Consider the following 67,726-nt stretch of genomic DNA (forward strand, 5'->3'; position numbering starts at 1 on the left):
AGTTTAGATCTTCTCATTGATGTTTAAGACTGTAATTTATCAGTCTCTTTTGGCATATGTGCATCTTTAACTGACAAGTTGCGAATAGGATGAAATGTGCTTCTTGGATTACAATGTTAGCCTGCATTTATATGTGTTTGTTGTTTTAGTTTCATATTTTCTGAACAATGTAATATGATATACAGATAAATACTGAGATGTTTGGACTGCATGAATGAATGTCATCTTTTAAATGAAAATAAACAGAAACGGAATAACTTTAGTGATTAATAACATGAATGTGATCTTGACAATAATTTCCTAATTGTGAGTAGTTTTCCTTACGGGTACATGTCATTCGAAGAACTATTGGAAGCCTGTATTTTTATCAAATAACAGGAGAATCTTCATCAGTACACATTACTAAATCTACTAGGGAATTAACCAACTATCGTCTAGTTTTATTAAACACAAGCCGGCATCCAACGGTGTTAATGTCTAACCTTAACCAATCCACGAAATTGCGCGACCATCTTCCATTATACGGATGTAGATACCTGTCTCTACCCAACATGGATTAGCTCCACTGGTCGCTGCTTCTTACTAGAACTCCGAGAATTCCCCCACGACGCTTGTCACTAGTGAGCATGTGGTAATTATCAGTATGGGGTTGTGGAAATTTTTAACAGAGCACTGATAATTTTAATCCAACAGTCTATCAATTTACTGTTTAAAGAAGACGATTCGTTGTTAATTAAATTGCATTTTAAATATACATGAATTTATTGATAACTTATTAGTGAGTAATCTAACCTTAATACCTTTGAATGGTTTAGTTGTGCAGTCATAAATATATATACAAAAGGATTTGTGCTTATTGGGATATATCTAGAAACATATGTTAATTGTTAGATCTTTTTCTATTGCATATAATAAATATTATTGTGATACTTGCGTCATATTATTATAAATAGTAGGATACTTGTTATAACGCTAGGGTTTCTTGTTATAACAGTCCTTTCACTTTTTACACCTATGTCGGACATAAATTTAGTTTAGACGAATATCTACACTAGATTCCCACCCAGTGTCTATTCCACAGGACTTCAACACAACTCAGATCAAGAACACGAGATTAGCCTGACTATAACGTCAATATATTTCCACACCAAAACCCGACACAATTCAACAACAAGAACAGTTAATCAATAATAATGAAGATAGGGGAATATATAACACATATAACACCTGTCACACTATCTACATGTCTGACTCAGCAAAACAACCAATCATTATCATTCTCGTCCACACATCACATATAAAGTGATAGAAATAGCTCACTAGATTGCCAAAGTTTCAACAAAGATATGATTTCATTCATGTGCAAACCTATTTTATGAAACGATATTAAAAGCAAAGTTATTATAAGTATATTATTGCTCAAAACCCATATTAAAATGTAATGATCAGTTTAAAAGTTCGATTACCATCGAATAAAGAATAAAATACACAGGCCGTTTGACCTGCTGTTGTCATTACACAAATCAGTACAACTAAAAAGAATCTAGCAATAGTGTACAGGGAATAAATTATATACTTACAACAATGTTTATTTTAAAAGAAGGTTTTTATAAACCTTTAATTCATAAACTCAAAACAATAAAATCGACTCGATAATGTCTCGTTTTTAGGATAAAATACTCTTTATGCGAACGGCACTCCGCAGGAATGACTGTTTCTGACAACCTAGATGAAAAGATTCAAATTTTACATTATGTTCTAATCGTAGATCGAAATTCAGTGATTACCACTACTCAAAATAATTTGGTTTATGATAAATTACAACTGATATGGTTTTATTGTTTTCCGATTTCGATGCATCTATGGTTTTCCTTACTTTGATACTTTCTTCTGGAAATGCATAATATCGAATTATCTGAAACTAAACAACAATAAAAATAGTCATTATACCTATTCGATAAATATCAAGGATATGATGATTTGAGACGATTTACAAAACGAGTTAACGTCATCAGAGATATCACTTAAATTCATATGACACCAAATAAATGTTATGTAAAGCTTAAGAATGATAAGTTTGTTTTAAATTATGAATATCTATCTTTTATCTATGAATTTTTAAATTACATTTTTAGTTAATCCTAAAGAAAATTAGTGGTCACGTATTCCAACGACTTATTTTACATTACTTACTTGCTTACGCCTGTTACCCCCGATGCAGCATAAGCCGCCGACCAGAATTCTCCAACCAACTCTGTCCTGGGCCTTCCTTTCTACTTCTATCCAATTTTTGTTCATTCTTCTCATGTCTGTCTACATTTCTCGGCGTAATGTGTTTTTTGGTCTTCCTCTTTTCCTTTGGCCTTCAGGATTCCATGTGAGGGCTTGTCTTGTGACGCAGTTGTGTGATTTCCTCAATGTGTGTCCTATCCACTCGGCTTTATAATAATAAAGCCGAGTTCCTTATTTTACACTGCCCAGGTAAAAGAAGACATCTAGTCATGACAAGTTTATGATTGAATAATAAACGATTATTAGAAATTATCTCTTGTTTTCAAAAAGTAACACATTTTACATGAGATAAACTTGAAATATTTAGAGTAAAGATAGGTGGCATCAACTTTTCCTTCAACTGATATCAAGTTAAGGTTAACGCAAGCATTAGGCTATTCAAGAATAATATTAGCTGTCATCTTGAAACTCTTTTTCTTCAGTAGTAATCTATGTTTCGTCAATTAAGATAAAGTATTTCTGCATATTGAAAGAAATTGTTTATATATGGTATTTTATTATTAGGTGTAAACAGTAGAGTAAAGTTACTTATATTATGCTGTGTATGCATATGGACTTTACTTATCGTTTCCAAACTCATTATTCATAACCAACCTGAATTAATGCAAAAAATGGAAGTTCCAAAATTATTTGTTGATGATGATTCACGCAATCTACCATTGATATTTATTGGAGGTCATCAAAGTTCAGGTAAGTAATTTTATTACATTACAAATTATTTTTTTGTGAATGGTAGTACCATACAAATCACCTTTATTGGTGTGGTGAATTTAGATGACCACTATTTCTAGTGTGACATTATATCAATAAGTCATTCATTTATAAGTAGTGTTATTACACTTACTAAATGAGTATTGTATTCCACAATAAACCTAGTAATTTACACCCTACCTTTAAGAAAGAAACACTAATTGATAATTTACAAAATATGAGGAATGATAGAGTATGCTTATAGTGCCAACACCTTTTATCCACCTAGATGTTTAGAAATGTGTTTATTATATGATTAGTTTTGGATCCATTCATTTAGTTTGATTGTAAATGGTGGTAAAACAATAGAAATCCACTACGTCTGACCTTAAGAAACTATATCAGTTAACTTACAAACATTTAAAACAATTCTAATTGTTTATTGAGCTCAAATTTTATGTAATGGACTTTGAGATACACATTTAAATACATGAGTAGCGATTACACTTCAGTTAGTGTCTGGCCAACGGATCCGAAGTATTTTGCGTAGACAACTGTTAAGAAACAGCTGTTTCTTCTAAATGATGGCCTTTGTAGTTCTCCAAGTTTCCTCCCCATACAGTAGAACTGTCTTGACATTTGTATTGAAAATTCTGGTCTTGGTGTCGGTTGACAATTGTTTTGAGTTCCGGATTTTCTTCGATTGTAGATATGCTGCTTTTAATTTGCTGATCCATGCCTTCATATCTGCATAAGATCCACCGTGTTCATCAATGGTGCTGCCCAGATATGTAAAGGTCTTTAAATCCTCCAAAACTTCTCTGTTATGTGTGATTCGATTGATGCATTTTTTGTTGTATCGGAGAGTCTTGCTTCTCTCTTTGTGTATATTGAGACTTACTGCTGCTGAGTCTGCTGCTACACTGGTCGTTTTCTCCTGCATTTGTTGTTGTGTGTGTTGGAAGAGCCAGATCATATGCGAAGTCTAAATCGTCCAGCTGCATCCTAGCTGTCCATTGTATCCCGTCCTTCTCCCCACATGTTGATGTCTTCATAATCCAGTCGATCATCAGGAGAAAGAGAAAGGGTGAGAGTAAGTAACCTTGCCTAACACCGGTCTTCACCTCGAACGAGTCTGTCAACTGTCCTCCATGAACGATCTTGCATTTCAATCCATCATAGGAATTCCGTATGATATTGACTATCTTCTCAGGCACGACGTAGTGTCGAAGAATCCTCCATAGTGTTGTCCTGTCCATGCTATCAAATGCTTTCTCGGAATCAATGAAGTTGATGTAGAGTGATGTTTCCCATTCAATTGATTGCTCCACAATGATCTGTAGAGTTGCGATTTGGTCTGTACACGATCGACCCTTACGGAATCCAGCCTATTGGTCTCGAAGCTGGGCGTCTACGGAGTCCTTCATTCTGTTTAACAATACTATGTTGAAAACGTTTCCTGGTATTGAAAGAAGAGTGATGCTCCTGTAGTTATCACACTTTCTGAGATCGCCATTCATTGGTATTTTGATCAGGTGTCCTTCTCTCCAGTCTGTTGGTACTTGTTCCTCATCTCAAATATTACTGAAGAGAATGTGGTGTATCTTTGCACTTATTGCCACATCTGCTTTCAGTGCCTCTGCTGGAATGTTGTTTAGTCCCGCTGCTTTGACGCTCTTGATTTGTCTGATGGCCATGCTGTCCTCTTCAATTGTTGGTGAGCCAACATCGATTAGGAGGTCCATGGGTACTACTTCGATGTTGGGTGGGTTCAGTGGAGCTGGTCGATTCAAGAGTTCTTTGAAGTGTTCTACCCACCTGTTTCTCTGTTCTTCAATGTTGGTGAGTATTCTGCCTTCCTTGCTTTTCACTGCTCGTACTGGCTTACGGTAATTTCCAGAGAGTTTCTTTGTTGTATCATACAGTTGCCTCATGTTTCCTTCTCTTGCAGCCTTTTCCGTCGTCATTGCTAAATCTTCCACATATTTACATTTGTCGGTTCTGATGCTCTTCTTTACTTGCTTGTTTACTTCTGTGTATTCAGCTTGTGCCTTGACTTTTTCTGTTCTTGTTTGGCTGGTATTGAGTGCTGACTTCTTGTTCCTCCTTTCTTCAATCTTATCTAGTGTACCCATTCCTTGTGGTGGTGATCTTTGTGGCCCAGAACCTCCTGACATGCTGAAGTGATTGCCTCTTTTATCTCTTTCCAGTTGCTCTCCATAGTAGTTGCCCCTCCATTCAGTAGATCATGAAAGGCCTGGAACGTATTGTTGAAGGCTATTCTGAATTTCTCAGTATCCCGAGGAAAAGCCGTATTAAATTTTAGTGATATTGTCCGCCCTGTTGTCCAGTGCTTCTTAAGTTTTAATTTCATCTTGGCGACCAGCAAGTGGTGATCTGATGCTATATCAGCTCCTCTCCTGGTCTTCACATCCTCCATCGTCCCATTGATTTTTTTGTTGATGCAGATATGGTCCATATAGTTCTGTGTAGTGTGATCCAGTGAAGTCCATATGGCTTTGAATATGTGTTTGTGTGGGAATATATTGCCACCTATCAACAGTTCATTGAAGGCACATAGGTTTGCAAAACTCACCATTTTCGTTCCTTTCTTCCAGTCCATGTCGTCCCATGATGTCTTTGTATCCAGTGTTGTCCATTCCAACTTTGGCATTTAAATCTCCCATTAGAATGGTCAAGTCCTTGGTTGGGCATTTCTCAACGATTGACTGCAGCCTATCATGGAATCGATCATTAACGTCTTCATTGTAATCGTTGATAGGCGCATAACATTGGATCACGTTCATTGTAATGTCCTATTTCTTTGTTTTGAAAGAAGCTTTGATGATCCTTGGTCCATGAGATTCCCATCCTAATAAGTGCTGTTTGTGCTTGTTTGGACAGCATCAATGCAACTCCTTGTGTATGTGGAGGATTTTCTTCTTCATGTCCAGAGTATAACGGAAGCTCCCTTGAAGGTAGTCTTTGTTGTCCAACTTGCGTCCAATGTGTTTCACTGATTCCAAGCAGATCCAGGTTATATCTTTTCATTTCCGCAGCAATTTGGAAGACTCTTACTGTCTCCCACATTGTAGGAGCATTCCATGTACGTAAATTAATTTACCGATTACATCGATATACTTTTTTGATTGATGTCAATGTAAACGGTACTCCATTAAATGCTATTTTTCTTTCTATTACGGATGTAGTTAGTCTTTTTGCCTTCTGATATTTATTTGTTGTATTATATATTTGATTGTATGAGTTCTTTGAAACATTTTGTTGACTGTATTGTATAGTGCAATAACTATTTTTATGTTGAATTTTTGAATGGCATTATAAACGCAACCAAATGATCACGTGATTTTTTTCCTTTTTGATGAGAATACGCGTTGTGAAAACAACCAATTAAACTAACACGGAGAAAGGAAAAATCAGTTAAATTTCAAGTTTACTGTTATTCTGTGTTGGATACGCTCAAATCAGAGTTCTTTGAATTCTAGCGTTTAACTGTTTCTATTAAGACATATCCATTAGTGAGTCATTTTAAATAAGGGAATTAGTATTATCAAAGGCAAAATGACAAAGCGAGGCGAATTCCGTGTTTTTGTTTGTCTTAACGGCATATGCTTTATCATAAAAATTTCACTACTGGTCGACGAAATCAGTACCTCAATGCTATAGTTAAAAACAAATCAATAACCTACATTTTGTATTATTTGTTATTATTATTATTAGCCGTATTCAATATTATATTTTTGGTACAATATGGAGTTCTCAGCACGAAGTATTTTAATAAGTTGTAGTGGCGTGCTTCGTTAATCGATCGTCTCGATAACCGTTATTATATCAATCTGAACGGTGTATAATATCAGAAGACAAGGGGAAGCGGCAACTACATTTTTATTGACAAATAACGTAGGCTAGAAGGCAGTGAGCACATGAGCAAATGTTAGCGAGCGAAGTAAAAAATGACGTGCATGGGAGATGGCTGGTAAGCCAACTCAATTTAAGCAAGCGTTAATCAGCATTTATAGTCGGACAAAAATGAGTGACAGACATATGATGAATAAGATACGAAATGTGCATACACATGCGCTCATATAAAACGGTAGTCAAGGTTAATAAGCGAATAATTAACAAGACCAAAATATGACTCATAATGTATAGGAGAATTGGCTTGGCCAGCAACTAGAATAAAGTATATGGGCTTAACATATAAACTGATACTACAAAGTTTCCATCTCTTACTTCTTGGTCGATCCTGACGACAAATATTGAGTGATTGCCAGCTAGAAGTTAGCAGTCCAGGAATCGAGATTGAGTATCTTGGCCAGACAATTATGTATATAGGGTGCATAGCACTGGGTAACCTACATTTTGATCCCCTCCTGCTTCGTTTTGAATGATGCTTTGATGATTCTGGATCCATGGCATTTCCATCCTATAAGTGCTTTTTCAGACATCATCAATGCAAATCTTTGCGTATACGGAGCATTTTCTTTTTTTATGACCAGAGTACAACTGCACCTCTATCGACTCTAATCTTTTCTGTCCAGTCTGGTTCCAATGTGTTTCAGATGTTTCAAGCACCATCAGGTTGTATCTCCTCATTTGCATAGCTATTTGAATGGTCCTTCATGTGTCCCATATTAAGCCAAAGTTCCATGTAGGTACATTAATTGTTGCCCTAGTTTTTAGAATAGACATAGCCCTCTTGATTTCCAAAGAATCTCATCTATTACAGTAAAGCATCCTAGTTCTTCTGAATGTAGATCTTTAAACTTCCAAAGGGGAGTTGGAATAGCTAAAATGATTTTTTCTAGTTGTAGTTTTTTTTGCATGATTTTTTTCTAAGGGATAAAATTATTTATTACATACCCAACCCTGTACCTTTATCCGTATTAAATCCTTGTTAGAATATCATCTATCATCATTTGTATATGAACTTTTAAGGTAATCAAGAATAAGTATTTTCTCTTTCTAGCTAGTAAATATCTATTATTATTTCTTTCTCCGAAATTGATTTCACAATATTAACTTTATGTAAAATAGCTTACATGAAAATTTTGTTTACATAATAATATTATCAGAAGGGGTTTTTTGTGGAGATTTAGTATTTTCATAGGTTGAAAGCGTGAGTCAATTTAATCTAGACCACCAGGGTTCACTATAAAGAAATTCGAGTTGTTTTAATTATCATGCAAATTTCATACAACATAGCACAAGCAAATTATTGCAGGAAAAAACTATTTTTTAACAGTAGACAGTGATTATTTACAATCAACTTTTGAAGAAAATTTTTAAGAATTATGTCAATTTATAATGTTAGATTGTATTTTATCAACTTCACTCACCACAAAAAACGTCACTGAAATTCACAAAATGTTTAAAAACGGTTGCCTGAATCTTACATACATACATACTTACACCAGGTGGAGTTTCTTCTCATGACACTGGTCATTAATCCTCATTCCTATCTGATCTGCATTCAGTCAGTTATTTTGTTTCATTGGTTACATGACAACAATATTATTTCACTTTTAAATAATTTTGTTTCCATGCTCTTAGTTTTATTCTAGAATATTCTTATAGTCAACCTATAAAGATTCACATCATTTAGCATATAAATAACTCTTATGGTTCTTCTATACTTATTTCTCTTCGCATCGATCTACACTGACGAGAACGTTTCCGATATTATGGCATAAAGTATGTAAGGTGATTTTGAACGATTAATGCTATTATGCTTAGGTGGCAAGGAATCGATGAGAAACCGCGAAATATAAGTTCATATTATTCTGTTACGTCAGTGGTTCTTTTTTAGTCAAACTGAACATATATCATTGATATCATTGAACCGTTTCTAATATTTCTTCTTGCATGTTTATATTATCGCTTATTCTTTCCAACTTAATTATTAGGTACCGGATTATTACGTATTCTACTGGATGTTCATCCGATGGTTCGTTGTGGTCCAGAACCAATAGTTACAAGAGAAATCTTAGCACTTAGACGAAGGAATATACAAAAACATGGTTGGCTTTCACAATCTGGTATCACAGAAAATTTACTTGATAAAGCTGTTTCTGGTTTCATTGTATCAATACTGAAGGATATGGGACCACCTGCTGATAGATTATGTCATAAAGATCCTTCATCTTACATATATCTAAGGGATTTAGGTGAATTATTTCCGAAAGCTAAGTTTATTCATGCAGTACGTGATGGGAGAGGAGCTATAATGTCTACAATAGTGTACGTTTAATCACTTGTGTATACGTAACATATATCCGTCATTACTTAAAAACATGAAAACTTAGACACGTAAACATAAAATATTCCCGAAAGTTATCAACGCTCATGTTGAATTGATTATAAATAAACAGGTTTCATAAGCCATCTGAGGGAAAGCATGGTATACAATTGACAGCTCGGAATCAATTAGAAAATTTAGACTTCGCAGATGATCTGACGATTCTATCCCATACACACGAACAAATGCAGATGAAGACAACTAATGTAGAAGCAGCCTTTGCAACAGTAGGCCTCAACATACACAAGGGGAAGAACGAGATTCCCAAATACAACACGATGAACACCAACCTAGTCACACTTGATGAAGAACAATCCATTAAATGCACTACTTGCACATCTTCCTTGAATTATCGCTTACAAAAAACATCACTCTTTCATTATCTCGATTGTTTTCTGTTCTCACATTTTCATTTTTCTCCGGTAAGAATTCTACTTCCAACGTCTGACACCTACTACTTATATCTGTCCGTCTAAGTACCGTAAGCCAAATTACCACTATAAAATCGCTTGCTTGTTCTCAACTATCTTACATTCTGTCATATGGTATAATTCATTGCCATATCTTCAATCACTACCTTACATACCAAAGTAGTGGACGAGATATCGAGTTATTTAAACTTGTGGCCACATTTCAACGTGATCCATAGAATTCAATCGACATTTATAAAGTATGGTAGTCGGTATTCAATATAATCCTTAAACTTTGTATACAGTTCGTCCTGATAACCGTCACTAGATAACGCCCCAGTGATATATTATTCAGAAGGCGAATACAAAGTGTTGATTACGTTTATAATTGCACCACGCACAGATCACCAAAATTACAGACACGCTAAGCAAGCATGAAAGAGTAGAGCTGAAAAGCATGCGGCAAGTGAGTGAGTGTGCGATTCAAATGAGCGAGTGAGTGAACAGGATTAAAATGCACATATATATACACAGTGAAATAAATGAATAATCGAATCAATTAAGCGACTAATAGTCAAGCTAGCCGAATGAACATATGTGAAGGAGGTAAGCAATGTTCAAACATACATATTCACACAAGTGCAAAAATATTAATGGTACAATGCTATAAATAAGCTGTTATTGTACAAATGACCGTCTGTTAAATAAGTTAACAAAACAGCTTAACAAAATTAAATGTGAACAAACTCAAATGTACGTGAGCTGCTATAAAGGACTTGACATCCATGACATTGTTCATTAAGCAATGATTAATATATTAGAAATTATATAAGCTTGAAACAGACAAGCGATGAAATTCAATATTACGGAACTAGATAATGCTGTGTTAAACCACTAAGAAGACAGAACTTTTGTGATAGTTACGACTGATGTCAATGTCAAACATGTAAATAATGATATATAATATGAACAAATTGACATTCACTATATGACTATTTAAATTTTTTCCGGTTCAGTATAAATATATTCTACAAATAGTACTTTTCTAACCAGGTTTTGAAAATATCGGCTTCATGAGTGTATCTTTTTGAAATGGATAACTGAAATAAGACAGTGGTATCAAACAATGTGTAATTCGATGAAATACATTACATTCAGAAATAGTAACGGCTACTTTTCACCAAGTAGAAAGTCGTGGTGGATTAAATGCAATTACATTTTAATTGTAATTCAAGTGTTAATATGCATGTGGTTCATCAAAATTTGTTGTTGAAGATTTATAATTCACAGTGAATCAGGTCATAATGTTCGTAGGGATTTGTTCTACTAAGGCAGTTCTCTACAGTGACTTAGTTGATAATGCCTTTTGTATGAGATTAATTCATCCAAGAATATAGTCTCTTGGTCACAAATATTTAGTTAAGAGGGGATGTTTCTTTAGAAATTTTTATATAACCAGTTTTTCATTAAGATTTCCAAGATGTAATCCTTGACTGGTCAATAATTCATCTGTCAATAAATAATGGAGACAAGTACATGTTATTATTATTATGATTATAAATTTACGTTATTTACTTTATTTCAGCCGTAATATCAATCCAACATATACTTCGGATGATATTCTTGGAGCACTTGATCAATGGAAATCCTTTACATCACAAATAATAAAAGACTGCCAACACATTGGAAGTCATCGATGTATGACTGTACGTTATGAATGTCTTGTCATAAACCCAAAGAGAGAGATTCGAAAAATCCTTAGTAAGATTCAATTTAACCATATGCTTATATGAATATTTTACAGATAACAACGCAAAAAGAAATTACTTTGATCCATTAGGAAAATGTGGAACAATTATGGATTTTTCTGACACAATATTCTTTATTTTAAGTCTCATAATGAGGGCTGATTTCGATACTACAATGACTTCTTTTCTAATATTTGATGCAATCTCAGTTTGGTAATTAATTCTTTGATAATGTTATTTAATCTAGCCAAAAGACTAGTTTCACCATAAAATGACAGTGATTACGAAATCTAGTAGCTTATATACTTTTAAGGTATTGGATCAGTACTGGAAAACACTTATTTGCTGAGTTATTCAAATGTTTCAGAATTTATTAAGCAATGAAGCTGAGAAGCTAATCTAACATAATCAGCTAATATCTTGATATAAATATAGAATTTAATGTTTTATTTCACTGTCAGAGAAAAGACTGTTATCTTTATCGAATGCTTCTACTTTTTTTTAGATTTTCTGGATATTCCATGGGATGATAAACTATTGAATCATGAACAATTTGTTAATAACCTTTCTATGATAAATAAGTAGGTTCATAATGATTCAAATTATGATCAAATAATTTCATTATTTAATGGTTGTTAAACATCTGAATATTGTTTTTCTATATTCATTTATATGTAGTCTATCGTTGAAAATCGGAGATCAAAAAACTTTACAAAGGTATTGGTAACCGTTTTTGCTGATGATGTCGTTCAGAAGAACGATGAAAGCTCCACGACCAAACCATCCAGCTCAAAAAACAAGACTTCGTCAGAACTCCATTCAATTCTTTATCAACAATGATCCATAGTGTCGCCATTCGGTCTGTGCACGATCGGTCCTTACGGAATCCGTCCTATTGATCTCGAAGTTGGGCATCTACTGCGTCTTTCATCCGGTTCAGCAACACTTTGTTGAAAACCTTTCCTGGTACTGACAGTAGTGTGATTCCTCTGTAGTCCTCACAGTTGCTCAGATCTTGTTTCTTTGGTAACTTGATGAAGTGTCCGTCTTTCCAGTCTGTCAGTAGCACTTGTCCCTTCTCCCAAATTTTAATGAATAGAACGTGTAGCATCTTTGCAGTTACTTCTATGTGTGACTTCAGTGCTTCATAAGTTTGTTGTCAGGCCGTGTTCCCTTTCGACACTTGATTTCTTCGATCGTAGGTCGAGCGACAGCAATAGGAGCGTCCGTGTGTTTTCTTTCGATGTTCGGTGAATTCAAAGTGTTCTAATCATCTGTTGCTCTCCTCTTGAATCTTAATGGTTGGCTTACATTCGTTGTCCTTGATCTGTCTTTCTGGCTCACTATATTTCCCTGCCACTTTCTTCATATATCTCTATAAATAACCACAAATAAGAAACATTTATTTTTACCCCCACAAAGCATCATCAAGTGTGATCATCAGCAAAAATTGAATTATTGCTTTAAGTAAAAGCTGTATTATAAAAAGCCTGTTCCCTACCATAGAATTTAACTTCTACACTCATCATTCAACTATCCCTTGTTATGTTGATAAAACAATTGGTATAATACATTCAATTGCTACACATCCATAGTAAGTAAAACCATACAGACTTCAAACTCTATAATCTGTTTCTGGGATCATGGATAAGCAACATCAGAATTGTCTTTTACTAATTATTATTCACTGATTACATGTTGAATAATATGTTCCACAAATCTTTCCAATATTTTTCACCAGTATCTGAAATGTTCCAATTATGAATAGAGGCGAGTAGTTGAGGCGTTTCATGTAATACTAAATTCTTCTGCCTTCAATAGGAAGGAAATCATCCAACCTAGACCGTTTATCTAAATAGCTACATTATTCAATTATCGCACCATCAATACATACACACGAATTCCAAATATGTTCCTTCACATTACAAAGTGTACAATTACAAACCCACTAGCATACACCCAAATACACACGGTGATATCGCAAACGGAATCACCTTGACCTAAAATGTCATAATTAGGCGCATTATGACTTGATCGAGATAAATATTCTACCTGTTCCTCTATACTACTTAATTCGGTTAATTATTTCTTTACTATGAAGAAGTGGCTTTGACTAAGTCACGAAGCGTCAGGAGTTCTAATTTCTACGCATTAGAGCATCACAAATATATCACTGTCTTATTACTAAATTTGCAGATACTTCTATGTGAAACTTCAGTTTCATCTGGCAAGTTGTCAGGTCGTGTCGCTTTCCCACTGTTGATTTGTCTGATGACCAACCTGATTTCTTCAATCGTTGGTGGGATGAAATCCACAGGAGTATCTGTGTGTGCTATTTCGATGTTCAGTGGATTCAATTCAGCTGGTCTATTCAAGAGTTCCTCAAAGTGTTTTGGTCACCCGTTATATATATATTTGAAATCGGGAGGTATTTTGAGTGTGTGGAATCAGTTAGAGAACGACTGAAAACCACAGAGCACTGCCAACTCCAGCCTAGTTAAGTTAAGCACTCTTTATGTACTCAAAAAAAACAGAAAATACATCTATTTTAGACATTCATATAAACAAGCTGCCCTACATATTCACATCACATTCTGATGGTTCATATAAGAAAACTTGAACTCTAAATAACTGAAATTAAACTAACGATCAAGCGACAATTCATGTTGACATATTTCACTGAATTGTCTGATAGATATTTTCTTTTTTTTACCTATCATTTCAGATATGAAGCTAGTTCAGTTCAATTTGTTAAGCCTGTACACAAAGAATCTTTAGATGCTTGGTCTAAAAATAATTCAATAATACCCAGAAATCTTATTGAAACTATGCATAAGAATAATAGTCTGTTAGCTCAACTTGGTTATAACAGTGAAAAAATTCCTCCAAATTATGAAGAAATATGTGAGGTTGATTTAAAATTGTAAATAAGAAAACTTAAGAGGAATACTTAATTACTATAAAGGAAATCTCCTTTTTTTGTTCATTTATTTAGTAATATCTGTAAATTATGCTTGTAACTATATAGATTTATTTTCAATGTGTTTTTTGACAATGATCATTGTGCAATAATTCTACATTATTTGTTAATGACATTCAAAGTCATAAAGTTCGGGAAATTGCAAATATCAGTCAATCACAATGTAGAACTTCGTTAGTACGTACACCAGTTTGAGTTGTCATGTCACATTAACACAGAGATGTAGTTGTCGATTCAAATCCCATAGTGATAGAGATAGTAAGAGTATAAGCAGTAATTGGAAAGATTAAGGTTTGAAGATGTTATTCAAGGAGTATAATCCAGTGAAATAAATTTGGAAAGAGAAAAAAGAAAGGGATATGTAGAATTCAGAAGATTGGAATTTGAGAGAACACAAAGAGTGGATGCATCTTCGCCACTGCAAACGATTTTAAGCCATGTCATTGCAAATGTTCCAAATTGATAAACGTTCTTTTTCTTTGCGAAATAAATTATTCAATTGAATTCAATTCAAAAGACAAAGTCATAATTAAAGTATATACTAGCAATGAAATGCGAAATGAGTACGTTTAAGACTATAGATTAAAATGTAAGACTGAAAATTTAACTGTAACTCCGGTGAATCTGAAGATGATCAGACGAATGCATACAATAAAATAACCATTCGTTTTTTTCTTAGTAGTACAACTTAATTTACGTGATAATCAGGTTTCAGTTCAACTGGAAATTGATTTTATTAGAATTAGCACCAGATGAAACCGCATACGCCGAAGTAGTGTTAAAATTCCGTTTGCACCTTGGTGTTCATTAGTGGAATAATAGAGTAGTGATATTCTTTTCAACGTTTACAAAATACGTCTACACTCCAATAAACTTACAATACCATCCTTTATATCAATATCCCATTCTATTAAAACTTACTTATCATTTACCTTTGAAGATCAAGCTCCTTTAGTTATGAAACATGAAATATAGCCCTGAACAAAACGTTAATAAATGATTTTTAGAGATTTTTTATCATTAATTCAGCCCTACCAGCCATTAATCACTGTTGAAACAGTGCAAGTGTTAACGTTTCCAAAGGTAGGAAAGAGCGAAATACGTTCATATATAGATGTATTGTATGGATTTATGGCTCCTACTAAAAATTCAGATATCTTATTGTTATATCCCCTGGCGAATTATGAATCATAAATCTGAGGACAAATGTAATACGCCTGTTCCTATTGGATAGTTGTTAAATAAGTGACTTAAGTATGAAATTTATTACATTTCAAAACACGAGATCATTTCTATAAAGGTTTCAAATAGTACGGGAAATAGCTTACGAAAAAATCGCTTTAAACTAATGAAATATTTTATTTTCAGGATTATAGAAACACATGAACTAGGCAAAACAAATCTGCCTGCCACATTCACGTAATATTTGTAAGTGTAGCGTTTAAAGTATACGTTTTTCGTGAAAATGTACCAAGCAATGATCGAAATATTTATCAGGAAAATAATGTAATCCAAATGACAGACTGATTCGGCCTAGAAGCAATGTCTAAAGCATCGAAAAGAGATGAGGATTCGATTATCAAGGATTAAAAATCATATCATATATATGGAAATTACATGGCAGTGGATTCTAATGTATCCATTCACTTATGACCGTGGTATAATTTTTGAATCTTGTAAAATGAAAATTTGACAAAATTTCATATACATTCATCGAAAAAAATAGTAACTTAAGCTAAACAAATCAGCGACTTCTTAGACGGGTGACACGTTTTGGCTTGCCTGCCAAAAACTTCCTCCCAACCTAAATGTTGAGGAGATAATATAGTGCACTGATGGCTTGATATACATAATACATGTTCCAAACAACTTAGTCGAAGAAGATTCAATCTCATCAACCGGTTTACATAATTGCCTAGTACACTGTATCAAACTTCAATATTGTTTCCTTGGTGGTCCCAACATACGTGAGCAATGCTTCAAAGACATCTACGAATACATTTTACATTTGAAAGCTATGTTCAACGATCGTCAGTTAAGACAATTAAGAAGAAATTGTCTTCACAAAAAAGTATACACCGTATTCGTTAACTAGTTAAATTTAACCATGATTTGCACATGGGCAGAAAACAACCAAACTACAAGAACTGGGTAGAAATAGTTCAAACATACTGAATTTTTAATTGCTTAGAATAATGTTTAGAGATAACAAAAACTTTAAATACATTGAACATAGGTCGTTAGATGAAAAGGAAGAACATTCAATAAAGAACAAATACAAATACAATAGGTTCTCACATTTTTCTTGATAAAACCTTTCAGAAATCAGTCTACGTACAAAAAAGGCCAAGAATAAAGCTGGTTTACAAAGAATGAACAGAATGCAATTAAAAATAGTCATTTGAAAATACTTAGTATTATGTCAAACTAAAATCTGAGGACGCAAAACTCTTTATTGAACAAATGTTATTTCATTGACGCAGAATGATCCGTTATAGGGCTGACGCCAGCAACGTTCTCAAGGCGAGTACGTGTACTCGATATAACATCGGTAGTATCCGCCACTATAATGCAAATACACGTAAAAATATTTTTTTATTTAAATCATCAAATTTCAAAGACTTGAAAGATAGGATAATAATCATAATATGGTATGCAGTGCCAATTAACGTAGATAATCTAAATTAGTTATCTGTATGTCAATAATATAGAACGATGTTAATCGATAGTAATTCATCTTGGTCAGTACGCAAAGTTATAAGTAATTTATATTGACTGTGAAGCTTTATTTGTAAACATCCAATATGAGTAACAGAATACTTACTTACGCCTTTTACCCCTCGTTGAGACGTATAGGCCACCCACCAGCATTCTCCATCCAACCCTGTCCCAACCAACCCTTTCCAGCTCTTCCCAGTTAACATTCATCCTTCTCATAACTGCTTCTATTTCCCGACGTAATGTGTTCTTTGGCCTTCTTCTTTTCCGTTTCCCTTCTGGATTCCAAGTTAGGGCTTGCCTCGTGATGCAGTTTGGTGATTTCCTTAATGTATGTCCTATCCACTTCCAACGTCTCTTCCTAATTTCCTCTTCAGCTGGAAGCTGGTTTGTCCTCTCCCATAAAACGCTGTTGTTTATAGTATTTTGTATAGACAACTGTTTATATATACTTCTACCTTCTTGATTGTGGATGTAGTAGTTCTCCACGTTTCAGTTCCGTACAGTAGGAATATCTTAACGTTCGTATTGAAGATTCTCACTTTGAAGTTAGTTGACAGTTGTTTTGAGTCCCATATGTTCTTCAATGGTAGGAATGCTGTCCTTGATTTGCCAATCCTCACCTTTACGTCTGCATCAGATCCTCCTAGTTTATCAATGATGTTTCCCAGGTACATGAAATACTCCACCTCTTTCAGAGTTTCTCCACCAAGTGTGTTCTCCGTGTCGTATTTGAGAATCTTGCTTTTTCTTTTGTGTATATTGAGACCTATTGATGCAGAAACTGCTGCTACATTTGTTGTCTTCGTCTGTATTTGTTCGTGTGTATGAGATAGGAGAGCTAAGTCATCTGCGAAGTCCGAATCGTCTAATTGATTTTGAGATGTCTATTGTATTCCGTGCATCCCCTCAGATGTCGAGGTCTTCATAATCCAGTCAATCACTAGAAGAAAGAGGAAAAGAGAGAGTAGACAAACTTGTCTGACTCCGGTCCTTACTGGAAATGCATCTGTCAGCTGTCCTCCATGCACGACCTTGCATTGTAGTCCATCGTATGAGTTCTGGATAATGTTGATAATCTTTTCAGGAACTCCATAGTGTCGAAGAAGTTTCCATAATGTTCTCCTGTCCACATTGTTGAACGCCTTCTCATAGTCGATGAAGTTGATGTATAGTGACGAATACCACTCAAATGATTGTTCAACGATGATCCGTAGCGTCGCAATTCGGTCTGTGCACGACCGATCCACGCGGAATCCAGCTTGTTGATCTTGGAGTTGGGTGTCTACTGCGTCTTTCATCCGGTTCAGCAACACTCTGTTGAAAACTTTTCCTGGTACCGACAACAGTTTGATGCCTATGTAATTCTCAACGTTTGCTCAGATCTCATTTCTTCGGTATCTTTATGGGGCGTCCTTCTTTCCAGTCTGTCACTAGCACTTGTTCCTTCTCCCAAATCTTCTTGAATAGAAAGTGAGGCATGTTTGCTGTTGCTTCAGTGTCCGACTTGAGTGCTTCAGCTGGCATATTGTCAGGTCATGGTACTTTCCCACTCTTGATTTGTCTGATGTCCATCTTGACTTCTTCGATCATTGATGGAGTGACAGATATAGGAAGGTCAGTGTGTGCTGATTCGACGCCCAGTGGATTCAATGAAGCTGGCCTATTCAGCAGTTCCTCGAAGTATTCTGCCCATCTTTTCTTGTCCTTGAATCTCCGTGATAGTCTTTCCTTCTTTGTCATTGACTGGTTTCTCTGGTTTACTATATCCCTCTGCCAGTTTCTTCGTTGTATCATATAGTTATCTCATATTCCTTTCTCTTGCAGCTTTTTCCGCCGTCGTTGCTAATTCTCCCATGTATTTTTGCTTGTCGGCTTTAATGTTTTTCTTCACTTCCCTGTTTGCTTCTGCGTAGTCTGCTTGCGCTTTGACTTTCTCTTCTCGTGTTCGGCTGTTGTTAATTGCTAGTTTCCTGTTCTTCCTTTCTTTAATCTTGTCCAGGGTTCCCATAGAGATCCATTCCTCGTGATGATGCTTCTTAGGACCAAGAACCTCCTGACACGTTGAAGTTAGTGCTTCTTTTATCCCTTTCCAGTTGTCCTCCATCGTAGTTTCTTGTTCATCCAGTAGATCCTGTAGAGCTTGGAACCTGTTGTTGAGAGTTATCGTGAATTCGTTGAGCTTATCAGTATCTCGAAGGAAGGCTGTATTGAACCTTTGTAGTGTTGTTTGTGCAGTTTTCCAGTTTTTCTTTAGCTTCAGTCCCATCTTGGCCACAACCAGGTGGTGATCTGATGCAAAGTCAGCTCCTCTCCTGGATCTCACATATTCCATTGTCCTTCGGAATTTTTCGTTGGTACAAATATAATCTATCTGGTTCTCTATGGTGTGGTTCGGTGAGAATCACGTGGCTTTATGTCTGTGTTTGTGGGGGAATATTCTGCCGCCTATAACCAATTTGTTGAATGCACATAGATTTGCAAATCTCTCCCCATCTTCATTTCTCTCTCCTAGTCCATGTCGTCCAATTATATCTTTATATCCTGTGTTGTCCATCCCGACTTTAGCATTTAGATCTCCCATCAGGATGGTGAGGTCCTTCCTTGAGCACTTAGATATGATTGATTGCAGCCTCGAGTAGAACTGATCTTTATCGTCGTCGTTGCTATCATTTGTGGGTGCATAACATTGGATAACTTTCATTGTGATCCCCTCCTTCTTTGTTTTGAATGATGCTTTGATAATTCTGGATCCATGAGATTCCCATCCTACAGGTGCATTTCGTGATTCTCTGGACAGCATTAGAGCAACTCCCTGAGTGTGTGGAGCATTTTCCCCTTCGTGACCGGAGTACAGCAGCATCTCTCCCGTATCTAGCCTTTGCTGACCAGCTTCTGTCCAATGAATTTCGCTGATTCCAAGTACTGTCAATTTGTATCTCCTCATTTCCATTGCTATTTGACTGGTCTTCCCGGTCTCCCACATTGTCCGGAAGTTCCATGTACCTATAAAAATTGTTGCTTTGGTTGCTAGAAGGGGCTTCTAGCTCTTCTAGAGTTACTGCCGGCTCCAAGCCCGGGTAAAGGAGGAAGGTAAGTCATGGGGTTAGCGACCCCATCCCGTAGAAAACTAACACACTAAAAATACGCTAAGCAGAAAAAATAATTCAAACCATTTAAACTCTGCCCTCCGAGTTAAAGGAAGAATTATGACGCCTCATGATGAAAGCCGAGTTCCTTCAGAAGTAACGAGGCCGGTTCCCCCCCCCTATATTAGCGTTTACAACGTTTTATAGGTTATCCCTACCATTCGTGCATGAATAAATCGTTAAGTCTAATTTCTAAAACTATGAAAGCTTGACCTCATTCAATAGCACTGTTGATCAACAGCATAAATTATGGACAGATTAGTGGTTGAATAAGACCAAAATATTTGTGTAACAAATATTGTCCTAGTTATTAAACAGATGAACGGTGTGGTTGTTTCACCGATCTAAGTTATGAGGTAAGGAAAGTGGTGGATGACGATATACAAATCCCAACTTACAATTTTTTGTAACAATGTCAACACTTTGTAATAACTGATGATATTTACGACGATAATGTTTTATTTGACTTTTTAATTTTTCACGTTCACCTGAACAAAGTAATGATTTCACTTCTAGTGGACATGTGTTTATATCATCTTCTTTTCTGGTCAAGTTACATGCATTGTTTACACTTTCCGCGCCTAGGCATTGAATCCAATCGAGTAATTGACGAGAATCTCGTAAAATACTTTCAATCACGTGATTAGAAAACAGCTGAAAATAATTACCCAAGAAAAACAATGAAGATATGCGAAAATAGTACGAAGTGATAAAAAACAAATCAGGATATAAGTGTGAAGTTAAGTGAAACACGAAAAGTCTAGTCGATTAAAGTGGCCAGCAATATGAAGCTCAACATTCATTAAAAAAACACGTTGGCATAGAATTTAGTAAAGATGTAAACAGATAGAAGCTAAGTATAACTTTAAATTAAAAATTCAAGAAACAGGGATACGTGGACAGTAGGTTGACGAAATCCGAATAAAGTGATGTATCTGATTTTTAGATTTTGCAACTAAGTGTTGGAAACTTGGGACATAATTATAGTGGCGTTTTGAAGCTGCCATGCTGTAAGGGATGCATGTGAAGCTGACTGAAGCAGAATGAATTTAAAAGAAAGTTTAACAATGCCAGACCAAGACTAGTCAGCAAAGTTATAAACTGTCGGTTTGATTAGAATAACATGTAAACCTAGTGATAAGTCTTCCAAATGATGAAAGTCAACTGTTTGAGACTCCAGTTTAGTGTAACAATCAATCAGATATGTTCCCATTATTCTCGTAGGACCTTCCACAATTGATTCCTCATTTGTTCTTCATTTTCCATCCAGTTCTTTTTCATTTAATTTAATATCATCTACATCTGTTCTCTATTTATTTCGTTATGAGGTTTAAAAATTGTAATCAATGTACTTTACAGTAACGTTCCTGAGATTGATACATCTCACTGTTTGTCAATGCATAGGGTTCATAAATTAGGCTGCAAACACTGATTATCACAGCATACAAAGAACTTGTTATATCCTAGTGAAGATTAAATTACGGGTACCTTCTGAGAATTATTAATAAACTAATACTACATATATTCCCATTGTATAATTGTTCAGTAACTAGATTTCTCTTATTATAAGCTTCATTTTGACCTATAGATTATTATTATTATACGATTTAATGTTCTTAAATTATGTTCAGTTTATTAATTACCGTCTCTCACGTCCACAGCCACTTTTTGGCTTGATCTTGTATAAATGTTATTTCCAATTTTATGGTGTGGTACGGTCTGTTCGGCTGGCATACAAACCAAGTATACTAGAAAGAAATGATTTGCATCGTGGAAGCTGTTATTGGCGTTCTGGACACAACTGGACGGGCTAGGAGAACTAAGGATCAATAAGGACACTAGGCTGCTTATACCGGTCGAACGTAATTGGTTTCGTACAGTACTAAGATTGAATCAGTCGTATTTCGATTGGCTAATAAATCACGTGATAACTAGTCGGGCTTAAAGTCACAACAGAACTAGTAAACAAGATGAAAACAGACGCATCAATTAAGGAACATTAATCTATTTTGAAAAATATCCGGTCCAAAAACTTCATTCAATAATACAACGTACATCATTTTGATTGCATAGGCTTTCCAATCTTCTAATAATACTAATAAGCAAATCAGTTGACTTGTCAATATTACCTGTGAAACAAAGAGATAGTAAACTTTTGGTCGGCAACAAATCATGAAAATCTACGGCAAATATTAAGTAATGAACAATGGAACTTTCAAAATAGGTTTAAATTGGTATTATAAATGAAATGTTCAGTAGAAACAGGAATCAAAGATACACTATCTTTAGAGAAAACTATACTTTCTTATATATAGTAGCTTTTAAAGAAAAGTTATTAACAACAGGGAAGTAATCGTTGAGATCTCAATGATCAATGTACTTCAAAGAGTAAAACTAAACTGCTTAAGCATTTCATTCGTTCATTAATTATTAGGCTTACAAAACAACAGACTGATCATTCCAATTGTACTAGTGGTTTCAGTGTTCATAATTATACATTCAGAACAGGAATCAAGAAGTTTACGTGTTCATGACTGAATGGTAGGTTTTCAACTAAATGGCCATCTGAAAATGTAGATACCTTTATAATATCACCACAATGAACACAGAAAGTGATAAATCAAATCGGCTTACTTGATAATACTTGTTGACTTTTAAAAGAACATTTTCCACATTGATTAACAAGAGACATACATAAATGATCCATTTTTCTTGCATAATAATGTAACCTTACGTGAGCATAATGAAGAGACTGAAATATTTTTGGAAGAAGATATAAAGTTACAAGCATTTCAAAGTGTTAAATTGAAATAATATTAACTTTTTATACAATGACACAAGGAAATGTAGAAGAGAAATAAAAGTACACTGAATAATGAATAACTAATAAATAAAGATTAAATCTAAATAATTATATACTCAATCAATTATATTTTTAGGACAATAGTAAAATAGATACGTAATGCTTGAACCCAAACTTAGTATCGTCCAAGCTCCAAAGCTTTTTATGGGCGCACTGTGATTTGATAACGAAAGGTTTCCATACTGAACGGTGTCACGACGATTTAGTAGACACAATCAGGGTAACAAACATCAATATTCGTTTGGTTGTGCAAAAGTCGAATCAACAAAGATTACTCAAGAGAAGAATGACTATCAATAGAGAATGTACAGTCAATAAGTCTACAAGATAAATCTTAGAATTATCATGGAAATAAATAAAAAGTGATGACGGGAAGGCGAAATTCAAATTACAAGAGCAATTTTCACTATCTCCAACTTGTACAAAGTATAAGCCTCCATACAAAACAGCAGGAAACAGAACTGAAAACCCTTTGTGAAAGGAAACATTGCCACATATTCACAGTACTACTGATAATAAAATTATTGGTTTGTTGAATACTTCTCCATAAATTTCGAACCTAGGCACTGAAAGGCGACTGCTCTAGCTGGTAACTTACAGCTTAAGGACAAGACTTTTACAGAGTACAATAGACCATTGAAGAGATAAGCTATTCATCAGTACAAAGCATAAAAGATAAATATTTCGACTAGGCAGAATCAAAAACAAACTCGGTCAAAATTAAATACTAAAATGAAAACAATCAAATGAATTGATAAATTGCATCATCATGGTTGACTAATAACTTACTTCTATAAATGTTTTCATATTATCCATTATGCCAGACTGATCAATTAAACCAATGTTATCAACATGTGAAGCTTTTACCTGATTACCAACTAATGATTGAGAATATGATATTGATGATAGTGATAATGATCCATGTTGTTCTACATTGTTCAGAACATCTAATAGAGAATCTTCATTAGACAGATTTAAAGTGATCAATTTCTTTAATTGTACAGTTGTACTATGCAATTCCGGCAGCAGTTTGTTCATGTTATGACATCGACTAGTAGTTTTATAAGTATTTGTTTTTAATAGAAAAAGTCTTTTTTAGAAATGGCAGTACACCAATTAATTAAGAGTTACAATGAAAAGTAATTTAAGCTAAGCAGTTGAATTTGATCAAAATTTTAAAAGAACGAAACTTTATTTTGATAAAGTAACTAAAAGAGGTCGCTAGAAACAGTATACGATGTGTTATTTAGCGAAAATAAACTTAAAACACTACATTACGTCCTTTAGTTTAATCAGACGTCACAACAAGGACTTGAAATAGTTGACATGCAGGTATATCATCAAAATACAATAGGAGACGTTCAAACACGGTCGCTCCACTTATTTTTGAACAGGTCCGCTATATATTTAACTAAACACTTCAAAAGACTATGGATACTTATGGTGACAAAATACCGTGAGGTGGAGATGACATAGGAAGAACTTGTTTCTAACTGCCTGAATTACAAATGGAATAATTTGCACCAAATATGTGTCCTCGAATGTTCCATAGTTCGTATTTAACTTCAGTAGATGAAATGATTACATACGTCGCATATAATTATTGGTAAATATTATTCAAATGGTCTATCAAAAGTCGAAATACGAGATTTTAATAGGGAAAGATCTACTTCATGCATGCTCAAATCTTTATATATATTTAGGCAGGACACGAATAAAAGATATACATATGAAGATTAACACTACTTATAATAAATATAGGATTTTTAGGGAAGTAAAAATGACACATTAGTCGTATCCTGTCTGATATATTAGTGTAAGTTCTTAAAGTTAGAATACGTTCATGTAAGTATTGTAAAGGGTTAATATACCCTTTTTGTCCGTCAAATAGCTTCCACTTAGTACTACAGAACAGATATCAAAGAGTGGTAAGATAAATAGACAGCGCGATCCCACTCAAAGCTCTGTCTGAATCTACATTATTTGGTGAAAATAAAAACGACACAGCAGTGGGAATATAAAGTTAGACTAATTTATTTCGTCTTGTTTGTTTGAATCCTCACATTGATGTTTAGGACTACAATTTACCAGTCTCTTATTGGCATATGTGTATCCTGTACGGATCGCCTCGATATTACCTTAATTCACAACCGTTATAATAAAAGATGGATGGTGGCTAGCAGTGAACATCAACTGTGGGATGCAGGCACATCAAGCTGACGAGCCCCAAATGGGACGAAACGCGCGTCCCGGGTGCCACTGTTAGCTACCATACATCTTTGCTCATAAAGTTAGATTACTTGGAATATACAAAAACTATCAACTTTGGTCCGTTGGAAGGGATTATCGAAGCAGACTTCAGGAGAAATGGTGTACACTTTTTAACGAAATTACTATTCACATCAAGTTGAAACATTTTAAGCTCCAAAACCCAACATGAAAAAAATAGTAAATAGATCCAAAATATCATAATTCAAAAAACTTGTTAAGTTCAGACAGATGGGCCTTAACTGAAGTACTTATTAAATACATCCAGCAATCATAGAGTCAATTTAAAATTATTATAAGATTGATTACGGTGATCTTATGTAAATTTTATTTAATCTGAAAAAAGATGAGACAACAACTACTCAAGATTGGTTCCGAAAGCACAAATCAACAGAATCAGTAGTTGACCATCAAAAAAAGAAGCACTAATCCATTATTGCCCCATTCCAAAAATTCCTACTAACTCACAAAATCACAATATTTATAAAATTTTCGATTCTGAAGATGGTAATTACTAATTATAAGTGTTACGGCAACAAAAAATAGGAGCATTATGTAACATGGATGAATTTATTCATCAATTTTCACGAACGCATGAACATATTGGTTATTGCTTTATCAAAAACTATTAGTTCATATTTCCTTTGTTGTCTTCTGTGGTATCGAAGAAATATGGTAGAACAGAATCGATGAACTCTTGTGTAAGATGCTTTCATCTATCGATCCATTATCAAACAATAAGCTTATCATTAAATATTTTATATGAAAATTTATTTAAGAAAGTCACGTTTACGTAAATTGGATAGTGTATTGTATGTATCAAGTACAGCTGGAATAATTACAGCAAACATGAGGATATAAAAACATATTAATGACTGCACTGTGGATTCGTAGAATCTGTTGATGGAATAAAAACAACTAGTGTAATCAGTTCTTAATTTAAAAGGTTAATAAATTACTACATTTCTTAACTTGAGGTATTAGCTTACATCCTGGAAATGATCAATATATATTTTAACAGTTCTGTATAAGACATACTTGCAACCATCATTGTGAAATGTAACGGCCAACTCCTCGTTATTTATTGATGAAACAGGATCATGAGTATTATCCATTGAAACAGAATCACATGAAACAGTATAATCTGCTAATTGGTCCAGAAGATTTTCGGTTGAATCATTCCTTGGTGTAGCAGGACAACGTAATAAAGAAGCTGTTATAGAACTACAGACTCTGTTTGGTTGATCTGCATTTACCTGGTCAAAGGATTCCAAATGACCTTCACAACCTCGACGTTGTTCCGGTTCCGATAATAATCTAATTTAAATTAATAAGAACTTACGAAAATACTAGATTTAAGATAATTTTCCTGCAACGAACTGAAACCTATGATAATTAGATAGTGGTTAGTCGTTCATCGCAAAAGTGTTAAATATTAATTCCAATCAATAAATAGATCTTTGACTGAAATCAATTCAAGATTAAAACCTATTTAACTGAAGTATGCCTAGAAAGATCACGAAGTGTTACAATATTATTATGTTATTTTCCAGTACAAATCAATTTATAACCTAGAGATTGACATAAGTATGGAGCTTAGAAAACTGCACACAAAGTAAAAAACGGCAAGTCATCGCTTCCTTCAAACTATTTCTCGTTGTTGGGCAGGATATATAGTTGACTTGTGTTGAAACTCGACTACAGTTAGACTACAGAACTAAAGAGCTAAGAGAAAACTAACATCATGGCTCGAGTGAGAAAGGTTACATCATGTGATAATGTAGATTCCCGGAAAAGTGATCTTTTAAAAATCGTAAATAAGTAACTAACATTTACTGAATGAGGATGTAAAAAACTGATAACCGCAAAAATAATCATGAAATCGAATATATATATGACAGGAATAATTAAGACTGGCTGTTGTTTGTTATTGAATCAAACACTTTCCACTGAACAATGAAGAAGTTGCTTAATGCTTTCATTAGCCAATAAATAAAATATATGAAAAATGCATTTCAACAATAAAACTCCCCTTTAAGATATTTAACATTAAAAAGTCAGTCACATTAAAATGCATCTATAGTGTCTGAATATGGTTCAGTTGTGTATTGAAGCAGAGACAGTGGACTTGAAACCGCGAAAAATTGAAAATAAAACACGAAAACCATTCAACTAAAGCTTTTACTCTGAAGTATTTATGATGTACTAAGTGGTAATTCTCATTCTAATGATCAAATAATAAGACAATGGGTCGAAAAGTAGTAATTTGTATTTTCCCAGGGTAATGCTACGGCCACCTTATTCTCATTTAGATAGACAAACTGAAATAATTTTGGATGGATGTACGAGAGTAGCAATAAAATAAAGTTGAAATGGTTAAAGTGTGGTGTATGCTACTTATGTCGTCAGACACAAGTAGTAGGTAACGCCAATTAAAAATTGATTGGCTGGCAGCGGAAGGCTAAGATCGAATCGAAGAGAACGAAAACAGAATATAATTGTACTAGCAATGAAGGAACGATGAAGATTGAGACAATTGATGGAGGATTTGCGAATGAAGTATTCAATGTATGGTTTCACAATTTACGAAAGAACTCTGTAATTTCGTGTTAGATAATACATTGGTTGTCCCCACTTGAGTTCATTACAATAGTAATAAAACAACAATTTCTTTTGGTAGTGTTACGTTCTATCAGATGGTTGGCTTCATTGCAAAGCATTGAGTGAAGTTTTGAACAACATCGTTATCTAATCGAGCTGCAAATCATTTTCATTACTTCATAACAATTTATCTAAGAGACATTGACGGAATCTGAATTCTAACAACTAATAGTGTCATAAACCCGCTTGAAAAAAAAATCTCGCCGGCGGACAATATATTAAAATTGGGAACTTCAGTAAACCCAAAATCACAGAATACGGAATGAGATATGCGATTAAGGATTTGTCGTAAGTGTTATATTCAAATTCACGGTGGGATAGGATAGTTGTATATATCATAGAGACAACAGGTGACAATTAATCTGAGATTAAAATACAATAAGACATATGGTTAAATGTGATTACATCACCAGCAAATAATTTGGACAGCCCTAGCTTGTACGAACCATCTATACGGACGCATTTTTAAGTAATATTCTTTTTCACATTAAAAAAACTGTAAATCACAAAACGTATTCCTTATGTTTTGAAGGTTTGCTGAGACCGTTGAAATACTGCAACCTGGATATAGTCAAATGATTGATAGACTAATGAAATGGGCAAATCATGTGTTTAACATCTACATTATTACGCTTTCTTGTCATCTTACAATGAAATATAAACCAGGAAAGGATAGTTTTTAGTATCCAAAACCCAGCTTGCTTTAAAAAAAATATTCAACGCCAAGTAGTGCATAATTATATCTAAAAAGAAAGTACTAAAAAAATAACAGTGAAATGCCTACCGAGCCGATGAATCATTAATTTGAACACTCCCAACATTCACCTTAGATGAGCAGGCTTTCAAACGTGCAACATCATTTTCTAAATCTCTAATTCTTTGATTCTTTCGAAGGACCTTAAATATAAATTAGTTGGATAACATGTTGTAATCACATGTGAGTTTTATAATAAAGAATAGATATGGTTAGAACACAATTACGATTATTTTATGTACATAACCTATATATATATATATATATATATATATATATATATATATAACGTGGATCGGCTAGGTCCGTTCTATACGTTTTTGGTAAATAATCCAACAATTAAGTGGTTAATTCAATCCATATGAACAGCGACGCGGGAACATGGTACAGAAAAATGACTATCAATCCGTTTAAAATAGGTCGGTTAGTCGACACTTTGAGCATCAACTGCTTAGTAAAAAGATTCATGACATAAAATCTAAAATAATTAACATGCTTCATATTTTATTAGACATTTTATGACTTTATAATTTACTTGCATCTTTATGATTGTATTTCGACAACAGGTTTATGATGAAACGAAACATCCTTAAGCCTAGAATTTCTGGATAATTATATTTGACTGCATGGTCAAGCCAAAGTACTCCTGAAACAGTATACTTCTAGGTTGTTAAACCTTTGGTTCACATTATCTTATCAAGATCTTTTATTTTAATAATATGTTATGACTAAACTCAAACTATTCCTAAGAAATTCAGTATTAAAGTATGTGTTGTGTTTATTCTTGAGTTGATACTTCATTTTATTCTTCCATCTTTCCTAAAGTAAGTATTATTAAATGTTTCATTCTTTCATTCAAACACGAACTATCGAATATAACCTGCTTGAAATACACTAGGATTTATTGTCTTGTAATATGCTGAATGGGATTACCTTTAAGGAGGGTAGAAGGCAATGTAAGATTAGTGCAAGCTAACTATATTACTAATGAGTAGTTGATGTTGAACTAGACAATTTTCTTGCTTCAAAGTACTTAACGAAAAAGTCCTGACTTTATCTAACATCGTGTGAGTGACACTGATAATAATTGCGCTGAAAAACAATATTACTAACTTTCTAATGAATTAACTTAAATATAGACAGAAAATAAGCTGGGTGGTTTCAGTGTACATTATCTCCCAGTAGCGTATTTACAATGGTAGGTAGCTTCAACTTGAAAGGACAGTGAGTGATACTAAGATGTGTATTCATTTATATCAGTATTAAAAAACACCACTAACCTAATGGACAGGAATTCGGAGTTACGCTTTCACATACCAAGTTTTGTGACATATATTGAACCACTTACTCACAAAACAGAACTTCGAACTGAGTTAACACAAACTAATAATTCTGAGCTCTATTGATCTTAGTGGAGTAGTTTGCATAACCGAATAGTACAGTCGGATATATCTATTATTACATTCAAGTGTCAAACAATGATAAACTTATCATACAGCTGCATAATTCACGTGTCGGGAAACATGCTGGTGGTCAAACGGATAATAAGCGACGTTATTGAAACATAACAACGGCGTTTTATGGGAGAGGACAAACCAGCTTCCAGCTGAAGAGGAAATTAGGAAGAGACGTTGGAAGTGGATAGGACATACATTAAGGAAATCACCAAACTGCATCACAAGGCAAGCCCTAACTTGGAATCCAGAAGGGAAACGGAAAAGAAGAAGGCCAAAGAACACATTACGTCGGGAAATAGAAGCAGTTATGAGAAGGATGAATGTTAACTGGGAAGAGCTGGAAAGGGTTGGTTGGGACAGGGTTGGATGGAGAATGCTGGTGGGTGGCCTATACGTCTCAACGAGGGGTAACAGGCGTAAGCAAAGTAAGTAAGCACAACACTACACTAGTAAGCTCAAAGTTTGAGTCAGTCAGTAGGTCATAGTTAACAAACAGCCTGAAAACGCGTCCACTACCTCAAGATGCCATATCAAGTCAGTACGATGAGATGAAATCAACACGATGAGTAGCAAGATTCGAGATGTTAGTAGTATCAATTATAGCAAAAAAGAGTAAACACAGGAGAATAATTTTCGAGGAGAATGAATTCGAGGAATAAAAAGTACTAAATCATATTGAAACTAAATATCTAGTAGATAAAGCGTGAATACATCGGCGGCACTGTGAAAGTTTCTTAATCGTGATGTATATCAGTCCGGCATCTTGGAAAGAATAGAATCAAAAACATGCTAACGCAGTTACTCCAAGTTTCATGAAGCCGTTTTCACCAAACAGATTTATACCTCTGCATATTCTATGTTTAGTAAGTGGAATTTTTGATGAACTCATAGTTTAAGGTAGACCCCTTTACCTCTCCATTATGCATAAGACATCAAAAAAACATGAGAACGGTCTCCAGGCATGCACCTTAATTGTCGTTGTTAGTAGGTTCACTAAGAATTTAAGCAACACCTGTTGAAGATCAACTAAAGTTTATCTATACAAAATAGTTTAAACATGGGAGATTTAATACACAGATACATATATAAACATACTTTTTGACGTAAATCCTTAAGTTCGTCAAGAGCACCACTTGCTCGTTCTTTATCTTGTTGGATGACACCACGAAGCCTCTCTACTTCTTTTAAGGCAGCTTCGAGTTTCCTACAAAGACAATCAATGTAGCCGAAAACAGTGTTTCAGTGTGTTTAATAAGCATGACTTCAACCATTATTGTGGCATTTCAGATGAAGTAACAAATATTTTAAGAAAATCTCATAAATGTGAAGATAGAAAACGTTCGACAAGATGTAAATATCAAAAACAAGCGACTATGTAACAAGCATAATGTTAACAACTGAGGACACTACAGTACAAATACGGGACGAAAAACAGTTTATTCTAGTTACTGTCAAACATACAAAGAGCTTGTACGTATTCAAAAATATAGCATATTTGCCGAAAATTCTATAATTCTGTGGAGTCCCATACTAAGACGTAACAGTTATTTATTACATTCTGGTACATGATAATAGCCTGTATAAAACCAATGTAAAATAAAAAACCATAAATTCAACAATCTCTAGAGCCCCCTAAATTGATAGGGAAGGGAATATGAGACAACTATATGATACAACGAAGAAACTGGCAGAGGGATATAGTAAACCAGAGAAACCAGTCAATGACAAAGAAGGAAAGACTATCACGGAGATTCAAGGACAGAAGAAAAGATGGGCAGAATACTTCGAGGAACTGCTGAATAGGCCAGCTTCATTGAATCCACTGGGCGTCGAAGCAGCACACACTGACCTTCCTATATCTGTCACTCCATCAATGATCGAAGAAGTCAAGATGGACATCAGACAAATCAAGAGTGGGAAAGTACCATGACCTGACAATATGCCAGCTGAAGCACTCAAGTCGGACACTGAAGCAACAGCAAACATGCCTCACTTTCTATTCAGGAAGATTTGGGAGAAGGAACAAGTGCTAATGACAGACTGGAAAGAAGGACGCCTCATAAAGATACCGAAGAAATGAGATCTGAGCAAACGTTGAGAATTACATAGGCATCAAACTGTTGTCGGTACCAGGAAAAGTTTTCAACAGAGTGTTGCTGAACCGGATGAAAGACGCAGTAGACACCCAACTCCAAGATCAACAAGCTGGATTCCGCGTGGATCGGTCGTGCACAGACCGAATTGCGACGCTACGGATCATCGTTGAACAATCATTTGAGTGGTATTCGTCACTATATACAACAGCTTACTTGACTATGGAGCGTTTGGAAGCGTGTATAACAGAACCTTATGGAACCTCCTCCGATACTATGTAGTGAATAGCTGAGAAAATTGCAACACCATAAGGAGTTCAAATGACAGACTACACTGCAGCATTGTTTATGGAGAACAATTGACAGATGCATTCCTAGTTAGAACCGGTGTAAAACTAGGCTGCTTAGTTTCTAAGTAAAGAAAAGTAAGTAAGTAAGTAAGTAAGTAAGTAAGTAAGTAAGTAAGTAAGTAAGTAAGTAAGTAAGTAAGTAAGTAAGTAAGTAAGTAAGTAAGTAAGTAAGTAAGTAAGTAAGTAAGTAAGTAAGTAAGTAAGTAAGTAATATACCGATACATCATAAATATATAAATACCTAGCATATGTCAAACGATCTATCAACATAAAATGTATTAAATCAAATATATTATATTAGATATTTAAATATGATACATTTGAAGTAATGGTTTTGATTGACAAAGTACTTTATGTATTATTATTTAATTAATCGTTGATGATAGGATAATGACAAATGAGCGTGTAGATTAACAATAAATAACTTACTGTGTACGACTAATCAGTTTATTTTTTATTTCGAATGCTGCAACTTTTAATTCATTATATTTACGAATATTTGGCGTAGGTTTACCAATATCACTGATTTGAATATTATTCTGAGGATCTACATTTACTTTATAAGATCCAATTTCGTTTGCAAAGCAATTTTTCAGTTTAATATCCTCTTCCCCGACAATATCATCATTTATCAACGACGAAGTATCAGGGATGTTTATAAACGACGTTTGTTCAATAACCAATTTCCCATTATCTCTTTCTGTTTGTGTTGAATGTGTTTCAAATTTATTACTCGCAGCTTCACTCGATCCCAAAGAGTTTTTGTATACATTAAAATTTGTACATAACTCTTTAATATCGTGTTTTAAGCAGATTGATTGTTTCATCAATGTACTTTCTACTAATTTCTTAATAAAATCATATTCTTGTTCGTATTCAGTAACTTTTGATTGAGCTTTGCAAAGATCTTCTTCAACTGCATTAATTTGTGTAACAATTGATTCATAATCTTCAATTGGTACATGTGACTTAATCGTATCAGCTAATTCTGTTTCTAAACTTTCAACTTGACTTTTAGATATTTTTAGTTTATCATTAAGTTCATTTATAGTAGTTCCAAGATTTTCATATTTCTGAACTGTATCACTTAGTGATTGTTGAATGATCAGATAGTTTTGTTCTAAATTTTCAAAGTTACATTGTTTCTCATTGAAAATACCAATAAACCAACCAATATAATCAGACAATGTACATAAATCTTCATTTTGAGGTGCTAATTCTTTGATCATATTTATAGCATTAATTTTATCTGCTTTTAATTGATCAATAGTTACTTTATAATTTGAGAAATCATTCTTGATTACTTTAATGCATTCATCAAGTGTTTCCGGAATTGGACAATTAGCTGAACCAAGTATTGCTTGAAACTCAGTGTTGAGAGAATTCGAATAATTTTTTTGATCATTTAATTTTATTATTACATCATCAACTAGTACTTTCAAGGCAACAGATTCATTGAAAAGTAATAAAGGAGCTAAATTATCGCATGCATATTGAACATCAGTTTTATATTCATTAATTTTCTCCAGTACTTGATGAAGTTCTTCTTTAAGTGAATTCATTTCATTTTCTAAAGATTGATAATCGTATAATGATACTGATTCACTTAGATATTTTTCCATTTTGCATAATTGATCATTTAAATTATTGATTGAATCTCGAGATTCAACAAGCTCTGATGTGACAGTGTCAACCAGATCAATAACATTTGCAGATTCACTTTCAGAGTTAACTACAGTTTGGAGACGTTTGATAATTGTATGGATAATTTCAAAATTAGACAGTTCAGCGTTTCCAATGTCAACATTTTGATTATGTGAGGGTGTTGAAAGTAAATTACGCAGACGACTGTATTGTTCCCTCAATTCATAATTTTTTTGTTGACATTGTGCTAGTACACTTGAAAGCTCTTCAGTCCGCTGATTTTCAAACACAACATACGGAGCCAATGATATGGAACTATCAGGTTCAGTATGAATAATTTCGCGAGAAATATGGTCACTTTGATTTAGTACTCCAGAAACCTTCATTTTATCGAGTAAATCTGTAATCACCTTCTGGAAAAATTAAGGAACACCAACAATTACGTAGCATAAGCAAGTTTCCATATAAAAAAATAAAACATACAAGTCATGTCACGCCTCACTTTACCTCACGGATTTCCGTCTCCGGCGGTAAGGCTCTTTGAAGAACGGAGCTAACACGTCAAAAATCCCCCACAAAAAGGCCTTGCGTGACCAGCCTCAAGCAGTTGTCCCTTGGACTTTTTGGTCACGCTCCCAGGTCTTTAGGACCAACATTAATCCAACTTCCTTTTCAGGTACCTCAAGAAATACCCTTCCACGGTGTGGGCAGCGGTGAACTGATATTAGCTCTCATACCCGTAACAGCACACGAGACCAAGTTGATGACAATCAAACATACGTCAAAATATTACAAAATACTGGTGCAAATGAGCATCGAGATAAACTATGATAGATTCTTTCAATCAAAAGAGTTGCCCACAATTTTATGAAAAATGTGAAAGAAAACTACAGCAGCACTGTTAGTAGTTTCTGTTCTGAGCCATGCCTGATAACATCTTAAGTCAATGAGCTGCAACGTCTCTCTGGCCCTAACCAAAGTTGTGATAATCTGACATATTTCAGTCTTGCAGATTTATTTCATACCAAAACACCATGTCCTAAACAGATCACCTCTCCATTTCTTCTAACTAGTTCCTGTGTCGAAAACTAATGCACGATGGTATTTGAAAGTGGTGACGTCATTGGAGTTATAGTCACTAAGAGTGAGTGTAGACACGGGCTTCTATCAGTCTTGTAAAAGTACTTGGTATTTAGAAGACAAAAAGCACATGGAATTTCAGTGGACAATGATTCCCAACTAATTAAGTGTAATTTGTATAACTTTAGTACCATCTCACGGTAAGACATCATCCACATATTCAAGACCGAATCTTTCTCCAAAAAAACAGATCCACACCACCACAACTACCTACTTCCATCAGAAGTGTTTACAGAATAATGTCAGAAAACTGTATGGAGGCCGATGATATTATACGGCCACCTAATGCTCATTAATCGACAATATGAAACAAAGGAAATTACGTGAGCCTAATTGCCAGAGTAATAATAAATCACACCTCTACAAAAACTTGTGAAACGATAAATCATTCCGAAATTCCAATGATGTCTTGATTATTTATCTTATCAAATCGTCGTAATACGAAGAGACTCAAATTCAATGTCAGTAGCCATATATCTTAAGAATGTACGACTAAGAGCAATAGGTCAACTAATTATTCAACACTTAAGGTTAAGTACATTTAAATCATTTATCTTATTTCTGTAACATGGTAGTTAATTTCCATACAAAGTGCTGCTTTGTTATCTCTTTTTTTCCATTTTCTACAACAGAATACCGACCGTTGCAGCTACCTTGACGTGGTGGTTGGGCTTGCCTATCGTGGTGAACCAATCGAGATATACTGGCTGGAACAATCGTTCCTCAAGATCCTACCATGCCAGACAGGTCGGTTGAAGAGCGGTAAGACTAAAAGCAGCAAACCCAAGGTCCGAAGGCGAAGTCGTACTGCTGACTGTACAGAGGTGTGAGGGCAAAAAGGTGCTTTCTTCAGACAACCAGCATAACAGCGATGCTGCCTTCCAACAAGGAGAGGTGGGGTTAGAAAATGTCAACCCTAAAAATGCACACGTCGCCTTATCCCACGGATATCCGTCTCCGGTGGTAAGGTCCCAACAAGTGCGGAGCTAACACAAAAACTACCCACAAAAAGGTCGTGTGTGACCGACCTCAAGCAGTTGTCCCTTGGGCACTGCGGTCACGCTCTCAGGTCATGAAGACCACTTCTAACCCAATTTCCTTTTCAGGTACCTCTAGAAGAACCCTTCCACGGTGTGGGCAACCGGGAAGTGATAACTGCCCTCATACCTCTAACAACACTCAAGACCACTGTATTCATAATCAGTCTCCTTCAATTCCTACTATTCCTTCTACCTTGACTTTCAACACTAAACTTCCCCTCTCGGTTTCCTCCTCAAGTGTCACCATGGCCAACGATTCTAGTGCGCGAAACGCTGTCCCAGGTCTACTAAAACCTCGCTCCAAACTACACATTGCAGCCTTCAACGTACGTACCCTAAGTCAAATCGGTCAACAGGCCTCCTTAGCTAAAACCCTAGAATCTCGTGCCATTGATGTATGCTGTGTCTCAGAAACACGCATACAGGATCCCAGTGTGGTCATTCACTTGACCTCACCTCGCCAAAATGGACAGCCAACGAAATACACCCTCCGTGTATCTGGCGACCCGTTGGCTAGTTCTCGTGGACTTGCAGGTGTAGGCATAGCATTAAGTACAAGGGCAGAACAGGCACTACTAGAATGGATCCCCGTTAACGGTCGCCTGTGTGCTGTCCGGCTAAATGGCTCCGTAAGAACTCGGAAGGATAGGGACACACGTCGTTGCCTTTTCGTCGTTCCTGCCTACGCTCCCACTGACTGCAGCCATGATGAAGTGAAAGATGACTTTTACAGAAAGCTCTCTGAGCTTCTTCAGAAAGCTAAGCGCTCAGACATAGTAGTCGTAGCGGGTGACTTTAATACCCAGGTAGGCAGCTTAAATCAAACAGAAAGACATTTAGGTGGGTGTTTTAGTATTCCGGCTCAACGAACCGATAATGGTGATCGTCTGTTGCAACTATGCTCAGACAATCGTTTATTTCTAGCAAGCACTAATTTTAAACATAAGGAGAGACATCGTCTAACATGGCGACCACCTGCACCAAACCAACGATGGACTCAAATAGACCATATTGTCATCAGTCATCGTTAGAGAGGCTCGATAAAAGACTGTCGCTCGTTCTGGAATACATGTTTGGAATCCGACTATGCTCGAATACGAGCATGCATTTGCTTGTGCCTTATTATACGCAGAAAAACCACATTAAAAAAACATTAGATGTGAACTCAGTGACGAGAAAGCCAAAAGTAAGTTCCAGGAACAACTGAGTTCACACTTGGGTAGTTCTGTAAACGAGGCTGACCCAGATGTTGCTTGCAAAGATATACGAACAGCAGTAACATCTATTAGTAATTTAAACCAAAGGGTTGCAAACAACCTATGGACTTCTTCTAAGTCTATTGCACTGATGAATTCTCGTAAACTCATCCCATCAGGCTCTGAAGATGATGAAGAGCGAAAACAAATCAGATCTACGTTAACCAATAGTCTACGGAACGATCGTGAGCAGTGGTGGACAACGAAAGCAAAAGAAATAGAAAAGGCAGCGGTGGTAGGCAACACCAGACAACTCCTCAGATTAATAGAAGAAACCGGAATTAAGAAGTCAATTGTAAGCGAGATAATCTCGGAAAAAGACGAGACTCTTGTCTGCTTTCAGCCCTAGACGTTCAAAACGACGGGCAGAACACTTTAAGGGGCAATTCAGCTGGCCTTCAGAAACTCTACAACTACCCACTATTCTCAAACAACCTGAATGGAAGATTAAAGTAAGTCCGCCGACTCTAGCTAAATTTCAAGTGTCACCATGGCCAACGATTCTAGTGAGCGAAACACTGTCCCAGATCTACTAAAACCTGGCTCCAAACTATACATTGGAGCCTTCAACGTAAGTACCACACGTCAAGTCAGCGAACAGGCCTCCTTGATGAAAACCCTAGAATCTCGTACGATTTCGTCGTTTCTGCCTACCCCCCCCCACTGACTGCAGCCCGGATGAAATGAAAGATGACTTTTACAGAAAGTTTTCTAAACTTCTTCAAAAAGCTAAACGCTTAGACATAGTACTCGTAGCAGGTGACTTTAATGCCCAAGTAGGTAGCCTAAACTAAACAGAAAGACATTTAGGTGGGTATTTTAGTATCCCGGCTCAGCGAACAGATAATGGTGATCGTCTGTTGCAAATGTGCTCAGACAATTGTTTATTTTTAGCAAGCAATAATTTTAAGCATAAGGACAGATATCGTCTAACATGGCGACTCACTGCACCAAACCAACGATGGACTCAAATAGACCATATTGCCACCAGTCATCGTTAGAGAGGCTCGATAAAAGACTGTCGCTCGTTCTGGAATACATGTTTGGAATCCGACTATGCTCGAATACGAGCATGCATTTGCTTGTGCCTTATTATACGCAGAAAAACCACATTAAAAAAACATTAGATGTGAACTCAGTGACGAGAAAGCCAAAAGTAAGTTCCAGGAACAACTGAGTTCACACTTGGGTAGTTCTGTAAACGAGGCTGACCCAGATGTTGCTTGCAAAGATATACGAACAGCAGTAACATCTATTAGTAATTTAAACCAAAGGGTTGCAAACAACCTATGAACTTCTTCTAAGTCTATTGCACTGATGAATTCTCGTAAACTCATCCCATCAGGCTCTGAAGACGATGAAGAGCGAAAACAAATCAGATCTACGTTAACCAATAGTCTACGGAACGATCGTGAGCAGTGGTGGACAACGAAAGCAAAAGAAATAGAAAAGGCAGCGGTGGTAGGCAACACCAGACAACTCCTCAGATTAATAGAAGAAACCGGAATTAAGAAGTCAATTGTAAGCGAGATAATCTCGGAAAAAGACGAGACTCTTGTCTGCTTTCAGCCCTAGACGTTCAAAACGACGGGCAGAACACTTTAAGGGGCAATTCAGCTGGCCTTCAGAAACTCTACAACTACCCACTATTCTCAAACAACCTGAATGGAAGATTAAAGTAAGTCCGCCGACTCTAGCTAAATTTCAAAAGGCTATAGCTAATCTGAAACGAGAAAAGGCGGCTGGTCCAGATGGATTGGCTCCAGAGGTCTTTAAATATGGTGGTTCAATTTTAGGGATTACGTTGACTAATGTTTTAGCTAAAATCTAGGGGTTGGACGTAATCCCACTTGACTGGTCTCAATCGCTGATTGTCCCAATATATAAAAAGGCGTCAAAATCATCCTGTAATGACCATAGAGGGATTAATTTGACTAATATAGCATCTAAAGTACTAGCCTCAATAATTATCGGGCGCCTAACTAAGACTCGTGGACTGCAAACACGAGAAAATCAGGCTGGCTTCAGACCTGGTCGTAGCTGTATCGACCACATATTCACCATTCGTCAAGTTTTAGAGCACAGACACGCTTATCGGCGTCCGACAATGATAGTTTTTCTTGACTTGAAAGGAGCATTTGACTCTGTAGACCGAGAGGTTCTGTGGCAGCGTCTGTCATTGAAAGGTGTACTTCAGAAGTACATAAACCTTGTGAAGACTTTACACGAACACTATTAGTCGAGTGAGAGCTTATGGTGAACTGTCATCTGACTTTGCAACCTCAAATGGTGTCCAACAAGGCTGTCCACTATCCCAATTTCGGGTTAACTTCATTATAGACATATTGCTGGAAATAACACTCTCGTCAACTGAATTTTCAGGGATTAATCTCCTATCAGGAGATCCACTTATCAACTTGGAATATGCCGATGACATCGTCCTGTTTGGTGAAGACGCTGACAAAGTGCAGAGTCTTCTGTTGTCGAACGTGTCGACAACTTCACTTGTCTTGGAAGTCTGATCAGACCTAATGGGTTGGTGTCTGACGAAATCTCAGCACGGATTCAAAAAGCTCGTTTGGCTTTTGCCAACTTACGTCACCTGTGACGAAGACGAAACATCCGTCTATCAATTAAGAGACGAGTATACTGCGCAGCAGTTTGTTCTGTTCCACTTTATGGCTGCGAAACGAGTAGAAGATACTCGTAAGTTACTAGTATTTGATTACAGATATATCAGAAATATTGCTCACATCTGCTGGGATCACGGGATAAGCAGTAGTGAGGTTAGACACAAAGTATTAGAGAATGATGGTAAATCAGTTGATAAGGTCATGAATCTTCATCAACTGAGATTGTTGGGCCACGTGTTATGCATGTCTGAACACCGATTACCACGACGCGCAATGCTGACTAGTATCGGGGACGGTTGAAAGGAAGTTAGGATCGGCCAAACCAAAACGTGGCATCAGTGCTTGAAGTCACTAACTTCTGGTCTTAGCCATGTTGGTAGCTGCAGACTACCTGGTTGGGGTCCGCGTGACTATCGTAACCAATGGTTGGAGACTCTAGGTGACATGGCTCAGAATCGATCACAATGGCGTAGGTGTATACACTCTTTGTCTTTCCTTAAACTGTGACATTAAAATGACTTTGTATCTTCCTTTCTACCTACTAACTCTTCCTGTATTATATCCTTATACACAATCTTTCTTTTATATATTACCACCATTAAAACAACTACTTCTGTGAATTCGGTGTATATCTTATTGTGCTCCTGAGGTATGGCAAATTAAACCGATGCCTGGTCCTACGTTGTAGCTGACCGACTGACAACAAAATATCACTATTTGTTACATTTTGTTCGTAGACGCTATCAAAATAACAAGTGGCCATCCCATTACAGTATAAATGATAGTTATTTTAATTACTGCGTAATTAAATTTATTTGTTTGAAGAACAGTATAAGTACGAATGAAAATTACATCCTAGTTTTTCGTATTTCAGTTACAAGTAACTAATTAACTCAAATTCAAAATATATATACATTATGTGAAAACCAAGAAAAAAACCCACAAAATGCAACGAAACATTGTTTTATTTTAAACACACCTGTAGAGTGGAATTCTCCGCTTCCAAAGTAATAATCTTATTATTTAAGTCTCTAGCTTCATACAGTGACTTATCATCATTATTAGGAATATTGATCAATTGGATAGATGATTCTTTAAGAGGCCCATTCGAATCAGTGTAGGATTGGTTGAGTGACTGCTCGCTGAGTATCTTAAGATTTTTCATATCATGTAATTTCGTAGAAATGCCCCTTTAGAGTAAATAATGCAATAAATACAAAAATAATTTCCTGTAAAACAAAGCCAACTTGTGAAATGATGAAATTCTCTAATCCATTTCAGTCAAATAAGAAAGGTGTGGTAAAAATGGTTAAAACTCAATATAATAAAAATTTCAATCGGAATGGGTTCTGTAAAATGAAAGGGCTCGGGAATGAAGGTTTGATCTTGTAGCTGCTACCTTGACGTAATTTGGTCGAGGTTGCCTATAGCAATGACCTGATCGGGCTATATCGACTTGAAGAACTGTTCCTTTAGGCCCTGACATGTGAGGCAGGTCGGCTGAGAAACGATAAAACTGAAAGCAGCTAACTCATGGTCCGAAAGAGAAGTCGTACTGCTGACTGAGGTGTGACAGCAGTCGTGCTCTCTTCCGGCGACCAGTATCTGCAGAAATTCTACCTACTTATAATGGGAGGGGTTAGAAAGCATCGGCCTCAAAAGTGTCGCACCTCACCTTATCCCACCTAATTCCATTTCCAGTAACAGTGGCTTTTGTAGCACGGAACTGATGTACTGCAAACTTCTTACAACAAGGCTGTGTGTGACTGGTTTCAAGCAACTGTACCATGGGTTGTGTGGTCATGCTCCCAGGTCACTATGGGCAGTAATAATACAGTTTTCGTTTCAGGTCCCTCAAGAAAAAGTACCCTTCTACAGTGTAGGCAGCTGGGGAGCAAAAACTGCCCTCATACTTCTGACAGCACTTACGATCCTCATGTGAGATAAGAATCTGAAGCATAATTAAACTTTCTTAATTTAAGAAAACCCCATGGATAACAATGAAATATAATCTATTAAATTCAATCTCCACATTATGTTTCTTTTAATCGGGTATTGAGTTCAAGTTAAAATAAACAATGTGAAACTCAGAAACTTAATTATCAATCAATTACTTCGGATATTATACTACAAATGTATTTGTCACGAAAGAACTAAAAATCAGGTTCCAATACAACTACATGAGAGGTAGTACAAACTCAAATCTGTTCAAAAAATTCATATTATTTGCAGTATATCAGTGTGAGCATAATAAAAATACTCAGTCAGTCAGTCAAAACGTAGAACTTCGTACGTACGTACATCAGTTCGAGTTGCCATACCTCTTTAGCACCCATCACTTATCGACAAAAAGGAATTTATTCTGAAATTTCGATAACAATAGAGATTGCACTACTTAACCCTTTCGACTGACATTAAAAGTCATTCAGTTCTGAAACAAAAACAAACAGATAGAAGAAAGGTAAATTACTTACATTGGATGACGCCATGCTGATCCATACAATTGGCTTAAACTAGCCTCTTCATTCTGACTCATAAAACCTATTGGATCGAACGGAGGTAACTGGCCACCATCGAAGCGAGCACTGCGATCAGCTGATTTTAAAATAATTTTGTCAGCTTCCTTTGCATCAAGATCTACTGAGTCACCATCACCATCAGCTATTGAACCGTTAGGCCGATTTACATGAGCATGAAATGAATCCATTTGACTAGTAAGTAAAACTGATAAGTGTTTTTTTACATCTAAATCCCAGAACTCAGAGCCAATATCTGAGCATTCTTCAATGGCATCACGTAGTCTTGACATCTAGGCGATATTTTTAAAAAAATGGTATTGGCAAATGAATTTTAATAGAAAGGTGTAAAACCACGATTATACTACTAGCTGCGCCAATAATTATCGAATTAAAATTATGAATTATAGGCTGTTTATAGCATTATTATTGAGGAAGCCTCACTTTATTAATATTATTATTTGCGATAGCATAAGCTCGAAGGATTGTTTACCAGTATGCCACCGAACGATTCATTCCATTTTAAGAGTTACAGCGAATATAACTCATAGAATTTTCAGCAACCTAATAAATTCGTACCATTTTAAAATCAACTAGAAAAATTTCTGAAGTGAAGATATTTTCAAACATTAATTGTAAATCAGACTACCAAATGTTGTTTTTTCGGATACAAATTTAAACTAGATAACTAACTATAGAATGAATAGTGACAAAAATGGAAATACATGTTGACAAAGATTTCTAGGTAAACAGTATAACTACAATTAGGAATTGTCTTCCAGAAATATGACATCATTGGAATATGATCCTGAGTTTTTACATTAGAACGCTAAAATTCATTTAAGGATATGACTAACTAAAAAGATTTCTGATTTTATGTAAAACAATGACAATTAGGTTACAGGATAAAAGCAATATTACTACTACATATTTATTAGTGTAAGTATGAATTTTTTTAATGATGTTTATTGTAACGATATGTAGTATCATAGAAGATCAGCTAATTAAAGTCATGTGAATTAATAGAAACATTTTGATATATTGTATTGTATTAAATGTATAAAATTTGAAAATATAGTTTAGTGTGAAATCTATCTTACTTGGAAGAAAAGAAAAATACAGAACATATTTACTTGATGATTATTTACATTTACATTCATAGTTATTTTAAACTGAAAATTTCCTAGGAGATTTGGGAACTTCAATCACTGAATTAATCTACTTTAAATTAAATAAATTCTTCGTTTTGGATAGAACGTTTATAGTTAATGCTAATTCTGGTGAAGATTATCTTTATATTATATAAGAAGTTGTATTATTTTCCATTTCAATGATCTGAACATAAAATCAATACTAGGAAATGGAATTTATCATGAACTAGGATAGGTGACATCTCTTAGTATCGAATTCACATTTATACTAAATTAACCTGTTATTATATCAAAGCAAACAGAAAAGTAATTACTTACTGCAATTAACAAGCGTTCAAATATGTCTTTATGTTCCCATTCAACCATAGTTAAATCTCCAGCATTTATTGGTTTCCTTGTCGATCTATTAAAAGTAACATCATGGATGTCCTCTGTGAAACTGTGAAATAATACTTCTGATTTCTTAACATTCTGTTCAGAAGTTTTGAAATCTTCACACATTGACGATGATTCAACAAAATTCCCCGTTTGACTCTTAGGCTGTGATGCACCGAACAATTTTCTGCGTAAACTTATATTCCTTATTGCAGCTTTGTTCATAGCCTGATTTCTAGAAAGCGGTTTCGTAATATCGAGATAACTATGTTCTCTACTAGTACATTTTAAGTTGGTACTAACTGGAGATCTCGGACAACCAAAGCGTAATTCAGCAACAGTTTCATTTAATTCGGTTGACACAATAGATTCTGAAGTCGGATTGTCATAAATACTTGACGCTACAGGATTATTAATGCTACTACTCATATTTTCAAACAAAGTATTAAATCCACCATACGTAGCATTTGTCCGGGATAAGCTCAATGGAATGATATTTGAAGATGGACGATCCAATCCACCGGAAGCTGAAATAGCCTTACGTAATGGAGAAACTTCGCGGGAGTGTTCGATATCCACAGCTGCTAAACTACGATTGATCATCTCTACAACCGAATGCTACACGTAATGGAATAACAATAATGAAGGGGAAAAATGTAAATAATGAAATTAATGGCCCATCTTCGTGTAAATAAAACAAGGAAAACAATTACTATAGATAAGTCGATGACATCAATACAGATAAAAACTTACGTCACGAAATAGGTAGAATTATTCTTTCATCAAAATTTAAAGCTGTTTGAAAAATCAAGTTGTTTTGGTTTCTAGGTAAAATACGACAGAATTTCTGAGTACAATATATCTTACATTACTCTGTATTTAATGCCCGAACCTTGTTGCAGCAATATCTTTCCTAACCTTCTACTTAATAAGCTTTGATAAATAATCAACTTTTATGACAAATGAACAGAAACAAAACTGGCGATGAATATATAGGTCTAAATTACATAATCCAAATAATTGTATATTATATTTTTGTAGGGTTGACTGACAACTATAAAGCCAAGTGAATTAAGCCTTTAAACCAGAGTGTCGAATCATGATTCCACAATCAAATAAATCTGGTACCAGTCTGTTGGAAGTGTTGGATACATATAATAGTGATATACAAAAATAAATACATGGGAATATTAAGGAGCAGGACTATAGACCTATCTATCGTTTATTATACATTATTTATTCTAATTGACAGAAAATGATAAGATCCTAGATATAGTTCTGCAATTAAATCATGCGATATGAACTGGATATTGACTGATTTAGTACATTAGCAAACAATGGAAAACTGAGATCCGATATCAAACTAACGAAAGGATTCCAAGATGGAAAAAATAACTAGCACAGCATGCCATAATTAGGTTAGAAATAGTCGTCGCTTATGAAGTGAATTCAAACGTTTGGGCTCTACTATCAGTCAGTCAGTCAGCTACAACGTAGGACCAGGCACATATATGCATCGGTCCAAGTTGCCATACCTCGTTAGCACAACAAGATCAACACCGGATTCATAGTAGTTAATTTAGTGTTGGTAGTAGTATATAAATTATAGGTTGTATATAAGGATATAGTATAGGAAGGAAGAGAGATATGAAGCAATTTTAGTCTCAAGGTTTAAGGGAAGATAAAGAGTGTATACACCTACGCCATTGTGATCGATTCTGAGCCATGTCACCTAGAGTCTCCAACCATTGGTTACGATAGTCACGCGGACCCCAACCAGGTAGTCTGCATCTGCCAACATGGCTCAGGCTAGAAGTTAGTGACTTCAAACACTGATGCCATGTTTTGGTTTGGCCGCCCCTAACTCTCTTCCAACCGTCCCCAATACTAGTCATCATAGCGCGTCGTGGTAATCGGTGTTCAGGCATTCGTAACACATGGCCCAACCATCTCAGTCGATGAAGATTCATGACCTCATCAACTGATTTACCATCATTCCCTAATTACCCTGTGTCTAACCTCACTATTACTTACCCGGCGATCCCAGCAGATGCGAGCAATATTTCTAAGGCATCTGTGGTCAAATACTAGTAACCTACGAGTATCTTCTACTCTTAATGGCCATGTTTCACAGCCGTAAAGTAGAACAGAGCGAACTGCTGCGCAGTATACTTGTCCCTTAATTGGTAGACGAATACCTCTCCTTCTCCATAGTTTACGTAAGCTGGCAAAAGCCAAACGAGCTTTTTGAATCCGTGCTGAGATTTCGTCAGACACCAACCTATCAGGGCTGATCAGACTTCCAAGATAAGTAAAGCTGTCGACGCGTTCAACTCCCTATCCTTATTTCAGGTGTTGATACAGGCCAGTCCTGGAGTAACAATTTACATTTAGATGGAGAGAAGCGCATCCCAAACATCCTGGCATTATTACTCAGTTCTGACAGAAGACTCTGCACTTTGTCAGCGTCTTCACCAAACAGGACGATGTCATCTGCGTATTCTAAGTCGCTTAGTGGTCCCCCTGGTAGGAGATCAATTCTTGTAGATTCAGTCGAAGAGAGTGTTATTTCCAGTAACAGGTCTATAATGAAGTTAAACAAAAACGGGGATAGTGGACAGCCTTGTTGGACACCATTTGAGGTTGCAAAGTCAGATGACAGTTCGCCATAAGCTCTCACTCGACTAATAGTGTTCGAGTAAAGAGCCTTTACAAGGTTTATGTACTTCTGAAGTACACCTTTCAATGACAGACACTGCCACAGAACCTCTCGGTCTACAGAGTCAAATGCTCCTTTCAAGTCAAGAAAAACTATCATTATCGGACGCCGATAAGCGTGTCTGTGCTCTAAAACTTGACGAATGGTGAATATGTGGTCGATACAGCTACGACCAGGTCTGAAGCCAGCCTGATTTTCTCGTGTTTGCAGTCCACGAGTCTTAGTTAGGCGCCCGATAATTATTGAGGCTAGTACTTTAGATGCTATATTAGTCAAATTAATCCCTCTATGGTCATTACAGGATGATTTTGACGCCTTTTTATATATTGGGACAATCAGCGATTGAGACCAGTCAAGTGGGATTACATCCGTCTCCCAGATTTTAGCCAGAATATTAGTCAACCTAATCGCTAAAATTGAACCACCATATTTAAAGACCTCTGGAGCCAATCCATCAGGACCAGCTGCTCTTCCTCGTTTCAGATTACCTATAGCCTTTTGAACTTCAAGTAGGGTCGGGGGGCCTACTTCAATGTTCCATTCAGGTTTTCTAGGAATAGTGGGTAATTGTGCAGTAGCTGAAGGCCAGTTAAACTGCTCCTTAAAGTGTTCCGCCCATCGTTCTAAACGTTTGGGTTGAGAGCAGATAAGGGTTCCGTCTTTTTCGGAGATTGTCTCACTTACACTTGACTTCTTAATTCCGGTTTCTTTTATTAGTCTGAATAGTTGCCTGGTGTTCCCTACAGCCGCTGCCTTTTCTATTTCTTTTGCTTTCGTTGTCCACCACTGCTCACGATCGTTCCTTAGACTTTTAGTTAACCTAGATCTAATTTGTTTACGCTCTTCGTCATGTTCAGAGCCTGATGGGATGAGTTTACGCGAATCGATCAGTGAAATAGACTTAGAAGAAATCCATTGGTTTTTTGGAGCCCTATGGTTTAAATGACTAATAGATGTTACTGCTGTTTCCACAGCTGTTCGTATGTCTTTCCAAGCAGCATCTGGGTAAGTCTTGTTTACAGAACTGCCTAGATGTGAACTCAGTTGTTTCTGGAATTCGCATTTGACTTTCTCGTCCTCCAGTTCAATCCTCATGGGTCTTCTTAGTGTACTTTTCCTGCGTCCATTGAGGCGCAGACAAATGCGCGCTCGTATTAGAGCGTGATCAGAGTCTAAACAAGTATTCCAATACGAGCGACAATCTTCTATTGAGCCTCTCCAACGATGACTGATGACAATATGGTCTATTTGAGTCCATCGTTGGTTTGGTGCAGGTGGTCGCCATGTTAGACGATGTCTCTCCTTATGTTTAAAATTAGTGCTTGCTAGAAATAAACGATTGTCTGAGCATAGTTGCAACAGACGATCACCATTATCGGTTCGTTGAGCCGGAATACTAAAACACCCACCTAAATGTCTTTCTGTTTGATTTAAGCTGCCTACCTGGGTATTAAAGTCACCCGCTACGACTACTATGTCTGAGCGCTTAGCTTTCTGAAGAAGCTCAGAGAGCTTTCTGTAAAAGTCATCTTTCACTTCATCATGGCTGCAGTCAGTGGGAGCGTAGGCAGGAACGACGAAAAGGCAACGACGTGTGTCCCTATCCTTCCGAGTTCTTACGGAGCCATTTAGCCGGACAGCACACAGGCGACCGTTAACGGGGATCCATTCTAGTAGTGCCTGTTCTGCCCTTGTACTTAATGCTATGCCTACACCTGCAAGTCCACGAGAACTAGCCAACGGGTCGCCAGATACACGGAGGGTGTATTTCGTTGGCTGTCCATTTTGGCGAGGTGAGGTCAAGTGAATGACCACACTGGGATCCTGTATGCGTGTTTCTGAGACACAGCATACATCAATGGCACGAGATTCTAGGGTTTTAGCTAAGGAGGCCTGTTGACCGATTTGACTAAATCATAGACGTTGAAGGCTGCAATGTGTAGTTTGGAGCGAGGTTTTAGTAGACCTGGGACAGCGTTTCGCGCACTAGAATCGTTGGCCATGGTGACACTTGAGGAGGAAACCGAGAGGGGAAGTTTAGTGTTGAAAGTCAAGGTAGAAGGAATAGTAGGAATTGAAGGAGACTGATTATGAATACAGTGGTCTTGAGTGTTGTTAGAGGTATGAGGGCAGTTATCACTTCCCGGTTGCCCACACCGTGGAAGGGTTCTTCTAGAGGTACCTGAAAAGGAAATTGGGTTAGAAGTGGTCTTCATGACCTGAGAGCGTGACCGCAGTGCCCAAGGGACAACTGCTTGAGGTCGGTCACACACGACCTTTTTGTGGGTAGTTTTTGTGTTAGCTCCGTTCTTCAAAAAACCTTACCGCCGGAGACGGATATCCGTGGGATAAGGCGAGGTGTGCATTTCTAGGGTCGACATTTTCTAACCCCACCCCTCCTTGTGGGAAGGCAGCATCGCTGTTATGTTGGTTGTCTGAAGAAAGCACCTTTTTGCCCTCACACCTCTGTACAGTCAGCAGTACGACTTCGCCTTCGGACCTTGGGTTTGCTGCTTTTAGTCTCACCACTCTTCAACCGACCTGTCTGGCATGGTAGGATCTTGAGGAACGATTGTTCCAGCCAGCATAGCTCGATTGCTTCATCACGATAGGCAAGCCCAACCACCACGTCAAGGTAGCAGCAACGATCGGAGGGCTCTACTATATCTATAGTTAGCTAACTAAAAATATTTAGACATTCAACCGAAACCTGTTAAACATTTGACAGAAAAAAAGGTCATTTGAGAGAACTATATGCTGCAAGACAGACAAAAAAAAGAGACATTTTGTGGTGACCCTCAAGGTAGATTGTAATGATATTGAAAATACTTACTTGAGTAAAACGAACATCATTCAACCTTAGCATTAAATCGTGTATCAAATCATATAGGTTGCGTAAGCGACTTATTGAAGCTGTCTCCTGATTATCAGTGGTACAATTTGTATGCGGTGTGCACATGACATTCGTTTCATTATTCTTATCCACATTCACAGTTTCAATATATTTTTGTTGATCTGCGATCCTCAACTGTAGGTGAAATTCCAAAATTGGACACCATTTTGAAACAAAAATATCGGAAATAATGGATAGCAAAAATATGAAAACAGACTAGAATGTATCAGAAGTGATAATTAATGAGACAAAACACGATGGAATCTAATGCATCCTAAACTGGTTAACTTATTGGATACCTTAAATATCCTATCCTTCTTTGCATAATAAAAATTTGATTCCGAAACCCCTGAAACTAAATAGATAAAAGATAATGACTCTCGCAATTAAATTACACAGAGCCTGAGACATTTTGATTGACATTTGGAGTTTTGAAAAAAAATGGACAACATGATAATTTCTGATTTTGTTACACATCATTAAAACTCATAAATGGATTTACATATGGTTCCTTTTTACAATCGATGTAAAATGAATAACTGCGTGACAGGTTAAATCAGGATAATTGCATGAATAAGTCAACAATAAGTAGCGAAAAGACAATGTTAAGTAAAATAAGGTGAGACTTTACTTTATGGACGACCTTCGAGTAATAATTGAAGTGGCCCTGAGAAACTTCAACTAATTACTAGTATCAAAATAAGGTTAGCCATTAGTGTGAGAAATTAGGATCAGGAGTCAGAGTTAGAAGTTAGAAATAAGTGTTAGGGATTCGGCCAAGAGCTGATAACAGCTATAAAGCCAAAATGGTATTCAGCGATGTAGATGAATGAACTTCGAGCAAAAATCCAAGCCTCTCTGTCTTAAATCTGGTCGGTCCGTCCATAAATTACAGTACCACCGAAAATACTTTTCTGAGAAAAATGATGAATATAGAATATTGAGTAACTTTTACAAATGGATACTAGTGGAGGAGATGGATTCACTCACCAACTTGGTTTTTTTAAGATTGCATATTCATACAGTGATTTTATTTGCTCATATTTTAAAGCATTCCCTTGATGGTGTTGAATTTCCTGAGCTAAATAGTTCAATTGTATCCAACTAAACTATACATTTTCTCCCTCATTTTAAAGAATTCTCTAATGTTCTTTTATACTTTATTATAATGAAGAATTATTAATAAGATGAAACTTCACTAGGATGCATAAAAACTGTTCTCATCAAGTTATTGTATCAATACACCCAGGTAGGGATCAAATACCTGATATCAAGAGGTGCTCCATGATGAGAACCCTTTATTCTCTTAATGTCTTGTCTAAAACTCCGAGAAATATGTATTGACTTTGGAGAATGGAAATTCTATCTCGAATGAGAAAAAGCAGTCCTCATGCTTCACTTACAAATTTTAATTGAATTGGACATATAGAATGAGTTTTTTTTAGTGATCCCTCAGTGGTCATAGCATCATACTCTTAATCAGTAGGTTATTGGTTTCAAACACACTAAAACTACTTCATTTCAAGCAGCTGAGTATGATATCACTAGTTCTTACATTTAAAGTGAAGCTCGAAGTCAAGTACATACATCTCTACTCTGTAAATGAGTAGCATGTATTTTAAATTTATGATTAAGGTTATGGAAAACCACATATTTACATATCAACCAGAAAATTATTCAAGTTCATATGCTTCGCATTCAATGAAGCTTAATAAAAATCAGATTCTAAACATATTGCAAAATATAGTTTGGATAAAGTTACATATTAAATTAGTCTACAATAACCATTAAAATAAATAAGCAACATTTAAAAAAAGAATTACTGAATCTAGTTGATCCTGGAGATCTGTACATTCGCGTTTAGTTCTTACAAATTTTTCAGTTAAATGATCTAAATCAAATTGTAGTTTTTCCCGAACAGATAACGATGTATCCAACTTTTCAATTAATTCATTGATTTGATTATTTAAGCGCTAAAAAGTAATAGTAGGGAAGGAAAAAACGCTAATTTTTATTAATTAAATATGAGCAAATGAACATTGCAGTGTAAAGCCCCTTAAGGTAACTACTGATTAATATCGTCAAGCTAACTGATTATCGGTACGGATATAATAAAGCAATTGGAATACTGGGAAACTCATATCCCCACTACTTTTAACGCTGTCAGACAAACGGCGCATTGGCTAGAAAGGGTTCAAGAGGGCAACTCAGGTTGAATCCAGTAACGTAAACAACGTTCCTCTCATCCTCAGCATACATCATTAGACTCAGTTATAGACAGATTTGTTTTTCTTGTTAAATCTAGTAAATTCGAGATTATGTTGGATTTTTAGTCCTTATGACGACGTAAAATGTGGTAACTTTGAATAAACTTTAAATAATAATACTAACTTGTCATCTCTAGTATGATTTATTTCATATAATGTAATATTTAGATACTCATCACACAATATTGAAATGACAATACCATAAACAAATAAGGTTTAATAAATAAATTAAAAATTAAATAAAAATAATTGGTAACCTCAATTTCCGTATCTTTCCGAGAAAGTTCTTCATGATTTAGTTGGTTTTCCTTCTAGAAAAACAGTTCAAATTAGATTTTGAATTAGTAAAGAATAAATCAGCTTACCATTAGCTGAGCTTCAATTAATTCACATTTATCTTTCAGCGCCGATATTTCTTTCTGAAAAGGAACATTAAAAAAACAAAGACAATACTTCAACCGATCATATATATTAGAAAAGGTGTTAAAGACGGTACTACAATCAAATAACCTTATACGTACAACAAATAATAGGAAGTGGAGATTATCTTTTTCGTGTGAAATCAACTTATCTAGGCATGGTGTCATCACATTTTTAATAACTGATTTATTGATAAACCTTGCTATATATATATATATCTTGGAGGTTAAAACTTGTCAAATTCAAATACAGAGTGTGTATGTGTGGCCAATTGAGTTTAGATTTCGACTACCAAATCAAATATATTACACAAAGAGTAACACCTCTGGCTAAGATCAGCAGTTTGTCTTGAGGTCTAATTATTATAGCTTTATTATTTGCGATTGATGACTTCCGAGAATTACTATTAGAATTTTGAGACTATGTGACAACAGGTTCCTTCACTACATATTAGGATAAACGCAAACGCTATAAGCAAAAAATTTACTAGCACAAAGTACGTTAAACGAGATTGTGAATAATACACTTATGGTCTAGTTCGACAAAACAGGAACACTATTACGGTCAATCTGAAGAACGGACCGTCACTGAAATCTGCTATCAACTGAAGAATTACCTGAATATACTGAAAAAATAGGGGGAGAGGGTTATAATACACCATTTAGTCACTTCGGGATTAAGAAAAGTAAATTAATAACAGACGCTTTAACGTTTACTTTTTGGTATAAGTCCAATGAGTGGATTTATATATTCTAGTTAGTGCATAAAATGATGTAACGAACTTTTGGTGTTATCGGAGACATGTTGGTACATTCCAAATAACCCAAGTTAGGGATTTTCAACAGGATGTGGCTCAATTTTTAAGTTAAGAAGACCATTATACAAGACAACAAATTGGATGAGGTTGAAAAATGAAGACAAATATACTTAATACTGATTACCTCTACAACAATCAACTCTTTAGATAGCCTGATTTCCGAAAGAATTGTAAATAAAGAATGTGAAACTAGGATAAAGTAGATGTATGATAGTCAGTAATGTTTTGTGATTAGCAGAAAAATTTCAGTCTAAAAAGAAATCCATTTTCAGATCAATAAATCAAATATTTAAAAAATCTTTAGATTTACACACAAAATGGATATTTACCTCATGAGTAGATTTCATTGAAGCAATCAGTTTGTCAGTTCGTAATTTTTCGTTACCAAGTTCTAAAATCAAATGTCGAGCTGAATTTAATCGATCTGTTAACTTTGCATAAGATTCTTCACTTGGAATTTGATTATGTAGACTATTAAATTCTTTCAAAGGAGTCCTAACAACACCATCCTCATGGCCAGTTGAAGTACTGAAAGATGGAGATAAGCTAGAGACGGTGGTTGGGGTCTTTAGATTACATTGAGGTGATTGATTCCATAAGTTCTATCAGAGGTTATCATACAAAGAGAAGTAATGTTAGACTGGGATGAATAAATAACAACAACAATGAACTCATCCTTAATAAATACATAGCAAAATGTACATACTTCGTGTAAAAATATTTTATAGTGCTGAAACATTCTAACTTAACGAGTGGCCATTACAGTATTAATATTGATCTACAGATAAATAAAGCACATTTATTTTTCATTAAATATTGACTGTATAAAAAGAGATTCTTAGTACATTTAACCGTTAAGAACGATTTTTAATAAACTACTGAAAGTAGATACTTTGATAAGTCTATGTACTCGAACCTCAATTTTTGTATGAGGACGAGTGATACTACTCAAGTGTCTGGAACGAAGTGTAGTTGGACGTCAGTTTGAAACTAGTAAACCAGTGATAAAAAGGATAAACAAAATAACCACTAAATCACACTACCAAACACTGATTTACTATATTAATAATGGTTTAATCAAATGGTACAAGACAGTCTGTTGAGCAAATTCTGATATCATTTAAAAGACAGTCAAATCTGAAGATGTTTAAGCTCTTATTCCAATAATTCGTTTTCACTTACATGTTCATACGCTCCTTTCCAAAAGTATCATACACAAAGTTATCATTTAAGTCTGTAGCTGGATCATCCATTTCGACGAAGCATTCGTGACCCACTATATTTTGTAGGTCCTAAGACACAAATTTACTTGATATTTGAATGTTAGGTAATATATTTTGACAACTAGAAAGTAGATGTGTGAATCGCCTTGCCATAAAGTCACAAAAATGATTAAAGTAGATGATTTACTTAAGAGCCCAACTATACAAAACTAAGAATGACTGTATAAACAATTTTAACTGAAATATAAAGGCTAAAGACCACTCTCTTAGTTCTATAAATTCCATAGATTCATACTTCAGAAAGATTTATTTAAGTATTATGTAATATAAATTCATGCGGCAGAAACCTCTTACTCAACCAAGGTTTCTTTCTAAATGTAAATTTATGAAGATGTGTTCACAGTTAAATTACCTGTTCAGAAGTATGTAGATCGTCAGGTTTTAGGTCTTTAACATCAATGCTCACATGACTCTTATTTACAGTTTCTAATGTGGCACGTAAATCATCAGCTTCTGTTCGGAACATTTGAATTTCTCGTCTGTAACGTTTATTAGTGTGTTGACTGAATGCAAGCTCCGCCTGAAGCCTAGCTATAGAACTAGAAAACATGGACACAAAGTAAAATTATGCCTACTAAACCATCATATACATAGCAATTAACTACAGAAACTGAACCATAAGTATGTAAGTGATCGCAAACATATTCAAGTATTCCTGTATGAAAATAACGGGTGAGTTATAGGAGAACGAGATAAACAATGTCTAAAATTTTACACTATTACAAATTAAATGCACCGATACGAATAGGAATCTAAAGAAACTAACTAGTTTGGTTTGTGTACTCGGAAAGTATCCAAGCATTTACAGAAAAGTATAACAATTGAAATGTAGAATAAAAGTAGCCTACTTTGCAGATACTAGCTTACAAACTAGTATATAACGATAACCAAGCTTATTTCATAGCCACTTAAGTCTGTTTACCTGTATTCCCACATGGTGATTTCCGTATCGTGCTCTTGATCTTTGTGGAGCATAGCAAATAGCTTTTATTGATTTGCAAAACATATTGAAATGATGTGTCTAATCACTAGATACTTAAAGTCTTACTAAGAACTCTGCGAAGGATGGCTAAAATTATGACAAAATTGGACAGCTACGAGCGCAAATAGTCAGCAGAACATTTTAGGTACAAGCACACAAACTTCTGACCACTAAATACCCAAGGCCTACTATCTAATCCCTAAAATCAGATGATACGATTTGGATTGAAGACCTTTTTACTAGACGGGTAACTTTTAGATTCAACCGTGAATGTATTGTCAGTCAGTCAGTCAGTCACAACGTAGAACTTCGCACGTACGTACATCAGTTCGAGTTGCCATACCTCTTTAGCACTGAAATGCAGTTGTCCATTCAAATCCCATAGTGGTGGAAGTAGTAAGAGTATAAGCAGTAATCGGAAAGATTAGGGTTTGAAGATGTTATTCAAGGAGTACAATCCAGTGGAATAGATTTGAAAAGGGAAAAAAAATAGAGACATGAAGAATTCAGAAGATTAGGATTTGGGAGAACACAAAGAGTGGATGCACCTTCGCCATTGCAAACGATTTTGAGCCATGTCACTCAAGGTCTCTAAATTATCGGTTGTTATCATCTCGCGAATCTCAACAAGGCAGTCTACACCTACCAACATGGCTCAGTCCACTTGTCAGTGACTTCATGAATTTGTGCCACGTTTTGGTCTGGCCGCCCCTAGCTTTCTTCCAACCTACTCCTACGCCATAAAACATTGCATATCATGGCAGTCAGTAGTTGGACATACGTAGCACGTGTCCCAGACATCTCAACTAATGAAGTTTCACTACTTCAATCGATTTTCCATCCTTACCTAGTACCAGTTTTCTAACGACTGTATCACTTACTCGGTGATCCTAGGTGAACGAGCAATGCTTCGAAGACACCTGTGATCGAATACTAGCAGCCTACAAATATTCTTTACTCTTATCGGCCATGTTTCACTGCCATAAAGTAGGACGGAACGAACTGCAGCACAGTAAACCCGTCCTTTGGTTGCTAGACGGATATCTCGCCTATGCCATAAATGACGCAAGTTGGTGAAAGCTAGTCGAGCCTTCTGTATCCGTGCTGATATTTCGTCACACACCAGACCACAAGGGCTGATGAGACTTACGTTCAGTTTATTATCGCTGTGTACTATGACTAAGAAAATCACAAATGCAAACACTGTACATAAATAAGCTTTCTGATAATGAAAAACGTATCCAGTTCCACTAGCGTTAAATACCCTAGAGTAAGATCACAATTCAAGGATGATTTGGACTGTTACGCCACTTCGAAATAAACGACAGAAGTATTTGTTATAAGAAATAAGAAACTGGACTAGTTGTGTCTCTTACCTTTCCCGACCTTAGACCCAATAATTAAATAGTCATCACTGCTATAAAGATAGGAAAGGGTCTGAACTAGTGACAAAACTTGTGATGACGAATCGCTCGTACGATTAAGGCATTCAGCAAGGCAACTGAAAGCGTAACTTAAAAAGCCATTTTATATAGATCCTTGCTCTACTATGAATAATTTGGAACTATAATAGCTAAAGTTTCTATGAACGAAGAATAGGAATCCTAAAATCCGCAGTGTTCAATTTGACAAAGGATTTATCGATTGACACCTTTCGACCAAACAATCATCAAGCCTCTTCATATCCCTGCCGGCACATCACGAATTATTAACGTAGTCAGCTTTTATATGTTCACCAACTAAAACTAACCTAATTAGTTGAACATTTGGCAACTAACCCCGGTATTTCATCACATACGAGCAATGCTTTCGATGATATTATTATTTATTGACCCTTTATTTTACATGTTTAATGTTGGGGATTACTCAACTCAGAAACCAAGTAAAGATTGATGTAATAACTTGAGTCACACTTATCACAAGAAAGTCAGTGAGATCACCCCAATGTCCAGACAAAAGCAGGTGTGATGAGGTTTGTACCAATGACATTAAACTGGTGAAAGCCGAGCGGTAAAGAACCATTCCGTCATATTTTTATAAGCTGACGCACATTTGCATAACAACCGTTGATAAAAGCTTTGGTATACTTTCTAGCTCAGAAATGACACGATGAATCCTCATAACTATACTATGATCATGTTTGTCATGAGTCCCAGAAAGTTGGTGATGTCCTCCGAGTTTTATCTAACCAACCAAAACGAGGGATGTTAATTTCGGTGAACCATGTTAATGAAATGCCAGTGTAATCAGTAAATATGTTATATTAACCAAAGTTGTCAATAACTATTATTCTAGAGAATGATATGAAATATGAGTTACTAGCTAAGAATCTAATGATAGCAAAGTTGATGGTTGAAAATCTTACATGATTAATGAAACTGACAGTCGAAAGGGAAACCATCTTGTTTGTTGAATCTTTCCGCCTTTTTTAATTACCTTTTTTCTGGTTTCTCTTTTAATCTTTAAACATCTAACTCTGACAACACCGTGCAACTATGCGAACACATAAGAAACATTTTCAAATACATATGCTGAACTGAGATAACTAGACTTGACAATTGTACATTTTTAAAAACCTCACCTCTGGAATTCATTCTTACACTTTGCAAATTCTGTATCCTTGGCTAGTATAGACATCTCCAAAGCACGAACTTTTTCTTGGGCACATTGAAATTCAGTATGTAGAATATCATATTTCTTCCGCCAGTCTATCATTAAGTGATTTATCAAAGGACAGAACAAACCATTTTCAATATTATCGCTTTTCTCTTTTAAAATATTTATTTGCTCACGAAGTTGATCATTCATTTTCCTAGGATCGATTATGCAAAAACTAAATAGACTCACGACGAGAAATTTAGTAGTGTATCTTTTTCACTAAGCGCTTCTTTCAGGAGGATGTTTTCAGACTCAGCAGCAAATATTCTCTGTTTATTTATTAGATAATTTGCTTGGACAGAATTTACCGATGACTCCAAATCCTGTGGTACATTAGCTTGACGATAGGTCCTTTCATAGTTATACAGTAACAGTCTAAGTCGAAAATTTTCACGTCTCATATCGCCTAAAGTCTACAAACATTAGTCAAAATAAAACTCATTAATCACCTCTTCAAGACTTGAAGCTCGTCCCAAACCATTAGAATCTAGAAAGAGTTAACTGCAAGATTCTACATACTATTAGGGCCATAACAGTGTTCAACTTGAAATATACTGCCTTTGTTTGGTTTTCCAGCCATATGGTCACTGAAATTAATGTTTCTTATATTAAATATAGTAACCCTAACCTCATATCAGACTTGATAAGATCCACCTAATATTAGCGAACTGAAAACAAATGGGATATCAGAACTATTAATTACAGTCAGCAAGTTATAAGTAACAATTAACTCTAAAATACCCATCATACGAGCACAGAAACCTCAAGTCGTAGGAATGGAAAACTACTGAATACGAAAAAATGAATTGCATGAAGAATGAGAAAATGTCCAGGATTGGAAAGAAAAAGTCTGGACATGTTCAAGTCATTGTAACCAATTCTAATTTGAATAATCCAGAGTTTGTAACTACTGACTGGTAATAACTAGGGAAAGGGATGTCACATTCTTCACTCTTCATTCTGAGTTTACAAATACACATACTATAAAGTACTATAGAGCCTGTGCCGACACTACAGAGAAACACTAAAGCTAAAGGTCAACTGGGTGAATTATGGTACAAATGGACAAGCTTGGAGGGAGTAATTATTGTCCGTAACCCGTAATATGATTATACCTGAATACCATCTCAAGAAACAAAGTATACTTGCTAGAATCTTAGCAAGTTCTGGGATTGTCGGAGTAAAGTGATTTCTTAAAGTTCTAAAAATTGTTTAGTGTGTAGCATTAATGTGCATGCCTATAAATCGGGACATTAAAAAAGAGGACTTAATCAATAGACCTTCACCCTGTTTCAAGCATGAATTCTGCATTAATATCTGGAAAAGGTTATTTACATACACAACCCCATACGCTAGTCTTCCGCCTGATTTGGTAAATTAATTTGATTACGAAGTGCCTGACGAAAATGTTAGTGGTGTCAAACAAGCTTCAGCTACTTTAAAACAGGTATGCCGAGCAGCCGAACCGATTGCGTGCTATCTCAAGCCCACACTGTAGGAAGCAAGTGTGGGTGGGTTCTTAAGATTGAACAACAGGCTTATCCGACATCACAATACATTTGTCTAGTCCAGGTTAATCTGCTCACCTATTTACATGTATGGGTTGCTACCTCGTGTTTTGATAATATTAGTTTCCAGACAATCCTGGATTTTAATGCATTATGATCGGAGAAGCAGTACTGATAGTGAGTGAATCAGACCGCGAAACAGCATTTATCGCGATATTAATCGTGAGTTTATAAGAAGTGTTCAGACATTTACTGAGGGCGGCATATGGAGATACAAGCACCAAAATGAAGCTTTTACCAATAAACCCTTATAGGATTTTGATCCAGTTTAGCATATCACTGTTTTTTTTTAAGTTAAGCATTCAAAAACAAGAGGAGTGTGCACAAATAATTGTTTTAAAAATAACGTCATCTTCAGACTCTGCAGTGGTAAGCACAACATTACAATGGCCCACAACAGCACACAAGGTTTGGATATCTACAGAAAGTACAAAATGGGACAATACTTAGTCGGCTTTACATTACATTGTTTAGTTAGTATATAACCTGGTCACATTAGTACTGAGAACCACCGAAATATCACATTTGCAAGAAAGTAGCAAGGAGGACTAAGATTTATGAGCTAATGAACTCAATAGTCAATTTATTTTAGTTAAATAACATAAACAATACTAGTAAGTACCGTTTAAGTTCATCAACAAACGCCACTCAAGATGGTCTCAAGTTATCAAAACCTTTGCAAAACATGTTAGTACTTAAAACCACGGTGCATTCCACAAAGATCAATGGTAATATGAAAAATATTACCCCCATGACAAACACTAATCTATACGAGAAAAAAATGCAGAAATCAAACCTTGGTTATAAACGACAACTACAGACATTAATCTGGCCAGGAAAGTAAAAATAAACTATAGAAGCCTTTTGGGGAACTGAATACAAATTTAGGAGGAAAACAACCTAAATACAAAGGACGATATTAGACAGAGAGGACTGACAACTACAAACCCAGTGTTAGTCATCAGATTACCATCCCGAAAAATCAAAACCGGTCAAGAAAAAGAATATAGCATTTTATACAGCGACTAATTAAACCATTATAAGTATTATATATTCCAAATGTAGTTATCCTCTTACAAAAATGATTCGAAAGGGACACGATGACAAGCAAACCTGATCCACTTCCAGGATAGAAGTGACCCAAATTTTAATTAAGTATTACATTGAAAAATACTGCTATTTTACCCTATCTTAAATCAAAAAACAGACTCCAGAGACAGACGGCTATTTGAAATCAACAAGATCTTAGCGCTTCTTCTGTAGTATTATAAATGTGCCTCAATAGAACAAAGCACAATGAACAATAACCAACAAGTGATGTACTTTTGAACAAATGTTGAAATCCAGCGATAAGAAAGCCAACATCTTCGAATGATTTTTATCGACGTAAAGTTTTATAATGGCCCAGCCTTCTGCTAAATTGTAACTGCAAAATAAAGTGCCATAGCCAATGACGTCTTTATAGAGACCTAATAATGACACTCAGGTCCAAAGAAAAATATTGTATGTCCTTTGAAATAACCGTGTTTTACTCGTCTTTCATCATATTTGATACATATTTGTGCTTTGTGATCAGAACCCAAAATTTTAAATCACGGTACTTTGTAATAAAACTAGACTCAGTAAAAAATATCTAAAGACTGTCTTTCTAAAGAACGTCTATCCAATCAAATTCATCAAAGAATATGAAACAAACGTGTCGGCAGAAACAAAATTAAGTACGGAAACCAACAAACTGATCATCCGACCATATGTAAAAGGTAAGTCAGAAATTACGACGAGATTGTTCAAGTCTTTTGGAATAGGTGTAGCACACAAACCAACGAAATCACTTCAATCAACCCTATGCAAACCAAATGAAGAAATGACAAAAGATGAAAGACCGAACACCATCTACGAAATGAATTGTTCCAACTGTGAAGAACACTACATCGGACAAAGCGAAAACTTCATCTTCGTTTACAAAAACACCAGCGGCCCAAAGCCAGGAAACATCCTCGCCTATATCAATGCATGTGGTCAACTGTGGATATACATTCGACTGAGAAAATGTTGACATCTTGGATAGAGGGAGTCCAAAAGACACCAGAGAATTTCTAGAAACCCGGCATTCAGGTCAATCAGCAACCAATAAACACATTGAAATCTATCCAATCTTTCAACCAATCAGAAAAATGATGAACAAATAAAGGACCAGGAATTAAATAAATGGGAGGTACTATCAAAATAAAAAAGTGAACAATCATAAGTTAAAAGTAAACAACAAATAATCGCTTCTTGTATTCTCTGGTATTTTAGCCAATTCATATATGTTATCCTCAGTATAACAGAACGGACACACAAACTATAGGAGGTCGAGCTCGTCACACCCTGACCTTACGACTCGTCATTGGGACCTGATAATATCAAAACCTTTTTCCGCTTTGCACAAGCCGGATTCCACGAGTACAACGTGATAGACCTGCGTACGCAACTGGTCGCAGTAGCGAAGGCACTGCCACGCGAATTGAACTATCATGTTACACATAACGGGTTTAATAGTGATGTTTCCAGACCCTACAACACTTTAAAATAGACTATCCTCATACGGGTAGACCTCACCGAAAAACAAATGCTAGACCAGTTGCTCCACAATATCAAATTACAATACGGCCCAGTAATAAAAATTCTGCTACCTATTCGAACATTCATTGCTCAAAAAACTTTCCACTACGGCATTTTAGACAACTCCCCTTGCCTAAGCTTCCCATAAAAGTGCAAGCGATCCTCATTTGATTTCTAAATAATGCAGTAAACTAACAGGCTTGATCTGGTGATCGGATTCTGAAGATCATCAGAACTTCAAAGCTACGTTTTTTTCTGTCAAAGATAAGCTCCAAACGACACAAAACTACACTACAGTCCCCTAAAACGCTCTCTCGACATTCATCCTTGTTGCAGTCGCTTCCGCCAAATTTTCTTGTGGACACGCGATAAAGGCGACCGCAGCTGGAGGACATAGTTGTCTCATGTAAGATGATGAACCATCCATCTTTATCACACAGCCAAAGAATGCAAAGGTTTTTGCAAGTAGAGACATTAGGTGGTAGATTGTGGGATTGAAGTCTGATTCGACATTAGTGCAGTCATCTATGCAGCTGTAATAGTAGACCTGATCCAGTACTGTGAACTTGCAGTGATATGACCACACAATCTATGACATTGCATTACTTTCCATACTGACTCGTCTCACGTGACAGTCAGAGGTTGTTTGTAATGACCTTTGATGAAAAAATTTGGCCTGGAGATAAAGTAATACATTTGGTATAAAACCTGGTGGAATACCCTGGGTTAAGACATCTGCATTGTCAAGCCTTTCCATCTCAACTAAGTGTTCACGCATTTACATTTTCCTGTCTCCTCCAAGTGTTTAACAGCCTATGCAAGCTGTCTCAATTGTTATATCCTAGTGAAGACGTAAGTACAGTTAACTCTCGGGACCTATTAATGGACTATTATTCTATATATATATATATATTCTTATTGTATAAGTATTCAGTAGTAAGATTGTGTGTATCTATATTCATCTTATTATAAGCTTCATTTTGACCTATAGATTATTATTAAAATACGAATTACTGTTTCTAAATTATACTCAGTTTATTGACTTCTGTTCCCCATGTTCACAGCCACATTTAGCTTGATGTTGTATAGATATAATTTTCTGTTTTATGGTGTGATGCGGTCTGTCTAAGTTATTTGAGCCCATTTTTTGTACATGAACCTTAGTTGATCAGAATCCATAAGATTAGTGAATTGTCTGTTTACTTGTAATAGAAAAAAGAAAGGACAGGACACTTAGATAGAATAATGTATCTAGAGAGACTCGGAATCCGAAAGTGAGGGTTCAGAGCAGAAGGCCATGATTAATAATCGATAAATAGTGGGAGAGGGTAAACCATGTGTTCTATAATTCGATTATATTCATATTAATAACAGTGGGGTTCGTTATATTCCTGTTCTGTCTAGATATTAGGCAGTTCATAATAAGGTGCCTCATTGGTGGGAGAGAGTTCAAGGAATAGTTGATGAAGCTCTTCAGAGTTTAGCAATAAGTTTATTAGTATTTTGAATTCGATAAAAGTGTCACAGTTACGGATAGGTGTTGGCAATAAACTATACCGCACTGCAAAACACTTACAACGCATTTGTTTTTGGTGTTGTACAATAAATAGTGCACATGCGATGTTTCTTAGTTTATAGGCTGGGTCATGGATCACAGATGGACAGGAGGTTAGAAACGAGGGTCAATTTATTACTTTGTAGAGAAATATCAGATTGTTCCATAGCCTGCAGTGCCATAAAGGTTCTAAAGAGAGGTGCTTACATCTACTTGTGTAATCAAGAGTGGAGTCACTTCCTAGCAGTTGGCGTGTAAAGCGTCTTTGAACATCTTCTACTCTTATTTTGTCAGTGGTATTCATATTAGAGAAGATAAAAGAGCAGTACTCTAGGGAAGGTAGTACACATTTTGTAAAGGGTAATCTTAGCCTCTGTAGTGAAGAAATTTTCCGTTATGAAGCCAATTAGACGTCTAGCTTTAGAAATAATAGAGGAGGCGTTTGCTTCAAAGTTTAGGCTTCCTGTGTGAATAACTACAAGATCGTGTACTAATTTAAGTGTCTGGACTTCAGTCTTATTTAAGTAAAGTTGTATTTCATAGGAATGCTCTCCGAAATGCATGATCCCACACTTGTTAAAGTTAAATGGAAATCGCCATTTTTCACTCCAGATAGTTAGGTTATTAAGGTCCTTTTTAATCAGGGATACACTTTCACTTGGAGCCTAAAGCTTATAGCTGTATACTATTTTGGGATCATTAGCGTATAAGTATGGTGGCCCAAATTTTATGATGTTACATATTTCGTTTATATACATAAGAAACAAGACTGGACCTAATACACTTCCCTGGATGACGCCACTAGTTATTGGTCTAAGTGATGAGAGACGGTCATTGTACTTTACCATTTGGTTACGTTCCTCTAGGAATGAAAAAAAGATGCAGTGAGCTGTTGATTCCGAAAGTCCGTAGATTGACTAGAAGCCTTTTGTGGGTGACCTTATCAAAACCTGTCTCAAAGTCTGAAACTAGGACTGATACAAGGAGTCTGTTGTCTCATTTCAGAGTCATATCATTCAGGCAGACTAGTAAGCATTTATCACATGATACATCAGTAATTTCACAGGAAAGTACTGGGATTGATTCCGAGTCATTTAGTGGTTTTTCGTCAGCAAATGAGAAATAAAAGTTTTCACTAAATAGTTCCGTAACGAGTTTAGTATCTGAGTTTTGGGACCCTTCTAAGCAAGTCGTGGCTTACTGAGACCCCTGAACCGCTTTTAGTTTGATCAAAAACAAGGACAAATCACTATATTTTTTATTGCCACCTTCTGCGTTTTAAGTGGGCTTGGAGACACTTGATGAAAGAAGTTGGCCATTTCATGGACTAGCTTCACCTCTAGACTTGCTAATAGCGAACGTGCATCTACATCTCAGACCTCAAGCAAATAATGCAAACTTGACTATACATGTCAGTAATTCCAATGACAGAACAAAATTCCTTACGGATCAAATTATTCCTTTTCGTAATTACAACATCAATTTACTTTCAATATCGACTTTTGTTCTATTCGATGAGAGAGATTAAGATCGATACAGGTTTGGAGATTGTGGACATATCCTTACAACAGATTTCGTCCAGTACTAAAAACAAGAGTCAACTTTCTCGATGAACCATTGTCCTATAGATTTTACGAATGCTGATACTCAATTTTATTGTTACAAATGGCTGCCGGCTCGCTACACCCTATATTATGTACGAAGCTCTGTCTCGATTAACTATCGGCAGACGTTCAGAATTTTAGAACAACCGACATTCAGGACATCTTTAAGGTCTTGAAACTTCTAGATTACTTGATTTGTACACTTATTCACTTGTAGTGACCTGCTTTTCTCGACGAGAACGCGACTGGCTTAATGGAAACAATTATTATTATAACCAATTGTACCAGTGAGTGTTTTACCGAACTCGTTGTTGTTTAAAAGTATCAAAGTCACTTCTCGTTCCGCTATACATTTTGTTGGTCCGAACTTCCTTACGCTCTGCTCTTATTGCCTGTAATCTTTGGCACACCTCGGCATTCATTCGATACCACGAGATTGCCAATAAATATGCTCTATCTGGACCAGTTAAAGTTTTCTGGTTTGCGAGTTATCAAAGGGACCAAGTCGTTTTTGGGCGCGTAATCATATTGTAGTAGTGATCATAGTCAATCAATGTCACTTACTGACGCCAGAATTGTGATTTATCATGTTTATAAGGTACTTACTTACGCCTGTTACTCCCGATGGAGCATAGGCCGCCCACCAGCATTCCCCAATCCACTCTGTCCTGGACAACATCACAAAAGTTTAATACGGCCTTTCTTCGGGATATTGACAAACTCAACGAATTCAAGCTAGCCCTCAGCAGCAGGTTCCAGGCCTTTCACGATCTACTCAAAGGAGAGGGAACTACCATGTAGAGCAACTGGAAAAAGATAAAAGGGGCAATCACTTCAGCGTGTCAGGAGGTTCTGGGCCACAAAGATCACCACCACAAGGAATAGATCACTGTTGATACACTGGATTAGATTAAAGAAAGGAGGAACAACAAGTCAGCAATCAATACCAGCCGAACAAGAGAAGAAAAGGCCAAAACACAAGCCGAATACACAGAAGTAAACAAGTAAGTGAAGAGGAGCATCAGAACCGACAAACGCAAATATGTGGAAGATTTAGCAATGAAGGCGGAAAAGGCTGCAAGAGAAGGAAACATGAGACAACTGTATGATACAACAAAGAAACCCACTGGAAATTACCGCAAACAAGAACGACCAGTGAAAAGCAAGGAAGGCAGAATACTCACCAACATTGAAGGACAGAGAAACAGGTGGGTAGAACACTTCAAAGAACTCTTGAATCGACCAGCTCCACTGAACCCACCCAGCATCGAGGTAGCACGCACGGACCTCCTAATCGATGTTGGCCCACCAACAATTGAAGAGGACAGCATGGCCATCAGACAAATCAAGAGCGTCAAAACTACAGGACCAGAAAACATTCCAGCAGAGACACTGAAAGCAGATGTAACAATAAGTGCAAAGATACACCACATTCTCTTCAGTAATATTTGAGATGAGGAACAAGTACCAACAGACTGGAGAGAAGGACACCTGATCAAAATACCAATGAATGGCGATCTCAGAATGTGTGATAACTACAGGAGATTCACTCTTCTTTCAATACCAGGAAACGTTTTCAACATAGTATTGTTAAACAGAATGAAGGACTCCGTAGACGCCCAGCTTCGAGACCAATAGGCTGGATTCCGTAAGGATCGATCGTGTACAGACCAAATCGCAACTCTACGGATCATCGTGGAACAATCAATTGAATGGGATTCATCACTCTACATCAACTTCATTGACTACGAGAAAGCATTTGATAGCGTGGACAGGACAACACTATGGAGGATTCTTCGACACTACGGCGTGCCTGAGAAGATAGTCAATATTATACGGAATTCCTATGATG

General features: G+C 36.0%; 3 protein-coding genes across 3 annotated transcripts; 1 reads left to right on the forward strand and 2 right to left on the reverse strand.

Annotated features, from left to right (window-relative positions):
* Positions 1-2,894: 2,894 nt before the first annotated feature.
* Smp_129700 (protein-tyrosine sulfotransferase, putative) lies at positions 2,895-14,383 on the forward strand (the record flags this gene model as incomplete). Its single annotated transcript, XM_018791574.1, has 5 exons — positions 2,895-2,982; positions 8,907-9,240; positions 11,294-11,469; positions 11,962-12,037; positions 14,182-14,383. 5 exons carry the CDS (start codon positions 2,895-2,897, stop codon positions 14,381-14,383), a joined length of 876 nt encoding a protein of 291 aa, XP_018645283.1.
* A 2,205-nt stretch (positions 14,384-16,588) lies between these two features.
* Positions 16,589-27,180, reverse strand: Smp_013970 (hypothetical protein; the record flags this gene model as incomplete). The annotated part of the gene is made up of 5 exons (XM_018791575.1): positions 16,589-17,000; positions 20,702-20,957; positions 23,956-24,217; positions 26,473-26,751; positions 27,176-27,180. 5 exons carry the CDS (start codon positions 27,178-27,180, stop codon positions 16,903-16,905), a joined length of 900 nt encoding a protein of 299 aa, XP_018645284.1. The 3' UTR covers positions 16,589-16,902.
* Positions 27,181-28,875: 1,695 nt separating this feature from the next.
* Positions 28,876-59,195, reverse strand: Smp_129710 (Uveal autoantigen with coiled-coil domains and ankyrin repeats protein, putative; the record flags this gene model as incomplete). Its single annotated transcript, XM_018791577.1, has 19 exons — positions 59,172-59,195; positions 59,063-59,130; positions 58,993-59,030; positions 58,852-58,956; positions 58,733-58,812; positions 58,630-58,697; positions 58,467-58,593; positions 55,256-55,442; positions 54,803-54,912; positions 53,950-54,148; positions 52,749-52,802; positions 51,940-52,089; positions 50,057-50,251; positions 44,448-45,122; positions 42,937-43,271; positions 41,442-41,652; positions 33,179-34,806; positions 31,402-31,510; positions 28,876-28,992 (listed from the first exon to the last, which is right to left on the reverse strand). Exons 1-19 carry the CDS (start codon positions 59,174-59,176, stop codon positions 28,876-28,878), a joined length of 4,461 nt encoding a protein of 1,486 aa, XP_018645285.1. The 5' UTR covers positions 59,177-59,195.
* Between the last annotated feature and the right edge of the window lie 8,531 nt (positions 59,196-67,726).

The sequence above is a fragment of the Schistosoma mansoni genome (genome assembly GCF_000237925.1).
Source record: "Schistosoma mansoni, WGS project CABG00000000 data, chromosome 2 unplaced supercontig 0120, strain Puerto Rico, whole genome shotgun sequence".
NCBI classification, from domain to species: domain Eukaryota; kingdom Metazoa; phylum Platyhelminthes; class Trematoda; order Strigeidida; family Schistosomatidae; genus Schistosoma; species Schistosoma mansoni.